We start from the raw sequence: 72,089 nt of genomic DNA, 5'->3' as shown, positions 1-72,089 counted from the left end.
TGATGCTGGTGTGGTCAGAGTAGAGTGCCTCTAGAGAGAGAGTGGCGCCATCTCCGTTCACTGCAATGGTTCAGTTTTTTCACAGCAATGGCGGCGTATGGAGCCCCTCAAAAGTTCCCGGAAGTTAGCAAAAGCTAAGCGACGGTCAATGTATTTCAATGGAGCAGATTGTCGGAGTTACACTTCTTCAAGGTAAGATGTTTTAATAGTCATATTTCCATATCAGTTGTGCATCGAAATCAACTTGACAGGAGTAATTAAATATGTTGACGGATTGTCCCCGTCTAGATTAATATATTTAGAGATTATAAACCGATAAAAGTTTATGCTAGCACACTGATAGCAACAGATGCCACAGGCTGATGAATGTAAATTCTGTTCGTCAATATAAATTGATCCAACACCGTTGATAGCGAGGTTAATGTGTAGGGAGAGCAATTGTAGTTACATTTTTATTTAATTTTAATGTATTTATAAGGCTGTGGAATTGTGGACAAAGATATGAAGATGAATACACAGTATTAGATAGCACAATACTCTTAGTATATATGTTTGCAATCTTTGCAACTATAAAACCTAACCTGTTAAATGTAACAAACATGTTAACCTTAAGAACTTAACAAAATATACATATACAAAATAAGTGGCTGATTGTACTTGAATGCATTTGCTGCACTAGACAGCACTCAGCACTCAGTGTGCAGGATGAGAGCAGAGAAGCAGAGAGATGCTTAAGGGAAGTATATCACTCTGCCCTCATGCAGCATTGTCCTGAAGAACTTTCAGCAGTTCTGGGGTTGCCTGACGTTAACTGGGATACTGTTCTTCTTCACCTTCCTGGTTTGGCCACTTTTAAGTGTTGTTTCCTGGCTTTTTTTTCTACATTCTGCAACCTCAACCATATAAATCTCCCTGTGATGTGTTCTCTGTGTTTAATTTAAAAATATTAAACATCCCAATGATATGGTCTTTGAAAATGTGTAAATGCATTGTTTTAATATGATTACCTCACATATTTTTTTGTTTTCACAGTCCCTGATGGTGGTCAAATGTATCCTGCTGACTTTGGCCATCCATATTTTCCTTCTGTCCCTGTCTTTGGGGAAGCCATACATACGCACGCCTTTCTCTGAGCGATTGGAGCATCCCCATGCAGCACAGCATACCATGGTTAAGACTGTATTCAAGGATAGCAGAGAAAAGAAATGGCTAGATATGCTGATCTAGTCGAGTTTTATGCTATTGTAAAGGAATTCTTTTAGGTATTAAATGCATTTGGAAAACAAAGGGTGTTTGTCTGATTTATTGTGTATATGTAGGGAGTAAGTCTTGGGATAGTTAACAAATAGTGATAGAAAGCCATGTATTTTCCATGAATTGAAATCAAAATTTTATTTATTTGCCATGGATTTTCTGTAAGAACACATTATATTGTGAGTCCAGACTTGTGTAGTTATCAGTCTGCCTCAGTCAAAATAAGTCTTAAGACTTAAAAGCAATTCACACAAGTAGATACTAATAAGTAAGAATAGAGAACCCATTTATTTGAAATGAATTGGGATCTAAATTTTATTTATTGGATATAGATTTCCTGTAAGAACAGCTATCATTATGCTGTGAGCCTAGATTTATTGTGTAGTCACTTGGTAAATCATTGTCGTCACCTGTTGGTATGCCTCAGTCAAGTCTGAAAGATAAAGTTAAAAAAACAGAAAATATTACGATTTACATTGCTGTTGATGTCATACAGGTTTAGTTAACATGATTCATATCAATGAACACAACTATAAAAATATTGCAAAGCAAAGTCTTCATTGATCATTATTTACCGATTATCGTAGTTTCGTTATTATTTGGTATTGGCCGCAAAGCACTTCCTGGAACTTTTGAAGGCTACATGGACCACGTGATCGGCAAGCGTTTTGAGCTTCCGGTGGCGCCACTCTCTCTCTAGAGGCACTCTACTCTGCCCCTACTACATTCAGCCCACGTCTAGAAGCCCCGCCCCTTAATTTGAATATAAGGATCTGAAATAAAACAGAAGTACGAAATAGGCGCAGCACAATGTGGTGCTGCACTATATGTTGCTCCCAAAAATTACTCCAAAATAAAAGTGTCCTCATGATCCCAATTAAATAAATTAATGCATATATATATATATATGTATATATATTTATTTATATATATATATATATATTTATTTATTTATATATATATATATATATATTTATTTATTTATTTATATATATATATTCAATAATTTAGTTATTTTTCTATTTATTTAATTTTGAATAAAACGGCTTTCCATAGGTGAGTAGACCTGAAGTGTCTTATTCTCAACATTTGATAAATAATTAGAATTACTTGAAAAGACATAGATTAGGACTATACTTCATTGCAGCTGTAAGCAGAGTGTTATTTGCCTTAGAATCCACGCATGGACAGGCTTATAGGCTTCTAGGAGTATCTAAACATAGCATTGTGTAAGACACACTTACAGTAGATTGTTTCCTGATAAGGGTCTGTCTTAAAGGATTGTACTCTGCCTATAGAAAAGTTCCCAGCACAGGATATAAACATGAAATTTGGAGAAGCACACGTTTCATAAGACACACTCAGGTTCTTACCGTATAAGATTCTCTGTCCTTGAGACTGGACTCACAGAGGAACATCTGGTATTCATTAATAAGAAATGTATTTGTCTAAAGAGTATAAGACCACACCCACATCTGGTCAGGGGGTTTTTCTACAATTGGCTTCAGAGACCTCACAGAGATGCATATCTGTTTACGATGTCACATTTTGTAATAAACCATCATTATTTTTACATAAAGCTGATGTCCGGAGCTCTTCTTTTACCTGAAAGTATTTTTGTCACATCATAAGCTTAAAGTAATTTACTACAAAATAGTAGGATCTAGAGAAGAAGATCTTCATATGATGAAGTCACCATATCACAGAAACGGCTATGAAGACACCAAGGACACCAAAGGGGAAACAACAGTACAGCACCGAGAAGAGAGGAGAAGTTATCAACCAGACGATGGCTTCACAAAACTATGGAACGTTATCAAGGACAGTAAACTACAAAATGCCATCACAGACTATTTCTCCACCACATCTGCTTCCACAAAATAAATCACACAATGGCATCAAGAGCCAGGAAATACTCCACAACATAATGCGTCACCAAACAAGGCAGATCCAGTGTCCCGCTTCTCTTCAGTTCTCAGCGCGCAGCAGCAGGTCCAGAGAGGGCGAGTATGACTGTGTGGATCCGTCTGGAGAGGCTGTGAGATGGCTGTGCACTTCTGTAAAGATTCCTGTGTGTGTGGGATGTGTGGAGCAGTGTATGTGAAGCAATGTGTAAAATAATACTGAGAGGTAATAGCTCTGCTAAATTCAGCAGTTTATGTGTTGGAGACACATAAACTAGGGGGGAATGAGAGAATTAGAGAAATTTTAGGGAATTTTGTGAAAATAAAGGTAGAAAGAAGAAGAAAACAGAAAAAGAGCTTATAACTTGAAGTAGAGAAAACTTTAAGGTAGAAAAAGAAGGAAGCTTAACTGGTAACAGATAGTGGACTAAGTTAACTAAGCAGATTTTGGTAGAGGACAGACTCTCAAATCGTAAGACATGAGTTGTTAGGGACGTACTAGTGAATATGAGTTTCTCTGTGTAATACGGGTGGAAAACTGGGAAAGAACTTCAATAAATCAGTTCAAAACCAAGAAAGTTGTGGCGTTCACAAGTTCTTTTAAAACCTAGTTCATGCAAATAGAAATAAACTAACTATCATAACATGCATAAATATTTTTGCTGCAGTAATCGTACATTTCATACTTTGGGGAATTATCATGTTTATTGTCTATTTAACCTGGTTGTTATTTTCCACATTTTACATTTTCTTATTATTTAACATTTTAACAATCTTACACAGGTGTGTACAGAGATTCCTTTTTAACTGTTCAGGAATGATTTATTTTAACTTTCTTTGCCATTTATTCTAAGAAACATTTAAAATTTCATCCACTGAATAAATCTAATCACTCATTCAACAGTCAGATCAAATCTAAATATCAGAAAAGCATAAACACATGTAAGAAATAGGTAAAAATGTAATCAATCATACTTCATCACAAATGTTCATTTGTTCATATGTAATTAACATTTCCACAATCCTACCTTCTGAGGCTTTTCTCTTGCTGGTCTGAGAGATTTGAGTCGTCTGCTTCTGAAATCTGAAAGCAGATGTAGGGGCTGCAATAGTTGAGTTGATGATGCAAAAAGCAGGGCGTGGTCTATCTTAAAACCCATCCCTACTTATGCAAATTGTGTACTATTTAGGCCTGAACAATAAAGGTGGTGAGTAGGCCTGAAGTGTCTTATTCTCAACATTTGATAAATAATTAGAATTACTTAAAAAGACATAGATTAGGACAATACTATATTGCAGCTGTAAGCAGACTGTTATTTGCCTTAGAATCCACACATGGACAGACTTATAGGCTTCTAGGAGTATCTAAACATAGCATTGTGTAAGACACACTTACAGTAGATTGTTTCCTGATAAGGGTCTGTCTTAAAGGATTGTACTCTGCCTATAGAAAAGTTCCCAGCACAGGATATAAACATGAAATTCGTTTTATAAGAAACACTCAGGTTCTTACTGTATAAGAAAGTATAAGAAATTCACAAACAACAAAACAACAAAAACATAAAAATAAATAAATAAATCGATAAATAAAAAGCATTATATTGTAGCCACATAAACATAAACAGTATCATGACATTCCATAATTACGTTCTTTACAACAGAAACCCCAAAGTCCACTACAAGGGACAGGCCATAAAATCATGGAAAAACAATGTATCTTACAAACAAATGATGCAGCGTTTCCAACTACAACACTTAACACATTACAAAAGCAAAAGTGTTTTCCATAGGACTTAAGAGGTTAAGGAAAAGAAAAAACAAAGAAATATCAACTCATTCTACTAATCACAAAAATAATTCAAACATAATTTATGTCCTTAAAGTTTCCACTGATTTTCTAAGTCATTCAATTCAGAGAGGAACGTCAACAGTCTTGCTGGAACATGCTGCCCTTTTTCTCCCCTTTTTCACTGCGTTTGTTCCTCTTTCAGGATTGATCCCCAGAAAGATTCTATAAAGAAAAACAATGCATTATCTATTTTAGTAACAGAACAAGGACACTTCATGACAACTGCTAACTCGAATCACATTTTGTTACATCTTGATGGTATTTAAACACATGTAGAGTTGGAGCTCTTGACAGCCAAAAATAATGAGAATTTTGGAGTCAGATTACATTTGGAGACTGTTGTGATTTGACAATGCTGTAGATGTGTCAATATAGCAACTGAAAAATAGGTTAACAGAGTTAACTAAAAGTGTGGTAAAAAGCTGAGTCATTGTCTAAACTACACCTGTTTTGTAACTGTTTTGACAGACTTGTACACCTCCTCCAAAGGAACTTCCACATAAACAATGTGAGTGACGTACGATGGGAAACACTTTCATTTAGTGATGCAGAATGTGCTCGGTTTCAATCACAGGGTTTCAATATTTCTAAAAGCTATTGATATATTTTGCTACTTCCATTGTAGAATATGCTAGAAATATAGCAAGCTCCAGGTAGCAGCAACATAGTAAATCAGATCATTCTGAAATCTGTTCATTGTTATATATACAATAGTTGACATTATTTATTAAAGACAACCCACAAACCTTTTAAAAGGAAAAAGTATATATTAAATCAATCAGTCATTCAGTATTTATATAACACTTTTCATACAATGTGTAGGTCAAAGTGCTTCAAAACATCCTCTCAGAGCATCTTCACCTTCATTTGACCAGGTTTAATAGTCTCTGTGATGATTGGTTGCTGCTGAACAATGGGGTTGTAGGTGGAGGTGAGAAGAACCAGATTTATTGTTATTATTTGGATAAAATATGTCAAGCCACCTATTTTCTCTGGTGAAGCAGCTGACAAACTGTTGGAACGCAGGTAATGTTGCAGAGAGGGAGCCATTGTTGAAGTCTCCAGTTATTGCAATGAATTGGTTAGGATGTTGTGTTTGATAATAGCGCTGATGATGTCACAAGTTGTGTCTGCAGAGGTACCAGGTATGATTGAAACCACTACCAGAATAACACAGGTAAAAAATCTCCCTTGATGCTAATACAATCTGAAGCAGTGTATCGACAAGCACACCAGTATTTGTAAGACTGAAAGGTTGTGTGTCTGAGATGGTGGTCAGCAGCACTGAAGCACCACAAGGGACCTTACTCTCACCATTTCTCTCCACCCTGTACACCTCAGACTTCCAATACAATTCTGAGACCTGTGTAATGGAAAATTTACACAGAACCCTTATATTCTGTAGACTACACTTTGCATTGTTAAAGCTTGGCTTATGTTTTACTTAGGGAGGAGAATGACTGTGTACCCAGATAAGGATTTAGTGAGCTCCCCTTCCCCCTTTTCTTTTCTTCCTTGTACCAGGCCATGAGGGGTTTACTACAATGACCTTCGACCTCGATGTTATCAGCTCAGGCTCTGGCTCTATATTAACCAGAGCACACATGTATCTCTTCAGACTCACTTAGCAGATCTTTCTGACTGTGTGACTCTCATTGCTGATCAGCTCTTAATTAAATACTTTGTTTGATTCTCACTTAGTGTGCGATCTTTGATAAATAAAAATTCCACAACACCTGTCATCTGCAGAAATACTCTGATGACTGCTGAGTGAAGAGATGCTGAGTACAGATAACTGATCAGTCAGTTTGTGAGATGTTGTGAACACTCGCCTCATTTTGAAGACAAACAAAAGAGATAATTGTTAACTTCAGGAGAAACATGAATCAAGAACATACTGTTTACATCCTGGTAGAAGAGATGGTGGAGGATTACAAGTATCTTAGAGTTCAGCTGAACAACAGACTGGACTGGAAATGTAACAGAAGCATCTAGAAGGAAAGACAGGAGACTCTACTTCTGATGGAAGCTGAATCATTTAATGCCTGCACTGACACGTTTTACATCTTCCATCAGTCTTTGGTGGAGAGCTCAATCTGCTTTGCAGCAAATGATGGGGCATCAACATTGGAACCAGAGACTTAAACCTGACCAAAATATTTCACAGCATAAATAAAGCTCTTCTCACATTTGAATGAATTCCAGCATGAGAGACATCTCCTTTAGATATTTAATGTTGAAAACATAAAACAAACAAAAGGCATAGCTCACAATGCCACCACAATGGGGGAGTTGATGTGGTCATTCACAATCTCTCCATCCATGGCAACTTTGAAACGTGGTTCCCCTTCAGACACAGGAATCACCAGTATCAGCACAAGAGAACAAGTCCACTTACAAAACATACAAAATAAAACGGTTAAAAAGCCAGCAAAACAATAAGCACAACCAACACATATTTAACGTTAGCTATGACCTCTTTACCTCTCTGGTGGCAGGTAAGTGACGCTAATGCTGTAGGTGACATAGTTCCGGGGAGACGGCAGATTCAAACTAGGCGCGCCCAAACATTTATACTTTCATTCAATTGTATTTTGTGCCAGCCTAATCAAAATATTCTTTAAAGTAGGAAAATAGTGTCTTTAAAAGGTTAACTCTGGAGCACAGCGAGGAGGATTTGGCCAGCCTGACAGATTTTATAGATCGTTGTTACGACAGAATCGTCATGGGGAAACCAAACAACACCTCCACCCCCTCCACCTCGTCCAAGTCCAAGAGACAGCGAAATGAGGATTCACCTGGAGCTATTTCACCACCGGGGAACGACTCAACGGATGTTCTGATCTCTATAGATAAGAAACTCAGTAGTTTTGATGCGCGTTTGAGCCTGGTAGAAATTCTCCACAAAGAGTTCCAGGCGCTACGTGAATCACTAGAATTCAGCCAGAAGCAGGTGGAAACTCTGGCTGTAGAAAATGCTGGTCTCAGAGAGTCGGTAAAATCCCTCACCGAGGGCTTGACCCGTCTCTCGGAGGAAAATAGGAAGATGAAGGAAACGGTGATCGATCTGCAGGCGCGGAGCATGAGAGAGAACCTGGTATTTGCAGGGATTCCAGAGCAGACGGAGGAGGACCCTGAGACCACGGTGAAAAACTTCATCAAAACCCATCTGAAGCTCCCGGAGGAAACGGTGAAAAACATCTCCTTTCACAGAGTCCATCGGCTCGGCGGGAGGAAACCCGGGTCCAGCAGACCAAGACCTATTGTAGCGAAGTTCGTCAGCTTCAAACAGAAGGAGCAGGTGAAGAACCAGGGCCGCGAACTGAAGGGAACGAACTTTGGAGTAAACGACCAATATCCGAGAGAGATTCTGGAACGACGGAGAGTCCTGTTTCCCATCAGGAGGAAATCCATCACACAAGGTGCTCGCGCTGTCATCGCGGTGGATAAATTATTTATTAATGGACAGCTGTACCGCGACCCGGACATCACTCCGTGGCTCTACTGACTTGGTATGTGCTTTAATTTTCCTGTTTTCTCACTAGATCATGTTATATCCATAAAACTGCCATAAAAGATAATTTAGTTAACAGTAAATCCACTGCCCGTCTCCACTACACTGTTCTCAGCACAGATGCGTTTTTTAAATTACTTTTTTCCTTTGGCACTGTCGCTCTTTTCACTCTTTACACTTCTTCTCTCCGACCCTTTAACGGTTGACGGTAACACTTGTCATTATATTATATACACATCAGCACTTTTCATGATTCACAGGAACACACACAGAACAGCACAAGTGCACATACATCCCTGTCACAACCAGCTGGCAGATACACATGCACGCAGAGAAGCAGTGGGATGCACGCACACACGCTTCAGTAATATGCATATAGCCCTCATTTCTGTGGTTGGTTCATGAACGAACTCACATTTGTCACTTGGAATGTGCGTGGAGCTGGCACAAGGGAAAAGAGGTTAAAAATTTTTAATCGTTTGCAGGAAATGAAAGCAGATATAATATTACTCCAAGAGACTCATTTATCAAACTCAACAATAGATCTTCTCTCAACAACCCAGTTTCCACACGTGTATTCAGCTTGTTGTAATTCTAGGCAGAGAGGAGTAGCAACTCTTATTAATAGAAGGTTAAATTTTAATATAGATAATACAATCATAGATCCAGAAGGCAGATTTATAATAATTACATTATGTATTAAAAATGTTAAGTTATGTATCGCAAATATATATGGTCCAAATGTTGATGATCCGTCCTTCTTTCACTCCCTCTTCGCCTCACTCTATGGTCACTCAGATAACACACTAATTGTAGGAGGTGATTTTAACATTATACTGGAGAAAAAAAGTACCACAGGAGCTCATCGAGTCTGGAAATCCTCAGAAACTGTAAAACAGTACATGAAGGTTTTTTTCTCTGTGATGCTTGGCGCTCTCACCATCCCACACTAAGAGAATACACCTTCTTCTCTTCAGTTCACCATTCCTATTCTAGATTAGATTATTTCTTAACTAGCAGCTCGTTGATGAATGACATGTCAGAAATCAAAATCCATCCTATTAGCATTAGTGATCACACACCAGTATCATTCACTCTGAGAAGTAAGAGCAATAAACCAGCAACTAGAAACTGGAGATTTAATACGTCACTACTTAAAGATCCTGAGTTTATCAGCTACTTCAAAAGAGAATGGTCCTTATATCTAGAAAATAACGACTTGCCAGAAACTTCAGCAAGTGTTCTTTGGGAAGCAGGAAAAGCAGTGATGAGAGGGAAAATTATTTCCTTTTCTTCTCATAAGAAAAAGAAGGAAACTTTGAGAATTTCAGAGTTAGAACTCAGAATTAAATCCTTAGAGGACGCTTACCATGTCTCCCCAGAAGAACACACACTAAATGCTATAAGGAAAGCTAAACTTGAATTTAATGAAATAATAGATAAAAAGACGCAGTTCTTGGTGCAAAGACTTCGCTTGGAGAATTTTGAGCATGGCAACAAATCCGGAAGGTTCCTGGCTAATCAGTTAAAAACAAATAAGGAGAAAACAACCATCTCCTCTGTCAGAGATCCAGAAGGAAACATCAGCCACGACCCTGACAAGATAAATAACACTTTCAAAGAATTCTATAAAACATTATATACATCGCAACTAACTACAACAGATGACAATATTGATAAATTTCTTAGTAACATTAATCTTCCACAATTAAAACATGAAGATAAAATGGTCTTGGATTCCCCCCTTTCAGTCGGCGAACTCCATGAAGCTCTCCAGCATATGCCCAACAATAAAGCTCCGGGTCCAGATGGTTACCCAGCAGAATTCTACAAAGAATTCTGGACAATGCTGGCACCCTCTTTCTACAATATGATATTAGAAATAAAGGAAAAACAAAAAATACCTTCAAATATGAACCTAGCCAATATTACTCTACTATTAAAACCAGGTAAAGACCCGACACTTCCATCCAGTTACCGTCCAATTTCATTAATAAATGTAGATCTCAAAATAATTAGCAAAGCTTTGGCCAGAAGAATAGAAAAAATAACCCCTCTAATAATACATCCTGACCAAACAGGCTTTATTAAAGGTAAACATTCCTCTACTAACATGCGTAGATTAATTAACATCATAGATTATTCTACTCTACATAACCTGGAATCCACAGTAATTTCTTTAGACGCAGAAAAAGCGTTTGACCGAGTAAACTGGAAATTTTTATTTGCAACGTTAAACAAATTTGGGTTTGGGTCATCTTTCATAGATTGGATAAAGATATTATATAACAACCCAAATGCATGTGTGAAGACCAATGATCAAACCTCTCCAAGCTTCTGTTTGCAGAGAGGCACCAGACAGGGCTGCCCATTCTCTCCATCACTCTTTGCTATTTTTATTGAACCCCTAGCTGCTGCCATAAGACAAAATGAAGAGATTAAAGGAATCCATGACAAAAATATAGAACACAAGATAAGTCTTTATGCTGATGACGTATTACTTTTTCTCCAGAACTCACCGACGTCTCTCCCCCAGACAATCACACTTATTAAGACATTCTCCTCAATATCTGAATACTCTATTAATTGGTCTAAGACTATTATTACGCCCATCAACTGTGACCTACAAAACATACCCAAAACTACAATACAGTCTGGAAACATTAGATATCTAGGCATAAACATTTCCCCCAGGTTATCAGAACTAACAAAGCTAAATTATGTCCAACTACTTAAAGCAATAGAGGATGATCTCTCACGGTGGAGGCGCTTACCCATATCACTCATGGGGAGGGTTGCCACAGTTAAAATGATTGTTCTATCTAAAGTAAACTACCTGTTTTCAGTGATACCCACTAAACCATCCTCCAGTTGGTTTAAGTCACTGGACTCACATATATCTAAATTTTTATGGAAAAATAAGCCATCACGTATCAGTCTTAAAACTTTACAACAGACTAAAGATAGAGGTGGATTGGAGCTACCCGACTTTAATCATGTTTTCTTAGCTAACAAGCTGCAGTATATCTCCAAATGGCTTAAACCTAGCAGTCTGGATGAAACATGGTTAGATGTAGAGCAAGCATTGTGTGAGGATGTGTTTATCTCTGACCTGCCATTCATCAGCTCAACCATCAAAACACATAAGTGTTTTAAAAGCATCAATATCAGTTCCTCCTTAGTGGCTTGGTGGGATTTTCTAAAAATAACCAAATCCTCACTTTTTCCATGTAAGTTTACACCCCTCTGGAACAACCCTGACATCCTGCAAAACAAAAAGCTTATCAATTTTACTCAATGGAAAAATAAAGGAATAAAACAGTTAGAACATATAATAGAAAATGGAAACTTCTTATCATTTAATATTCTTACTTCACAATATGGAATCAGTAGCAAAACATTTTTAGAATATCACCAGCTTAAATCTGTTATATGTAAAAAATATACCATTAATCAATTAAACTTACAGCTACCTATTAGGGTGGCAGAATTCATGAATCTCAATGTGTCATGGTTCTGTGTGTCTGAGTTTTGCAGGTAGGGTTGAGCAGGTTGCCATGGGGATGAAGGGCGGAGGCTGGAGCCACAATTGATCCCACCTGCAGCGCATCAGCACCTTCGTTAGCCAGCTTACCTCCCAGCTATTTAAGATCATGCAGGAGCTCCAGTCTTCGCCAGATTGTCACACTTTACTGCGTGGTAACCAGGCCTCATTCTAAGTCTTACCTTGTGCCTTGTTCTCAGTAAACTTATCTTGTCATCTTAATTCCTCAGCCTTAGACCTTGCTACCTTGGATCACCACAGCACCTTGGATAAAGACTGTCCCTCATGCCAAGTCGACTGCCTGCCTGCTCGCCCTGCCTGCAAACAAACTCATTCCACCTCCACCAGCAACCATCACCTGGCTTACTCCTCCACCGTCAGTCTTCCTCTGGAATACAGTAAGCCGCTGCTATAGCAGAAATAACCCAGCACCCTCTCAGACCCACATTAATCCTCTGCCCTCTCATAGGAAGATCTTCCCGGACCTGGACCAAGCCACTAAACATTTATTATAAATAAACATTGTTTGCATCTCACTCCTTGTCTCACTAAGTGTTCTGCATTTGGGTCTGCTTCTTTGTACCGCGGTCTCCGACCGTGTCACAATGCCCCAAAGCTATTATCAAAAACATATAGACTATTATCTAAACTAGAAGACTCAATCTGTCTTCCAACTTCAAAATGGGAGGGTGACTTATCCAGTAACTTTAATAAAGACAAATGGTCACAAATATGTTTAAACACCTTTAAAATGACTAAAAATTCAAATATGCAACTAATACAATTCAAAATTCTGCATAGAACTCATTATACAGGACAAAGGATGTTCAGGATGGGTCTGTCACAATCAAACATCTGCACACACTGCAATGAAAACACACCAGATAACTACCTCCATGCCTTGTGGTCCTGCACACCTGTCCGCAGGTTCTGGCTTCAGGTATGTGTGGACATGTCAACATGGTTTAAATGTAATATTCCTACAATCCCCGCACTATGTCTACTAGGTGACTTGGGTGACATTAATATGGCAATTAACTCTGCACACATGATACGCACAGCATTATGCATCGCAAAGAAAACTATCCTTGTGAACTGGAAAAACAAAAATAATCTGTGTATTCAGCAGTTTAGGAATCTCTTAGTTGACCACATCAGTAATGAGACAATGTCTGCCTCCTTAAAGAACTATTCGGCTGAATGTCATACCTTCTGGTCCCCTGTGCTTAGTTCCATCACTTAGTGTAGGTGGAGGACTGTGACCTCGTTGCTATGGGGGTTTGAGAAATGGCCGGGAGTGACTGGTGGTTGCGGGTTTTTTGTGGTTGCCCGTGATGAGGGACCGGGCTGCTCTGCGGTGGGGGTGGCTCTGAGTCTGGCCCCGTCGGGGGTTGAGGGGGCCAGCGGTTGGAGTCGCCTCGTGGCGGGGGGTGAGGCCACTGGTGGTGCCTGGGTTGGTGGGCGTCGGTCCTGAGCCGGGAGGCCGGGCTATTCTGGGGCGGGGGTTCTGGGCTCTGGTGCCCGGGGGTGGTCCTCCTCCCTCCGGGGTGGTGGGCTCCGTATGTGCCTGGGGTCTGGGCCTGCCCGGATGTGCTGCCGTGGTGTGGGTTGGTGCATGCCCTGGTGTCTGGTTGACACCCTGGGACCCAGGGTATGGCCCGGGGGCAGGGGGGGTGTAGGGGTTTGAAGGAGGGCTGAGTGGGATTCGGGGGATTATAGGGGGAGGTGCTGGGGTGTGAGACAGGGATGCTTGTGTGTTGTGTGTGTGTGTCTATACTTTGGATGTTTGTGTGAATGGGGGGGTATGTTTGTGTGCGTGCGTATGCATGTGTTAGGATGAGTGGGGGTGTGTCTGGGGAGTGAGAGTGGGAGGGTTGGATGCTGTGCGAGTGTTTACATTTTTTAGGTGGGGCTGAGAGGGCATATGTGAGTTATGATGAGTGGGAGTGTGCAAGGAAATAGGTGTGTGCATGTGTTTCTGTGTGTGGTTGGGGCGGGGTTAAGTGCACTGGTGGGCGGGGGGGGGGGGGGGGGGGGGGGGGGGGGGGGGCTGGGCGGGCCTGGGGGTGGTGGGCCGTGGGTCTGCCGCTGTCCCCATCCTCTCATTCCCCTTTAGGGGTGTGGGAGGGTGGGAACTTTCTGGGGTGGGTGGCGGCTCACTGGCTGTGGTCCCTGAATGGCCCGGCCGTGGGGGGCGGCCTCTCCTGGCCTGTCTTGCCCTGGGGGGCCTCCTGGGGAGCAGGGGTGCCTAATGCCACTAAAGGCTCATCATCCAGAGGGAAGTTTGCTTCCCTCTGGACGTACATCCCCGGACCCCTCTTACTTCCCGCTCTCTCTGTCTCACACACACACACACGTAGGGAGTTGGGAGGCGTGGAGCCATGCGGGGTGGAACGGAGGAGACCATTCAGTGGTCTCCTTGGACGCACCCCGTGGCTGCTCGCCTCTCAGTTTTAATTGCACCGAGACACCAAAACACAAGAAACACAACACACAAACAAACACCTGGGGGGCATGGCATGCGGTGCATGGCGGGCGGGGCCACTTAGGTGGCCCGGCTCGCGGCTCATTGCAGTCACTGCCCCTCAATTTTAATTGCACACAACACACACTACATAAACAGTCAGGAGCGGCGAGGGAGAGGATATTGGGGACCTCTTACACCCCTGCTCCTCCTGTGTGTGAGCAACTTTGTTCAGCACGATATAGCAACCAGATTATCATTTTGCTTGCTATGATGCTGGACAGGACAAGTTAAAAAAGAAAAAAAAAAAAAAAAAAAAGCTATGACCTCTTTGACCATATATTCAGACCAAATTATAATTTAGACTTATCAATCTAGACCAATTGTAATGTACAATTAAAAATGATCAAACTCTCAAAGTGTCAAAGCAGTTAATGTAATATATCAGATTTGACCAGGACAAGTGAACACTGATGTTACCCATGATAAGGATGCAGGGGGTGCTTGGAATCCTGATTGAAGGAGTGTCAGGGTCCTATTGCAGCAAAAGGAGATGGTGGATGTTAGAATGTATGTATGTACGTATACACATGCATATATACACAGAGACACATATTATATACATGCAATTATATGTATATATATATATATATATATATATATATATATATATATATATATATATATATATATGCATACACATACCGCGTTATGATGGAACATTTTATCATTCACCAAAGTATTTTGCAATTCCAGAGATCAGCTCCAAAGTGTCAGCACCTTCATTCGTCATCCCCTTTGAATTGAGGAAGTCTCTAATTGTCTTTTCTTTCCTGGAATATTCATCTGCCAGTTTGATTTGTACTGGAAAGCCAAGAAGAGTGCATGTGTGATTAAAGAGGAAGACTGCATTGAAGAGGAAGGGCCATTCCTCCAACAACCTGTTTGCAGAGCTCTCGTTGTTTATAGCTGTGCGCTGGAGGGCCTATGTGTCAGCCATCAACTTTTGTACATCAGACTCCTGAAGTTGACCAGATTTGAAGGCGGTTTTTAGTTCCTCTTGCTTGGTTTCTAGCTCCATTGAGTTGTCAATATCAGGCTCATCACAATCTTGTTATCTGGCAAACGTGGCTAATTGTGGTAGCACATTAAATCTTCAACAACACTGTCAAAGAAAATAGGTCTTAGTGTAAATCAGCACCAGATACTGAAGCTAGTAATATGTCCCAACACTTGTCCCAAACTTAATATTAGAAAACCTTTAAGTCAACAAATAATACGCTCAATGTCTTTAGATTAGATTGATATTGTACCACAGAGGTCTCAAAGACTCGAAATGAAACGGAGCTCATGAATTTGACGTCACACCGCAAAGCATTGGTGGGCTTGAAGGCACTTTCACAGCTGACAAGTGTAGTCACAACTAGTGAAGTTCTTCCGGATTTGTGTTTGGCGTCCACAGTTTCTGTGTTCTTGGACTCAAGATGCGCAGCGAATTTGTACCTCCTCAATGCAGTGTGAATGCGTGGGTTCTCTGATTGGACAAAAGTCCTTCAGGTAAAATGCGGATTGTACAATGCAGCATTTCGGCTCAGCAATTGGACATCATTCATCAGGATGCACCATTGAGCAGTGTCCAGCAAGACACAGTCCTCTCGCTACTGACAACTTTTACTGTAATTCTGCATTCTGCTGCCAGTGTTTCTGGCTGCACGTGTGCACTTGAAGATGCTCTTTGGTACAAACAAACCCTTATGATTTAGGTTCTAATCCAACCACTTAGATACTTTCTCCTGCTGATACTTAACTTATTGCTGTTGATATAATTTAAACTGCTGCAAGTTGAATTAACTTATTGCTCTCAGCTGTGTACTGCAATTGGCAAAGTTAACTTACTGCAGAATCAAAGGGTATTGAGGCTTAATGAAAAATGTCAAATTGTTAGAATTCGAAAAAACTTGAAATATTGGAATTTACATGCATTATTTTTACAATAATTTATTGAACATACCACCATTTTAGCACATTAAAACGCTATATTTCTACTGTTGACCCCCAGCTTAATAATAATCTAAGCAAAGTATTTTAAACCATTTAAACTTCTTTAGAGCACCTTCACACTTTTGAACTCAACTTGTGCCATTGTAACATTACCAAGATGTATAAGCTTCTCAACATCAAAGACTTTGCAGTTTCTACCTAGTAGGATGATGGTTAACTAAGTTGCCACTGGTGTGTGTAAGCATAGGTTCAATGTCAGTCAGGGGTGTTGTTTCATATGCTGTCTGCTGAGTACATATGTTTTCCATCTTACACTATTCTTTATGTAATTATATTTATTCTGTGTAGTTTTCAGCAGTACAAAATTAAACATTTTTGACCATTTTTACCATCTTAAGCATATGTGCATTTCATTTCACTCATCCAACATGATTCAGCACAGCGCATTCACACGAGCTGTTATTGCACAAGAGCATTTTTCTAGTTTTTGTTTGTATGCTTTCTTTTTCCAATGTTTTTGTGGCCTACCTGTTCTGATCAGGGAATCAACAGCAAATACTGGAATCAATTACTCCAAAAAAGCAAAGAGCAACAACAATCTTACTTTGGTAACTGTGGATTTATTTCAGAGAATTTTCTAGAGTGTAATACTCCACCCTGAACATACACATGCTCAAAATATGATCAGTGAATGAGGAACATATGCTTAACTTGGCCTGGTCTGCCAGTGAAATTTTGATGGGTTATGATTCATCTACGTGTTATGGGATGTGTCTAACTGCTGTGTGTGTGGTTCAGCCAGCTCAGTGAGCGTATGAGGGTGAGTGAACATGCACATGGAGGGAAACGTGCTTCGGGAGAGAAGAGAGTGGAAAAGTGGTATAAAAAGTAGTGCTGGGGAAATGCCTCTAAATACGTGGCTAAAATATTTTTTTAAATCTAACTTTCTTGTCATCAGGTTGAAAACCAGGGACTTTTTTTTCTTTTACTTTACATCATTTTCCACAAATATCTACATCCCTTAGAAGAAAGTCTGTCTATCCTCTTTTTATCAAGGTTTTTTTTTTCATTTTAAAATCTAAAAATGGAAATAAAAATGTGGTTCTTCAAAAATAACAAATATCCTATTGTGGCTCTTCATTAAAAATATATATTAAGTTGCCTTTTTGAAAAGGTCTCTTAAAATTTGCAGCTCTAAAGGAGTTTTATTTAGCTGGCTGAGGGAACAGGTTTAGCAGCAGTTTTCTCTTTAAACAGTAACAGATAAAATATTTCTTCATATGTATTTATAAAATCAAATATTTATGAGAAAGAAGAATGAAATGTTCAGAATTTACTAACTAAAAGGTAAATAGTCAGCAGGATGAATTTAAAGCTGTGAAGCTGCTTCCTTCTAAACACAGAAGGAACAATATGTGATGAATATCAGCATCAGGTGAACAGACAGAAAGCAGGATTAGAATCTCACAGCTTCTAGATGGTGATGAGAGAGAAATATTCACAATATGCACAATAACTTCCATCCATGCACCTTCAGTGCTTCATTATCCAGATTTCTGGCCTGTAATTTCTCTAACCTTTCATCATTAGCTTGACTGTTTAGCTTCACCTCCTGCAGCTTCTGCTACCAGGAGTTAAGGGGTTAACATCCCGTTTTCGGGTGTAGCGTCAGATCTGAACTGTAAACATGTGTGGTATCCACAGTAAGTCCAGAATCTCAGCTAACAGCTCAGCAAAATCATTTCTATCACCAGCAAACACAGTTAAGACAACAATAATTAAAAAAACAGGTACACAAAGTCTGAAAAATATGTAAACACAGATGATGTCTCCCCATGAACACGAACAAACGACTCCTCTACTGAAAGCTCACATCTCACAGATTCCACAGCTGGAAGTTTAATTTCGCTAAGACCAAGATTCACCGAACCAGAGGCAGAAGAAGGCCCGATTTATGCCTTACATTTGTAAAAGTCAGAAAGCATGTCTTAACGTCGGTTCTTCTTCTTCTTTCTTAAGTTTTAGACAGAAAAGTCTCTTCATTTTAATAAACCCGCTTTCTCCTGATTACATCAGATGCACCGCTGCAGCAGGGGAGGAAGACATGGACGCCATGTTTCTGTGGTCCAAGCTAGTGGCCAGCAAAAAAAAAAAACAATAAATTAAAACCCTTAATGCGCGATTTTAAAAAATTAACGATGTTAATTAATTGTTACGTTAACGTGCGATTAACGCATTAACGTGCCCAGTCCTAGTAAAAAGTATGAACGAGGTCTTGTAATAAAGCCGTTTCTTAGCACAACCGCTGCCTTCCTTTCTTGTGTTTCACCCCGTTAACAAGTGTAGAGAGGAGCGTAGGGAGTTAACACCGAAACGAATGCTACTTCGGCCCTGGAGAAGACGGATCTCCCCTGTGTCTTCCAACCCCGGTCAGAAGAAGGAAAAGGGAAAGGTTAACATATGAATGAATAAACTACTTGTCTGTGTGCACGCTGCACATCTGGTGGTGGGCGTGGCCAAGGTGCAGCAGCATTGTTGACTGACAGATTGCGCTTATAATAGGCAGAAATATTTTGCATTTTTAATGTCGGACAATCAGCCCTTGAACATTTTCGTCTCGTCAACGAAATCTCACAAACATCTCCTCATGTTTTCGTCATCAGAGAGCCATTTTTAGCTTGTCATCGTCTCGTTATCGTCTTGAAAAAAAAATTCACAACGAAATAAAATCGTCATCATTGACGAAAACATCACTGGTTGCAAAGAATGGTAATTCCTTCATTTCAAACTATTTATGGAAAGAAAACCATACAACAGTGGTTGTTGGTCTGATGATGACACAGTGTAAACAGAAAACCACATCCCTAGGAAAACTAAATAATTATTATTCATATTTAAATATCTAAATGCCAAAACACACAGAAACAGTCCTCTGAGAGCTATAGCCATGAGGAAGTCAGCCATTTTGGTTCAAAGACAACATTTTTAGTATTTGCAAATGTTACATTTTAATGAAGTTCTCTCTGATTAACATGGATAAAATTTAATACACGTGTAACCTATCGAGCCCTACAAAACAACAACAAACAAAAAAAGCCTTTTGTAGGCATAGGCTAAATCAAACAGGAAGTTTGCAATTTTTAAAGATTTTCAGTACAATTTTTGCCATTTCTTGCAAAAATACTCTCAGCCCATCATGTCAGTGCAAAGAATGTTATTTCTGAAATACGGCCTGTTTAGCCGTGAATGATTTACTAAAAGCTAAAAAAAAAATAAAGATAAAAAAGACACCACAGAGCTCTTGTAGGTACAGCAGAGTCCAGTGTCTGCTTCACTGCTGCTGGGTGAAGCTGCTTCCTGACCTCAGTTTGGAGGCAGGAGCAGGAAAGATGAACTATTTCTGTTGGAATTTTCACAGATAGTGGAGGCAACAGCAAAGTTAGTTGTTTAACACCTGTGTTTTTAATCAGGAAGAAATATTTCTTAATATTGATATTGACCAATATAAAAAACAAAATCTGATTATTTATTTTCCTATATCACCCAGCTCCAGGGTTAGGGGTAGTGGGTGGGGGATGAGAAGGGTTAATTGGTGGGCATTGTGGTCTCCAGGGTGTTTAACCAGAAGGCATAGGGGCAGGCTTTTTTTTAAAAAACAAATTAATCATCTTGTTAGAGAACTGTTGTAGAAAAATTACCAAGAGTCTGGAATGAGTATAAGTATATAAGGTTTATTTACAGGAGAAGTATTGAATAAAGAATTACTTGCAAGTAATGAGAGTGGTCGTCCCGACTCGCATGGAGTCGGGAGAGACTCTGATGATTCATCAGAGAGAAACAGTTTTATTCAGCTGGTCCCCAGCTGAAGGTCAAACAGCAAAATAATAAATGAGGAATAGAAGACTGAGTGGTGCCACTTTCTTCCAGTTTTCAGACAAAGCCCACATACCACAACAAGCTGATATCCCAAACAACTATTGCTATCTAGCAGGTGCGAAAACCAGTCTCAACTCTGCCATATCAGAGCTCTGGGACGAAAGTGGTCAGTATGACCTCACACACGCATACACAATGAAAACTGTAACTTCAGTATTCTGTACAATGAGAACACACAATATGAAAATGTAAAAGTGAATGGATTAACAATATTAAATTTATAAAAACATGATCATATATATGAATATACATGTGATTATTATAAGTATATATGAGTGATTACCATATGCAGCAAAATGTCTTTCACAATTCCCCTCTTTTGATTAAAGGAAAACCTCATTTTACTATTAATCACACAAAACGCAAAGAAATTTACCATAACACCTTCACACAACAGAATGCCACTGTTATAATCACATCAAGGGTCAAAATGCACCCAGATTAAAAAAACAAAACTCATAATCAACACAAGTGGGAAATGAAGGAAGGATAAGAGCTGCTGATCCTACATGAGCATAGACACCCTTTAGGTTGTAGTAAAAGCAAAAGTTTAGAAAATATACACTGATACACCATAACATTACACTGAGGTTCAGAAATCATTATCATTACTGTTAAAACCAGTAAACCAATATCATCATAAGTACAAGTCATCACCTGTATGAGGTCCCGTAAATAATGTAAAACAGCTGAAATGTAGTTAGAAGCATCAGGAATCCAAATACAACACTCAGCACCTATTACCTGACAGGCTCCGCCCAGGTCAGCCAGGAGGAATCCAGAGCCATCCCATTCTCCAGGGACGACACATAGAGCCTTAAGCTCAGGGGTCAGGGACTCAAAACCAGATGAAACTGGTACAAAGAGATTCTCAAGTTCAATAGCCAACTGATCTAACTGATTTATTAAGGTCAGTTCTTGGACCTCTTCTGTTCAACTTGTATATGCTCCCTTTGGGTAAAATATTACAGAACTATAGCATTAATTATCAAAGTTATGCAGATGATACCCAACTTTATGTGTCTCTGTCACCAGATGACTGCAGTCCAATAGACTTATTGTGTCAGTGTCTGGAGCAAATAAACACCTGGATGAAGGAGAATTTTCTACAATTAAATGAAGATAAAACTGAGATTATTCTGTTTGGTAGCAAAGAGAAGAGGGTCAGCATTGGTAAACACCTGGAGACTCGGGCTCTTAAAATCACCAACCAAGTTCGTTGAGTGTTGATAGACTCAGATCTGACTTTCAGCAGCCACATCAAAGCTGTCACTAAGACAGCTTTTTACCAGCTCAGAAACATCAACAGAATTAAAAGTCTAGTCTCCCAGAAAGACCAAGAGAAACTCATCCATGCATTCATCTCCAGTAGGCTTGATTACTGTAATGCTCTACTGTAATGGTAGAGTTTTAACCAGGACTAAGAGATCTGAACACATCACACCAGTTTTGAAATCTTTAAACTGGCTTCCCAGTCAGTCACAGAATAGATTTTAAAACCCTTCTGATTGTTTACAAATCCCAAAATGGTTTAGACCCAGAATACATCTGTGATATGTTCAGAGAATATAAACCTAGCAGAGCTCTTAGATCCAAAGACTCTGGTCAACTAGTCCAGACCAGAGTCTAGACTAAACATGGAGAAGCAGCATTTAGCTGTTATGCTGCAAACAAATGGAACAAATTGCCAGTGGAGATTAAACTTTCCCCAAATGTAGACATTTTTAAATCCAGGTTAAAAACATGTCTTTTCTCATGCGCCTACGTATGAAATCTGCACTAGGGCTGCAACGATTCGTCGACGTTGTCGACAATAGTCGGCAATGAAAATAGTCGACAACGAATTTAGCCGCCGACTATTGTCGGCAAAAAAAAAAAAACAACTACAGAGTGAGACATCGTCTTCTAATCCTATCTCCGCTGAGAGTTGCACAATGCACATGCGCCAAGAGGGGGAAAAAAAACTACATCTCTGTTGAGAGTTGCACATGCGCAATAAAGTCCACCAGTGGAAAAATATGGCGGCTGACTAGGGAGCAAAACGGCGGCAGAGGACGTCAAAAGTCTGGGCTAACTTTACGTTAAACTTATAAAATAAATTAAATGCATGCAAGATTTGTCAAGCAGACCTTGCGTACCACGCAAATATGTCTGCAATGCTCGAACATTTAAAGAGGAGGCACGGCGGACTTTCATAACAACTTCATGCAAGATTTCAAAGCTGAAAGTGAAATAAGAGCCATTTATAATAATCATGAGGTACATAATCCGATTGGTCGTTTTAATAGTCGGAGACTAATCGAATATCAGAATAGTCATTAGTTGCAGCCCTAATCTGCACGGTAACTTTTTTAACTTATCTTGCTTTTAATCATTTTAATGTAATTTATTATTTTATTGTGATTATGTGTTGATTATGTGTTGATGCCTTTTACTGTTCTAAATATCTGTAATGTCTTTGTTTTATGGAAAGCACTTTGAAATGTCCTGTAGATGAAATGTGCTATACAAATAAACTGTCTTGCCTTGCCTTGCCTTGCCTTGATCTATGTGAAAAGCATTACGACCAGTACCAAAACAGTGATTATACCACCTAGAAACTTAGACCGTGGAGTCGACCTCTCCCTCTTACACAGGTGTGTACAGAGATTTCTTTTTAACTGTTCAGGAATGATTTATTTTAACTTTCTTTGTCATTTATTCTAAGAGATATTTTAAATTTCATCCACTGAATAAATCTAATCACTCATTCAACAGTCAGATCAAATCTAAATATCAGAAAAGCATAAACACATATAAGAAATAGGTAAAAATGTAATCAATCATACTTTATCACAAATGTTCATTTGTTCATATGTAATTAACATTTCCACAATCCTACCTTCTGAGGCTTTTCTCTTGCTGGTCTGAGAGATTTGAGTCGTCTGCTTCTGAAATCTGAAAGCAGATGTAGGGGCTGCAGTAGTAGAATTGATGATGCAAAAAGCAGGGGGTGGTCTATATTAAAACTCATCCCTACTTATGCAAATTGTGTACTATTTAGGCCTGAACAATAAAGGTGATAAGTAGGCCTGAAGTGTCTTATTCTCAACATTTGATAAATAATTTGAATTTCTTAAAAAGACACAGATTAGGACTATACTTCATTGCAGCTGTAAGCAGACTGTTATTTGCCTTAGAATCCACGGATGGACAGACTTAAAGGCTTCTAGGAGTATCTAAACATAGCATTGTGTAAGACACACTTACAGTAGATTGTTTCCTGATAAGGGTCTGTCTTAAAGGATTGTACTCTGCCTATAGAAAAGTTCCCAGCACAGGAACATCTGGTATTCATGACTAAGGAATGTCTTTGTCTAAAGAGTATAAGACCACACCCACATCTGGTCAGGGGGTTTTTCAACACTCTAAGATAAAAAGATCCGAAGAAAAACAGAGGAGTTGCTGTCAGAAAATTACCAGGAAACTGTACTGTTATTGTACGGACACTGCCGTTATTCAAAAAACGGGGAAATTTGTAGCCACACAGCATATGCTCCCGTTCATATACAGACACTGCCGTTACTCTGGAATTCCTTTAGTTGTGAGAAAAGTCTGGCTTTAAGAACAAATGAGGGACATACAGATGTATCAGTAGAATATATTTTGTAATTATTTATTCTTATTATTCATGTTTTCTCTGGAGTCCAATAACCCCTCAATTCATTTCTGTCTCCTGTGCAGGACATGAGTCTGAAACCTAGAAGTCATGCATTATTTAAATTAATTGCAAAATTCACAAACAACAAAACAAAAACAAAAAACAACAACAAAAACATAAAAATAAATAAATAAATCGATAAATAAAAAGCATTATATTGTAGCGACATAAACATAAACAGTATCATGACATTCCATAATTACGTTCTTTACAACAGAAACCCCAAAGTCCACTACAAGCGACAGGCCATAAAATCATGGAAAAACAATGTATCTTACAAACAAATGATGCAGCGTTTCCAACTACAACACTTAACACATTACAAAAGCAAAAGTGTTTTCCCTAGGACTTAAGAGGTTAAGGAAAGGGAAAAAACAAAGAAATATCAACTCATTCTACTAATCACAAAAATAATTCAAACATAATTTATGTCCTTAAAGTTTCCACTGATTTTCTAAGTCATTCAATTCAGAGAGGAACATCAACAGTCTTGCTGGAACATGCTGCCCTTTTTCTCCCCTTTTTCACTGCGTTTGTTCCTCTTTCAGGATTGATCCCCAGAAGGATTCTATAAAGAAAAACAATGCATTATCTATTTTAGTAACAGAATTTATTTTTTTTTTTTTTTTTATTTAACCTTTATTTAACCAGGTAAAAAAAAAATGTTTGAGAACCAGTTCTCATTTACAAACATGACCTGGCCAAGAGGCCCCAGCAGGAATAAATAACGTACATACATATAAACAGACAACTGTGCATACACAGGACCACAATGCAACAATACAATACAAATTAAAAAAACGCAGAGTGAGTACAAATATATAAAAATGAAAGGGGGAAAGGGAGTAGAACACAGTATATATTTATATATGAAGGACACTTCATGAGAACTGCTAACCCGAATCACATTTTGTTACATCTTGATGGTATTTAAACACATGTAGATTTGGAGCTCTTGACAGCCAAAAATAATGAGAATTTTGGAGTCAGATTACATTTGGAGACTGTTGTGATTTGACAATGCTGTAGATGTGTCAATATAGCAACTGAAAAATAGGTTAACAGAGTTAACTAAAAGTGTGGTAAAAAGCTGAGTCATTGTCTAAACTACACCTGTTTTGTAACTGTTTTGACAGACTTGTACACCTCCTCCAAAGGAACTTCCACATAAACAATGTGAGTGACGTACCATGGGAAACACTTTCATTTAGTGATGCAGAATGTGCTCGGTTTCAATCATAGGGTTTCAATATTTCTAAAAGCTATTGATATATTTTTGCTACTTCCATTCTAGAATATGCTAGAAATATAGCAAGCTCCAGATAGCAGCAACATAGTAAATCAGATCATTCTGAAATCTGTTCATTGTTATATATACAATATTTGACATTATTTGTTAAAGCCAACCCACAATCCTTTTAAAAGGAAAAAGTATATATTAAATCAATCAGTCATTCAGTATTTATATAACACTTTTCATACAATGTGTAGGTCAAAGTGCTTCAGAACATCCTCTCAGAGCATCTTCACCTTCATTTGACCAGGTTTAATAGTCTCTGTGATGATTGGTTGCTGCTGAACAATGGGGTTGTAGGTGGAGGTGAGAAGAACCAGATTTATTGTTATTATTTAGATAAAATATGTCAAGCCACCTATTTTCTCTGGTGAAGCAGCTGACAAACTGTTGGAAAGCAGGTAATGTTGCAGAGAGGGAGCCATTGTTGAAGTCTCCAGTTATTGCAATGAATTGGTTAGGATGTTGTGTTTGATAATAGCGCTGATGATGTCACAAGTTGTGTCTGCAGAGGTACCAGGTATAATTGAAACCACTACCAGAATAACACAGGTAAAAAATCTCCCTTGATGCTAATACAATCTTAAGCAGTGTATCGACAAGCACACCAGTATTTGTAGGACTGAAAGGTTGTGTGTCTGAGATGGTGGTCAGCAGCACTGAAGCACCACAAGGGACCTTACTCTCACCATTTCCCTCCACACTGTACACCTCAGACTTCCAATACAACTCTGAGACCTGTCATCTGCAGAAATACTCTGATGACTGCTGAGTGAAGAGATGCTGAGTACAGATAACTGATCAGTCAGTTTGTGAGATGTTGTGAACACTCGCCTCATTTTGAAGACAAACAAAAGAGATAATTGTTAACTTCAGGAAAAACAGGAATAAAGAACATACTGTTTACATCCTGGTAGAAGAGATGGTGGAGGATTACAAGTATCTTAGAGTTCAGCTGAACAACAGACTGGACTGGAGATGTAACAAAGAAGCATCAAGAAGGAAAGACAGGAGACTCTACTTCTGATGGAAGCTGAATCATTTCATGTCTGCACTGAGATGTTTCACATCTTCCATCAGTCTTTGGTGGAGAGCTCAATCTGCTTTGCAGCAACTGCTGGGGCATCAACACTGGAACCAGAGACTTAAACCTGACCAAAATATTTCACAGCATAAATAAAGCTCTTCTCATCTTTGAATGAATTCCAGCATGAGAGACATCTCCTTTGAATATTTAATGTTGAAAACATAAAACAAACAAAAGGCATAGCTCAGCGCCACAATGGGGGAGTTGATGTGGTCATTCACAATCTCTCCATCCATGGCAACTTTGAAACGTGGTTCCCCTACGGACACAGGAATCACCAGTATCAGCACAAGAGAACAAGTCCACTTACAAAACATACAAAATAAAACGGTTAAAAAGCCAGCAAAACAATAAGCACAACCAACACATATTCAACGTTAGCTATGACCTCTTTGACCATATATTCAGGCCAAATTATAATTTAGACTTATCAGTCTAGACCATTTTAATGTACAATTAAAAATGATCAAACTCTCAAAGTGTCAAAGCAGTTAATGTAATATATCAGATTTGACCAGGACAAGTGAACACTGATGTTACATACCCACGATAAGGATGCAGGGAGTGCTTGGAATGCTGACTGAAGGAGTGTCAGGGTCCTATTGCAGCAAAAGGAGATGGTGGATGTTAGAATGTATGTATGTACGTATACACATGCATATATTCACAGAGACACATATTATATACATGCAATTATATATATATATATATATATATGCATACACATACCGCATTATGGTGGAACATTTTATCATTCACCAAAGTATTTTGCAATTCCAGAGATCAGCTCCAAAGTGTCAGCACCTTCATTCGTCATCCCCTTTGAATTGAGGAAGTCTCTAATTGTCTTTTCTCTCCTGAAATAGTCATCTGCCAGTTTGATTTGTACTGGAAAGCCAAGAAGAGTGCATGTGTGATTAAAAAGGAAGACTGCCTTGAAGAGGAAGGGCCATTCCTCCAACAACCTGTTTGCAGAGCTCTCGTTGTTTATAGCTGCGCGCTGGAGGGCATATGTGTCAGCCATCAACTTTTGTACATCACACTCCTGAAGTTGACCAGATTTGAAGGCGGTTTTTAGTTCCTCTTGTTTGGTTTCTAGCTCCATTGAGTTGTCAATATCAGGCTCATCACAATCTTGTTATCTGGCAAACGTGGCTAACTGGTAGCACATTAAATGTTCAACAACACTGTCAAAGAAAAGAGGTCTTAGCGTAAATCAACACCAGATACTGAAGCTAGTAATATGTCCCAACACTTGTCCCAAACTTAATATTAGAAAACCTTTAAGTCAACAAATAATACGCTCAATGTCTTTAGATTAGATTGATATTTTACCACAGAGGTCTCAAAGACTCGAAATGAAACGGAGCTCATGAATTTGATGTCACACCACAAAGCATTGGTGGGCTTGAAGGCACTTTCACAGCTGACAAGTGTAGTCACAACTAGTGAAATTCTTCCGGGTTTGTGTTTGGCGTCCGCAGTTTCTGTGTTCTTGGTCTCAAGATGCGCAGCGAATTTGTACCTCCTCGATGCAGCGTGAATACGTGGGTTCTCTGATTGGACAAAAGTCCTTTGGGTAAAATGCGGATTGGACAATGCAGCATTTTGGCCCAGTAATTGGACAGTCCTATGCATAATGAGCTGAAAACCTATTCATCAGGATGCACCATTGAGCAGTGTCCAGCAAGACACAGTCCTCTCGCTACTGACAACTTTTACTGTAATTCTGCTGCCAGTGTTTTTGGCTGCACGTGTGCACTTGAAGATGCTCTTTGGTACAAACAAACCCTTATGATTTAGGTTCTAATCCAACCACTTAGATACTTTCTCCTGCTGATACTTAACTTATTGCTGTTGATATAATTTAAACTGCTGCAAGTTGAATTAACTTATTGCTCTCAGCTGTGTACTGCAATTGGCAAAGTTAACTTACTGCAGAATCAAAGGGTATTGAGGCTTAAAAAAAATGTCAAATTGTTAGAATTCGAAAAAACTTGAAATATTGGAATTTACATGCATTATTTTTACAATAATTTATTGAACATTCCACCATTTTAGCACATTAAAACGCTATATTTCTACTGTTGACCCCCAGCTTAATAATAATCTCAGCAAAGTATTTTAAACCATTTAAACTGCTTTAGAGCACCTTCACACTTTTGAACTCAACTTGTACCATTGTAACATTACCAAGATGTATAAGCTTCTCAACATCAAAGACTTTGCAGTTTCTACCTAGCAGGATGATGGTTAACTAAGTTGCCACTGGTGTGTGTAAGCATAGGTTCAATGTCAGTCAGGGGTGTTGTTTCATATGCTGTCTGCTGAGTACATATGTTTTCCATCTTACACTATTCTTTATGTAATTATATTTATTCTGTGTAGTTTTCAGCAGTACAAAATTAAACATTTTTGACCATTTTTACCATCTTAAGCATGTACATTTCATTTCACTCATCCAACATGATTCAGCACAGCGCATTCACACGAGCTGTTATTGCACAAGAGCATTTTTCTAGTTTTTGTTTGTATGCTTTCTTTTTCCAATGTTTTTGTGGCCTACCTGTTCTGATCAGGGAATCAACAGCAAATACTGGAATCAATTACTCCAAAAAAGCAAAGAGCAACAACATTCTTACTTTGGTAACTGTGGATTTATTTCAGAGAATTTTCTAGAGTGTAATACTCCACCCTGAACATACACATGCTCAAAATATGATCAATGAATGAGGAACATATGCTAAACTTGGCCTGGTCTGCCAGTGAAATTTTGATGGGTTATGATTCATCTACGTGTTATGGGATGTGTCTAACTGCTGTGTGTGTGGTTCAGCCAGCTCAGTGAGCGTATGAGGGTGAGTGAACATGCACATGGAGGGAAACGTGCTTCGGGAGAGAAGAGAGTGGAAAAGTGGTATAAAAAGTAGTGCTGGGGAAATGCCTCTAAATACGTGGCTAAAATATTTTTTTTAAATCTAACTTTCTTGTCATCAGGTTGAAAACCAGGGACTTTTTTTTCTTTTACTTTACATCATTTTCCACAAATATCTACATCCCTTAGAAGAAAGTCTGTCTATCCTCTTTTTATCAAGGTTTTTTTTTCTTCATTTTAAAATCTAAAAATGGAAACAAAAATGTGGTTCTTCAAAAATAACAAATATCCTATGGTGGCTCTTCATTAAAAATATATATTAAGTTGCCTTTTTGAAAAGGTCTCGTAACATTTGCAGCTCTAAAGGAGTTTTATTTAGCTGGCTGAGGGAACAGGTTTAGCAGCAGTTTTCTCTTTAAACAGTAACAGATAAAATATTTCTTCATATGTATTTATAAAATCAAATATTTATGAGAAAGAAGGATGAAATGTTCAGAATTTACTAACTAAAAGGTAAATAGTCAGCAGGATGAATTTAAAGCTGTGAAGCTGCTTCCTTCTAAACACAGAAGGAACAATATGTGATGAATATCAGCATCACGTGAACAGACAGAAAGCAGGATTAGAATCTCACAGCTTCTAGATGGTGATGAGAAATGTTCACAATATGCACAATAACTTCCATCCATGCACCTTCAGTGCTTCATTATCCAGATTTCTGGCCTATAATTTCTCTTACCTTTCATCATTAGCTTGACTGTTTAGCTTCACCTCTGCACCTGCAGCTTCTGCTACCAGGAGTTAAGGGGTTAACATCCCGTTTTCGGATGTAGCGTCAGATCTGAACTGTAAACATGTGTGGTATCCACAGTAAGTCCAGAATCTCAGCTAACAGCTCAGCAAAATCATTTCTATCACCAGCAAACACAGTTAAGACAACAATAATTAAAAGACCAAGTACACAAAGTCTGAAAAATATGTAAACACAGATGATGTCTCCCCATGAACACGAACAAACGACTCCTCTACTGAAAGCTTACATCTCACAGATTCCACAGCTGGAAGTTTAATTTCGCTAAGACCAAGATTCACCGAACCAGAGGCAGAAGAAGACCCGATTTATGCTTTATGTTTGTAAAAGTCAGAAAGCATGTCTTAACGTCGGTTCTTCTTCTTCTTTCTTAAGTTCCAGACAGAAAAGTCTCTTCATTTTAATAAACCCGCTCTCTCCTGATTACATCAGACTGCAGCAGGGAAGGACACATGGACGCCATGTTTCTGTGGTCCAAGCTAGTGGCCAGCAAAAAAAAAAAAACAATAAAATAAAACCCTTAATGCGCGATTTAAAAAAATTAACGCAGTTAATTAATCGTTACATTAACGTGCCCAGTCCTAGTAAAAAGTATGAACGAGGTCTTGTAATAAAGCCGTTTCTTAGCACAACCGCTGCCTTCCTTTCTTGTGTTTCACCCCGTTAACAAGTGTAGAGAGGAGCATAGGGAGTTAACCCCGAAACGAATGCTACTTCGGCCCTGGAGAAGACGGATCTTCCCTGTGTCTTCCAACCCCATTTTTAGCTTGTCATCGTCTCGTTATCGTCTTGAAAAAAAAATTCACAACGAAATAAAATCGTCATCATTGACGAAAACATCACTGGTTGCAAAGAATGGTAATTCCTTCATTTCAAACTATTTATGGAAAGAAAACCATACAACAGTGGTTGTTGGTCTGATGATGACACTGTAAACAGAAAACTGCGTCCCAAGGAAAACTAAATAATTATTATTCATATTTAAATATTTAAATGCCAAAACACACAGAAACAGTCCTCTGAGAGCTATAGCCATGAGGAAGTCAGCCATTTTGATTCAAAGACAAAGAGTCCAGTGTCTGCTTCACTGCTGCTGAGTGAAGCTGCCTCCTGACCTCAGTTTGGAGGCAGGCGCAGGAAAGATGAACTATTTCTGTTGGAATTTTCACAGATAGTGGAGGCAACAGCAAAGTTAATTGTTTAACACCTGTGTTTTTAATTAGGAAGGATATCGGCCAATATAAAAAACAAAAATCTGATTATTTATTTTCCTATAACACCCAGCTCTAGGGTTAGAGGTAGTGGGTGGGGGATGAGAAGGGTTAATTGGTGGGCATTGTGGTCTCCAGGGTGTTTAACCAGAAGGCATAGGGACAGGCTTTTTTTAAAAAACAAATTAATCATCTAGTTAGAGAACTGTTGTAGAAAAATTACCAAGAGTCTGGAATGAGTATAAGTATATAAGGTTTATTTACAGGAGAAGTATTGAATAAAGAATTACTTGCAAGTAATGAGAGTGGTCGTCCCGACTCGCATGGAGTCGGGAGAGACTCTGATGATTCATCAGAGAGAAACAGTTTTATTCAGCTGGTCCCCAGCTGAAGGTCAAACAGCAAAATAATAAATGAGGAATAGAAGACTGAGTGGTGCCACTTTCTTCCAGTTTTCAGACAAAGCCCACATACCACAACAAGCTGATATCCCAAACAACTATTGCTATCTAGCAGGTGCGAAAACCAGTCTCAACTCTGCCATATCAGAGCTCTGGGACGAAAGTGGTCAGTATGACCTCACACACGCATACACAATGAAAACTGTAACTTCAGTATTCTGTACAGTGAGAACACACAATATGAAAATGTAAAAGTGAATGGATTAACAATATTAAATTAATAAAGAAAACTGAATATACATGTGATTATTATGAGTATATAGTGTCACGGATCAGCAAACTGGACCACAAATAAAGTTGGAACTGAGGAATAGGTGAAAACAGTGTTTATTGAGGTGATGAGAATTTCTCTGGGGAAATCAGGTCTGGTCTTTGCAGTCAGCTTAGCCTGCAGGTAGGAGAGCTCAGATGAGAATCCAGCCAGAACAAACAGGAATGTGCAAGAGATATTGTTCACGTACCAGCGGAGGGGATGGAAACCAGCAGGATGGTTTTCAGAGACCGTGACGTCGTGATAGTAGCTCCGCCGGGGCTGTGGGAACTGCAGAACCAGAAAGACAATTAGTTTGTTCTGATAGTTACAGAAGTGGACAATCCAGGCTGAATAAGGTCTCCAGGAATCCTCCAGAGTTTTCCGATGGCCAGGGGCAAGATCCGTAATCCGAAATCCAAATCCTGAGGGCAGTCCAAGGGTCAGAGTACCGGCAGAATGAATCACAGGCAGAGTCAACAGACAGGGGGCAGGCAGAATCGGGTTTTCCAGGTCGAAACACAGGTCAAGGATCAGAGACAGAGTGGCAGGGTTTACCAGACAGGGAGCAGGCTGAGTCGGGATATCCAGGTCCAAAAACGGGTCACAGGTAGGGATGTTATGCTCGAGCCGATCTGCTCGATCATGTGTCGAGAATGTGACACGGGAGTGTTGCAAGCATTGTCTTGAGCAGGATTCAGCATGCCAAAAGTCACGTGATAGACCAAACGAGGCCTCGTTACGTCATCAGCGCGTATCAAGCACCAAGCAGGATCTTTGAAGGGACCGGGCTTGTCAATCTCTCAGATTCCAAACGCTGAGGAGATCGCGGGCTTTTGAGAGGAGATTCTGTAGCGAATGTGCGACATTGCATTTTGAAAACAAATTTAGGAAAAGCATCACATCAGCATGAGCTTATATTGAATCACATTTAGCTTTTAGAGATTTGGGGAAACAAACGTCTGCGCAAGACGTCGTTGCCATGGTAACTGCTGAAGAAGCTCGGAGTATGAGAGAAGGATGGAGCAGGCGGTGCCTTCAGCATCACAGGTAAGCTTAATTCCCCTTTCTTTATATAGATGTTTTTTAAATAGACATGAAAAGAGCAGACTTTAAAGTTAATCATAAACTTCAACCAGAAGCATCAGAGGAAACATCTCAGTCTGCAGCTGCAGAGGAAAAACCACCACCTGCAGGACCTTAGACACCAAGCTGGTTTCTGATCACCATCAGCAGAGAATTTAATGATTTTAAACTTGGTTAATTACAATTTTGTTCTTGTGTTTCTTTCAGATGCAACCTCTCCAAAGCTGGAGAGGTAATGTGCCAGAAGAGGAGCAGACTGAAGCCTGACAGAAAATACGTTTTTAAATAAAAATCTATGACACATCACAATGTTGCCAAAGTTTTTTTTCTCATAATACATTTCAAGATTCAAAGTGTTTATTGTCATTTGCACAGTAAGGAAACAAGTTTCCCTGAACAATGAAAATCTTACTTTGCCGTCCAACCTGAATGCCATAAAACAAAAAAAAAAAAAAAAAAAAAAAAATAGATAGAAGATAAACAAAAAAACTGAGTAAATAATCTATGTACATAAATGTGCAGTGTGCCACATTTAACAACGATCAGCTATGCAAAAAAAAAAACCAACTCATGAGGTAGACGATAACACGCATTTGCAATATCTATTATAAATAATAAGACACATAAAACAGTTAACACTTTTATTACAACTGTATAAAATAACTAACACAGTCTCTACCCTCGTAGCACAAACACTCCTTCCCACTGAGTAACTACTATCATTACAGATTGGTTTACTTAAGTTACACCACAATTCGGTTACCTAAACAAATGTTACCTAATACCCCTCCTTGTTATTTATATGAACAACAGAAAATAAATATTCACTCGGATGGTAGATTACGTATCGTTTATTGAACACGTATTCCAAGTTGAGACAGGGATGACAGATGTGAGGTGTCAACGCCATCCTTCTGATACATCAGACTCACACAGCCATTTTCAAGCATTTGGGTCAAAGTTGGCTCGGTGATTCATGAGGCCTCGGTTTCACCATCCCTAGTCACAGGTCAGAGATCAGGTTGGCAAGCAGGAGACAAAGGCTGGAAGCGTACAAGGAAAAACCAAGACGATCTGGCCGAGAAGAGTTGTCACAGACTGGTATATAAGGAGCCCAGACCAGGTGGAGCGCATCAGCAATCAGCAGAGTTAGAGGGAGAATGCATTCAGGGACGGCTGGGAAAACTCAGTGCCGACCACGCACTGTGACATATATGAGTGATTACCATATGCAGCAAAATTTCTTTCACAACATTACGTAGTAGAATAAATACTTAAACATTATAAAGTAGTACATGTGCTTTCAGAAGTTTAAACAAGATTGAATTAACTCACCTGTGAAGGTTCTGTTGTATTTTAGGTTAATTCTGACATCATACAAAAGCAGAATATGCCCAACTTTTTGTGAGTAGTTTATATATACAAAACAAAACAAAGCAATATAGTCCTGATGTATTTTTTAATCTATATATAATATTAATTTTGTATAAATTATGTGTTCCATATTTTTGTAAAGTGTCAGTTAAAAGCTAGCATAACTTACTGAGGGTGTACTCCACTTTCCTCTTCATTATCCTTTCTTTGACCTTTCTGTAGATGGCACTGCTGGTTGGAGGTGACCAGAGATCTTTTAGAATACAGGACAGCCATGTAGTCTAAAAAATAAACACAGACATTGCAGATGTTGAAAAAACATCCTGAACTGACCACAGTGTGACAGATTGGTTGATATCAGGTAGAAAATATTTAATCAGTGTTCAGATCACAGGAAAGCTCTAAAAAAATAGTCCACTTTCAGTTGTATTTAATTTTACATAAGGTTTTTGATGTTTTTTAAAAGAATAGTGTAGAGGGTCAAATAGATAAGGGGATAAAAATAGACACCCCTATTCTAATTTCATTAAGTTTTCTTTTATTTGTTATACATTACATTACTGTAATCTCAGTTACTGCAGCGCTATTCTACATCCAACCGCTAGGCGGCGCCTATCGCGCTGGTGGTAAAGAGTAGAGCAGGTCACAGAGGAAGAATAAAACTTCCGGTATGAGAGTAACGCCAGCTCAACGTGTGTATCTCCTCTATTCTTCGCCACAGGTTGGTAAATGTTTATTGGAACAAGTGCTTATGACAGACTTTACTTGTTAAAATTGTCGTTTTTGAGTAGTTGTACCGTTGCAGCCGAAGCGGTTTGATGAGACATGTAGAAGGAAACCACAATTAGGATTGTCTGCCAGCTAATGCTAATGCTAGCGGACTTGGACAATGTGGAGTAGTGTGTGTGGTTAGCTATCCCAAAATGACTGAGAAATTAGTGGATTCACTTTCAAACGTAATTCACTTAGCACCTTATGGAAATGTGTTCATGCAGTAAAATGTTTGCTGATGTCAAAGTTAAGTGTCTTCTTGGTCATTGCCAAATCAGAAATATTATATTGTAGGTGTTTGAGTGAGTATAAGGTTGTATGAGAAACGGTGAAAGAAACCATTAAAGTGAAAATGTATTTTCTTGTTAGCTGTTAGTTAATTACATGTAAAATTTGTTATATATTATAGTGTACACTCGAAGCAGACAGTAAAATGGGTTTCAGTGCTTGTGTTTAAAACTTTGAAGAAGAGTAATTATATTAAGCTAGAAAAATGTGTTGATTGTTAAATAGACAGTTAAAAGCAATAATTAAGAACAAGTTAAAATAAGTGGCAAAATTCATTGTAAATGATATTGTGTTCAAGTGAAATTTAAAATAAGTGGCAAAATTCATTGTAAATGATATTGTGTTCAAGTGAAATTGCTGGAAATATGTTCAGTTGATGGAATGCTGGAAAAGTAAGATTGTCTTAAATGGCCAGGTTATAAATGGGACTGAACATGATGGCCATCTGTCAATTTGTTGATACCTGATGTCTGTAAAAGAATAAAACTTCCGGTATGAGAGTAACGCCAGCTCAACGTGTGTATCTCCTCTATTCTTCGCCACAGCTTGACACGTTGAGACGACTAAACCTTCGTTGCCTTCTGACGGTAATGCCAGAGGGGCAACAATAGCATTAATTTTTCAGTGTTGTGTGTTTATACACTGATATATACAATTTTCCACATGACAATGATCTGTTTATTTCTATTTCTATCTAGGGCCCAAGTTGGGGACCTCTGATCTAGAGAATGCTGTGGATGCAGGCGTGGCTCAGGACACAGAGGTGAGGTAAGTCTAACAGTGTTTGGAATATGAAATATATAGGCTTCAGCAGGGGTTTCTGTAGGGACAATACACACATTAGGTAACACAAACATGGCAAAATTCCCAAAATATACTAAACCAGATATACCACGTGTTGTAAGTTGAACAATCTGGCATCGAATGAAGGAAGGATTGCGGTAGATATACTGCTGGTGTGATGAGTTGATGAATAACAGCTGTGCTTTAGGAACCTGTTGGGACAGCCACGCCCACACGCACACACGCACACCCACACACACGCACACACACACACACACACACAAAACACAGCACATGGAGGGAAAAAAGGGAAAAAACAGAAGGGCAGAAACTCATGACAACGCATGCTTAGTGTTGGCATGGTACTTTAAACTTGAGCAGCTTCGGTGAAAGTGAAACTCTTTGCCAATCATGCTAATCACTTTTTATTTATTAGTTGTTCCATCAATATTCTTTTTATACATAGATCCATACATCTATCATCTTTTAGATAAGCCAGGTTTAAGATAAGCCCAACTTTACTCATTATCAGTGTAGCATTTAGTGTCATTAAACATTAAAGATGTTTAATAAAATTATTAATTTTAATAATTTCATAAAATGATGTTATTAATTTCCTCGTAGGCACCACCACACAGGTAGCTTTATCCGAATCTAATGGCTGTATGGACACCATTAGAGTACTAAATTAATTAATTTAATAAATTAATTAATTCAAGCTAGTCAGATCAATCAGTTATCAATCAGTCAGTCTCAGGATGCCACTAACGTGAATTCTTACGTCGAAGGGACCCATAACATGGTTCAAAGGAGGAGTTCATAATAACCAGACCAGTTTAGGATAAATATGAAATATTTATTACTAAACTAATCATGCGTAAATGAAAGGGAAATATTTACAAAGGACTTCGCATGGGAAAATGAATTAAACATTGTAAAATGCAGAATATGGAGTTCAAACTGGAATCTTATTTCAAAGTGTCAGAATGAATGAAATGTATGCAAGAAATCAACAAAGTTAATTAACCTGCGGTGTTAATTAAACTAAGGTTCAGGACTGAAAAAAGATGTAGAACTGCTAGGTCACTGTCAGACAACCAACCATTCTGGGAGCAGATAGGCAGAGAATTGATCCGAGCAGGACTCGTCCGGTTCTGTTTGGCTCGAGCCAACTTAAGACCGTGGTAGTGACTCTCCTGGGCAAGTGAGGAAGTTGGCGCAGGTGGTATGGATCCCGGGGCGACTTCCAGAAGGCCAGAAGATTCTTCACGTGGTGGTCCGAAGGTTTGGATCAGGCAGCTGTGCGGATGCGGACTCTCCCGCGGCTTGGCTGGTGGTATCGATGATGGACAGTGAATGACTTGCGGTGATATGGCAAAAGATGAAAAATGTCCAGCTTTAAGTCAGTCCAAAAAGAAACTCTGTAGCACTGGTTCTGAAGCTTTGGTCAGCCTGCGCTAACCTGTTATCTAAAGTAAAGATCAAAATTTAGGATCGACAATTAAAAGTCCAAAAGATTAAAACACAACTACAGAAAGGCAAAGTATTAGCTGGAAAAAGGAATGAACTAAACGGAGTTAATCAATCCAAAAAGGAACAAAATTGTCAATCATGCATCTTGAATGCAAGCACAAACTTTATTATCTGTAGTGATGTTCTTCACATCACTGCAAACTTAATTCTCCGGCAGCATCTCTCTCTCTTTCTCTCTTGCGTTCAGACGAAGTGTCCTAACTCTGGAAAACAGCCATGTCTGGAGGGGAGTTGAAGAGAACTTGGAGAGAGCCTCCAAGAGCAGACAACTTGAAGTCAACTTGAAGCAGCGAGGACCAAAAGAGGAAGAGCTCAACCTAATATCTTTGTTCTGAGTTCAAAAAGTGTTAGTTTGAAGACCCCTCCCCATGAAAGGATGTGGGACCATCTTGACCAATAACAGTCTTGTGGGAATTAAACATTTTGTGAATATATCTATATATCCAAGTTATTAAAGCCTTAAATGAGACATCATTAAAACCCTCAGTGAATCATTGCAAAGACGATAATAATAAGAAAAAGGTTATATCTCACACAAACACAGTAATAAAGTTTCAGGTCACCAATTAATCAAGCTTGTTAATTAAACCTTGTACAAAATGATAATTATTATATGCATGGGCATGGTATCAAGAATAAACACATATGTATATATGTATCTATTTAAATGAACATTTTAGACTAGTAAAGTATAATCTTTTACTCTTCATGCAGACAAAGTCTTTGCCTTCTCTGTGCTGGGATACAGAGAAACATTAAGACACTTTATTACCCTCTGGAATGTTAAGATAAACGTTCCTCGGTGCATCCAGGTGTTTTGTTTCCAGTTAAGACTGCCTGGAAAAGGAGGTTTTCATTTATCAGTGAAAGAAAAACACCAGTTAATAAAGAGACAGTTTCAAAAGTGGACATTTTGGATGAAGAGTTGCATCTGGGGTTCTTTGGTTGTTATGTTGCAGAAGATTAAAGTTCAGAAATTTCCCAGATCTCGTAAATAACAAACAACCATTCACATAAACACTCACTCCTACGGAGAATTTAGAATAACCAGTTAACCTAACATGCATGTCTTTGGACGGTGGGAGGAAGCCTTAGAACCCGGAAGGAACCCACGCATACGTGGAGAGAACATGCAAACTCCACACAGAAAAGCCACCACCACCAGGTTTAAACCTCCCCCAGCCGAGGCTTGAACCGGCAACATTTGGGGTGCATGGAATAGCATCATGTTAAATGGTAAATGGTCTGTATTTATAGCGTTTTTATGTATCTTGAATGATAACCAAAGCGCTTTACATTATACATCACATTCAGCCATTCACATACACATTCACACACTGATGTGATGAAGCTGCCATGCAAAGCACTAACCACAACCCATTATCCATCCATCCATCCATTATCTTGACCTCTTATTCCATTATGGGTCGCGGGTGAGCTGGAGCCTATCCCAGCATTTTAACAGGTGAGAGGCAGGGTACACCCTGGACAGGTCACCAGTCTGTCGCAGGGCCAATAGAGATAGACAAACAACCATTCACACACACACTCTCTCCTAGGGAGAATTTAGAATAACCAATTAACCTATCATGCATGTCTTTGGACGGTGGGAGGAAGCCGGAGAACTCGGGGAGAACCCACGCATACACGGGGAGAACATGCAAACTCCACACAGAAAGGTTCAACCCCCCCCCCCCGCCAAGATTTGAACCGGTGACCTTCTTGCTGTGAGGCTGCAGTGCTAACTACCACCACCGGGCAGCCCCTAACCACGACCCATCAGGAGCAATTTGGGGTTCAGTGTCCTGTTCAGGGACACCTCGACATGAGCTCAACAGGCCAATGATCAAACTGGCAACCCTCAGGCTACAAGAGGCTACATTTGGAGGAAAACTGGTGGCCTCTGCTTTTCAGGTGATGAAAGTGAGACACTCTAAAGCTTCAAAGAAATTTGGGAGTTGGATGCAGAAAAAAATTCTCCTAATTATTCAGGCAAAAAAGAAACACATCAGGCAGAGTAAAACTATAGTATTCTAACATTTAATCAGTGGTTTTCCACTGTCAACTCACTGATTGAGAGATGAGTTAAAATTAAATGGAAATATGACGATTGGTGTTTGACACAATTATGCTTGGTGATTAGACTCTTGGTGCATGATTTTCATGAATCTGTGACATGTCTGAAGGAAGGGAGTGGGATATCCTTACTTTGTCCTATACTAAACATAACCACTATTGTCTGAACTGGACGGTTACAGGCAGTCATAGTTAGCATTTTCGTTTGAAGTCACTGGAAAATCACACAGTTTGTGTGTTCAAACATTAACACACCAGTGGGTCTTCATTCTCTCACATTTTCACACATTCTGCAGCTAACCTTTAAACATGTTTTCTTAATAGCATATAATGAAGTTCTTTTTTAAAAAATCTAAAAATGTTCTACTTTCTGTTCTGTTCTTTTTCTTCTTCTTCTTTATCTAGGGCACAGTTGCACGAACAACAGACTTTTGCTGCTTTCTTATACTGCCCACAGTGATAAAGCTGATGCTTATATAGTCAAACTAGCATGTTTAAATAAATCAGTCTTCTTCAACTTGATTGAAAAGTTTACTTAGCCAAGTGGACTGATCTGCAGATTCTACAAAAAAGTGAGGCAAGGTGTGTAAATAAACATTTGTCACATGGAAGCATTTATTAAATTCTTCTCAGTAGTAATGATAGTAATAGATGCACAAGCAGAAAGATGAGAGCCTGTTAATCACCAACGAGGAAATCAAGCCAAAATCAAGGCAACTTGGAGAGAAATTAGACAACTGTCAGAACTCCAGAAGGGTACAACAACAAAAGGGGTACCAAAGAGGTACAGCCATGCCTGAGGCTCTGGAAACTGCCAAACAAAAGACTCCAAGCACTGTCTGCACGACTGAGATACACAAGAGAAACAGAGGCCAGGAAAAAAAAAACGGCTGTTCTCCCAGCTAAACTTTACTCCCATTGGTAGGGTAATACCATACATGCTAACCCAACAAGGCTGGAGACTGAACAATACTGGAAAAAAACATATGGGTGAAGGAGGCCTCACATAACAGTGAAGCACAGTGGTTAAGAGAACTAAGAGTGGACCACAGCTCCCACTCTGAACAAAGTCCAGTAACCATCACGGTGGCAGACATCCAACAAAGACTCTCTGGTGTAAAGAACTGGAAAGCACCTGACCCAAACATGAGTCACACCTAGTGTTTAAAGACATTAACTTCACTCCATGAGCTGCTCAGGGATTGGACCCACCCTGAATGGCTGACCAAGAGATGGACAATCCTAATAGTGAAGGATCCCCAGAAGAGAACAGTCTCATCCAACAATAGGCTGTCTGTCCTGTCTCTCACAACATTGAAGCTCCTGTCAGACATCATCAGCTAAGATAAGTGGGCACATGGATCGATACATGACAGAGACACAGAAAGGCATGGGTAAAGGTACCAGAGGGGCAAAACACCAGCTGCTGGTTGAGAGAACTGTCGCTCGGGACTGCAAAACCAGACAAACCTGCCTGGACTGATTACCAGAAAGCTTATGACTCAATGCCACATACAGTATATGGATGCTGGAATGCCTGATGCTGTACATGATGCTCTGTCCCCGCTGCTGTTCCACATAGGCATCATCAATCTCTGGGGGGAGTTGATGTTAACTCCCCTCTCTGACCTTTTGTCCTGGCTCCCCCTTACCTGGTAACAAATGAATAAAGATATTCATGACCATTGACAAAGATGTAAAGTAACTGCAGTTTTCGCAAAATGTTTATACTCTAAGATGTCTCTCATTGACATTTTTGTATTGCAATCAGCAATGTTGGTGACATAAACTTTGGTATGAGAAATCAAATCAACAGAACAGAAAAAACTGACCTCTTAAACTGCCTTCTATTGAATTAAAAATGTGACCAACATTGTGTATATGAGCAGCTGTCTTGGTTCTACAAAATATAATCTGTGTATGATTAAAAAATCAGTAAGATCCAGATGTTAAAGAATTAATTTGTCTTGGATTATTTATTATGTATTTTTCTTTTCCAAGGTTTTGTCAAATTTCTTTTTCTGGTTATTATGATTTTTCTTTTCACTATACAATTTTTGAGAAGGTTTTGTGTGGACTTATTAAGGTTTTGTGTGAAATTTATTGAGGATGACTCAATAAATGCCCTCATTACATGGATACTGTATATTTTTCTGTTTTTTTGCACTGTCACTGGGTGAAAAAATCCTTTTTGTTTCTTTTGTGTTTTTCTTATGCGCCACTAACTTTAAGCTATATAAAACATAAAGGGCTATTTTCATATAACCACAAAGACCATTGTGCTCTTCAGAAATTAGTAGAATTGACAGCACTGATTTCAAGTTTTTTATTATTAAAATGCTATTTTAATTGTGCTTTGTTGTATGAACTGTTGAAATGTTTAGGGTAGATTGATTTAGCATAATTAAGTGGAGCTTCCCATTTTGTTATAAGCCTGCTTGTCTTAAAATTGGGCTCGTTATGTTTTCCAGTACATCGTTATATAACATAACACAACACAATATAAAATGGTATTGATTGTAAATGGTATTATTTTTGTGTTCAAATAGTCCATCTATTTATATCTATCTATCTAGATATAGATATGTGTGTGTGTGTGTGTGTGTGTGTGTCAAAAATAGCGCGTTAATGGCGGTAACTAATTTATGTAACTAAATGTGTTAATATTTTGAATTCAATTAACACATACATAGCCCCATACATCCATCATTCCTCTGTTATGGCTGTTATTTTTAGGTCTAGATTTTATGAAATATCAAACTGATTATTACAACTAAAGTGATCATCTAATGTAAAAAAGTTAAGAAAGCTTGTAAAACAAACAGCCAATGATGTATTTTATCAGCAGGTGTTTACTTTGGGTGATGCTGACTTTTATCACTGCTGCACAAACACACACTTCAATGATAAAAGGAAAAATGTCTTTTTAGACAGGTCATCAGTTTTATCAGTTTCTTCAGCAATGTTGGCTGTTTAACTTCAGTCGTCACATTTGGTGGTGGTTTTCTGACAGGGCATCTGATGTTTATCCAAGGGAGGGTCAGTTAACAGTAAATATTTGTCGCATTGGCTCTTTCTGTTGATGTTCTATTGATCAGACACCCTCAACCAGACACACACTGAATAGAAAGCCAGATTTGTGCATGTATCAGAGTGGCTGCAGAATATATTAAAAGCAGGAACGAAAACTTCCCAAATCCTCTGTCACGAGATATATGACAGCATGCTCCTTTTTTGTCACTCTGCAGCCTGGACTCTAAGAAGAGAAGATGCGTGCTTTTGAATGGCCTTTGTTTTTCACCTGCATTTGCTTCAAAGGTATGGTGCAGTCAGTGTAAATTAAATTGTAATCTTTACAAGATATGACGGTAGACATTTTCCTTTTTCTGAGGTTTATTATCTGTTCATTTTTTGTCTTTTCGCAAGCAGGTCTCTTCCGGTGTCCTTGTCTTAATGTTTCTCAATTTCATTACAGTTATTGAAACTAAAGCCTCATCTTGGACAGCTCAGATGGCATCTTCAGTCAAAGGTCTTCCAGGGTCATGCGTGGTGATCCCCTGCTCATATAATTACCCAGATACAAAAAATACAATCAGTGAATATATAGGAATTTGGAAGGATCAGGAAGGAAACATCATTTTTCACTCAACAGAGGCTCAGATCCATCAGCGCTATCAGAGCCGGGTGAAACTGGTGGGAGATCCCCGTCAGAAGAACTGTTCTTTGAAGATTGAGCCTCTTAAAGCTGATGACACTGGGCCTTTTTATTTCAGGATTGAAATTAAAGGCTATGACAGCTATTCTTTCAAGGATAAAGTGTCCATTTCAATGATCCGTGAGTAGAACATCTCCCACTAACAAGAATTAAAAGAACACATAAAAGCACTGTAAGTCACTGGTAAGAACCTTAGTAGCTCTGATGTTCATCTGTGTTTATTTCTGTTTTTTCGTAAAGATCTCTTGTGAAAATTTAGGTTATGAGTATAAAATATCACAAGTGAAATTTTTAACTGGTTATGGTTACTTTCTACTGTAGTAATACTTTGTTCCTCATTTATGCTTTTTTGTTAACTGAGTTGACTGAATATTGTCTTTGCATATTTAAATGATGTTAACAGGAAATGCCTCTCAGTTTGAATATTCTTAAAAATGGCTATGTAGATTCTCTATCATTCATGTAATGGTAAACCTAAATAAACACCTAAATAAAAGGCAACTGGATGCCTTCTGTGGTTCTTGAAGATGTTTCAAACCTCAAAAAGGCTGATTCAGTTCTGTCTGACTGGTGGGGAGTTTCAGGCACATAAGCTGTTGCTGGGACATTTACACTTTGAGAGTAGTTAAAGTATCACTGACCCAATCACCCAGTTGTGGGCCACTTAGGTCATTGTCGCCGGTCATCTATCCAATAAACATATTTTTATTACAACACTCAACATGTCAATGACGACTGATTCAAGGGTTGGTCATCAGTGTGTTCTGTTCCTTCAACAACTGTGATGACTTAAATGTCCCAGTTTTTTTTTTTAGTCTGAAACTTATAAACCTGAAAGGTGAAACATCTTGAAAAACTAAGTAAAGACATCCAGCTACCATCAAGCACACAGGATTAATAGAAGCTGAATGACTAAAATTTTACAAAAACAAAATTAGGAATCTTTAAACTACGGTACTAGCTTTGCATTTAGTTTAGTTAGTGATCTAAAACAATGGCACAAATGAGCATGAGATATCAAATGTGTTCTTATCAGTAACTAATAGTTCTTTAAATGTATTTCTCATATTCTTTTTTTTACAAATGTGAATCCATGGTTGCATACAATATTATCATCTTCTGGTGCAAAGTGCTCTCCCTCATATGTGTTGCAAGTAGACTCTTTCTCATTCTGACTGCTTATTGTGATCTCTCTTGTGGACACAGATAAGCCAAACCCCATCAGTTTTTCTGTGAAAGAGGAGCTAAAGGTGGGTCAAAGTGTGTCTGCTTCCTGCTCTGTCCTTCACTCCTGCCCTGCCTCTCCTCCTCTTTTCAACTGGAGTCACACCGGAGAGCTGCATTTCCAGTCACAGCAGGTTGGTGATGGCCAGTGGAACAACACATCGACTCTGACATTTCGCCCGACCCACACTGACAACAACAAGCCTTTACAATGTAACGTGACATACAACGGAGGATATAAGGAGCATGAGTCCAAGACCCTTAAAGTAAAGTGTAAGTGTTTGTCAATGATGTTAAAAATTTGTGCTTCACAGAGTCTCAGTATTGAGATTAATCAATTGTCATAAATTCATCTATCAAAATCAGAGCTACAATACAACACGTTAAACCAAGGAAGCATAAACAAGGACAAAGAAAGCAAAATGTAAGCCTGAACCACATTGAGGCAAAAAACAAACAAACAAACACAAAAAAAAAAAAACGAGGCAACATATAGAGTATATGCTGATTTTAGTTCTTTTAATTTACCCACAAACCAATATTTAAATACAGCAAAACCATGGCAGCTTCTTGAGCTAGGCTCATTCACAGTCACAGGATTAAATGTCATCATGTTTCCATCTGCATCACTCTGGGAAACAGCTTTATGTTATTTGTATGTTGTCTGTCAACTCAGTCTGGGATGAAGGCAGCCACTCCCTGACAATTACTTAAATATACAGAAACAACTGACAAAGCCCGTTCCCTGAACTAATGTGAAGAGAAGCCACCCTCTCTTTAAGCAGGGAAAACAAAAGTTTGTTGTTGAGCCTACCCTGCCTGCTACCTGTTACCCAGGGCAACTATGGAGCAGAATAAAGTCCATTCCCCTTTCAAGAGATTAGTTCCAGACCCTTTGCAATGTGTGGAGGTGAGCACAACTATATCTAACTGGAATCTCTCCCCCTACTGCACAAGTCTTGAATCTTTCTTCTCCAAGTAATTGTCCCCCTGCCCTAGGGGACAGACATTTGTGTGTGTGTGTTTGTGTGTGTGTGTGTGTGTGTGTGTGTGGTTGTTGACAGTATAGACTACTTGCACATGAATTAGTACATTAGACTCTAAAGAGTTGTTCCATACACTGCTACTAGCTGGCCAGCCAATGTAAGCGCAAGACAATGTGGCTACCAGACAGACAACCATGCTGAGTACTTTGAGAATATCTTACATCAATTAACGTCTAAGGATTCATATCATTGTTTAAAAGAAGTTAAAAGAAAAAAAAGTACAGCATTGATTTTATATTGGAAGGAAATTGTAATGAATTATCTGTCCACTGAAACAGGCATCATACATTGCTGGCTATAGATCAACTAAAATTCACACTGTTAGTCAGATTTTTATTATTCGTTGTATTTGTTGCTTTTGTTCTTGAAAATGCATCAACAGCAGTAGTTATTTCAGCATTAACTGATTAAGATTATCAGACTTTAATTTTTTTGTTATAAAAATATTTTGTGTAGATTAAATCTATCTATCCTTGTGTACATCAAACTTTCCACTACAAAAAGTGTCAATTCATGGAAGTAGGGATACATATTAAGTATGATATTTTATTTTAATTAAAGACTGAAAAATACCCTGCAATCTTGTTTAAGTAAACCATATTGATCTTTTTTTCTCTTTGAAAGAGGATCAAATGTTAGCATGTCAAAATATGTTTAAAAAAACTGATAGTCTCCTTGTCAATCAATCAGTCTTTATTTATAGAGCACTTTTCATACATAAATGCAGCCCAAAGTACTTTCCATGGTTGTGTACCTCCTACAGAAACCATAACATTAATAATAAATGTTTTTTTTTTGTGCAGATGCCCCTGTCAATTTGAAGGTTGAGTATAAGTCAGATATAAAGGAAGGAGAAACTGTAAATCTGACCTGCACTGGTGATGCTAACCCTCCTGTCAACAGCTATGAGTGGCATAATGAAAACAATGGGAAGCACTGTCAGGGAAATCTCTGCATACTGCCAAATGTCTCCCGACACACAGGACCCATGTATTGTATTGCCATCAATGAAGAGGGACAAACCAAATCAAGCCCTGTGCAGCTTAATGTGTTATGTAAGTAAACAGACATAATGGAAAAAATAGCTTGTGAACATCTGTAGTGAAACTACATCACTTTCAACGACTAGATGAATGATTACTTGCAGTTTCTATTTACTATTTCTTGAAGTTTAACTCCCCTATTGCAGCCCCCTCAGTGGGAATCATTAATTTTGACAAAAAAAAAAAAAGTCTGAAGGTCAAGCTGAAGTTTTGCACACAGCCACTGTGAGTGCACACTTCATTTTCAGTTCAACTCCATCCAAGCTTTTTAAAACCTTTAAACAATTAAGCAGTTTGGTTACAGAATTACCTTTTCATTAAAGGTGTGTTGCAGTTTGTAAAGCACTTAGGGCAGCATGACCTGTTGGAAATGAGCTATATAAATAAACCTGACCTGACCTAAAGGGGCATAAATCTGTATGTCATCTGCAAACATTATCAAGAAACATTTAGACCCCGGAAGCATAATGTAGAGGGTTAACAGTGGCGGACCTAAATGTATCCTTGAAGGACCCAAGACTTTGGAGCCATGCCAGTATCTACAGCTCCACTTCACACTCTTGATTTACTCCACTGCAATCATGTTTTATTTCAATTGCTACAAGATGATATTGATCCCTAACAGGTCTTGCTAAATGCAAAAGATACATGTCTGAAAACCTTCCTCTCTTGGGTATTTTGGATTTTTGACCATTTTGCTAAGAAGGAGTTCTTTAAATTCCTTGACACTAGGTATAGAAAAACTGTTGTTCTTCTTTGGAAAATAATCTGAAAGGTATTTTATACTTACTTATTTGTTTATTTATTTATTTTAAAGAAAATTGCACTAAATATATGCAGTGTTTTAGTTAATAGGCAGGTATTGGTGCAACAAAAATTAAGCATTTTTAATTTTGAAAATGATGAAATTCATTATGGATAAAGATTTTTTAGAAATGTTTTTAATGATTACTGTATCCTTAGGGAACAAATTCTTTGTGTATTTTGAGTAAATTTGAGCCAGTATCAGATATCAGAAATTATCAATTGATAAGGCTTTTAATAAATATTAGTAATTCTTAAATTAACTTTAAAATTCTAAACTGAGTGGTAGCATTTTGTTATGAGAATGAAAGTAAAGGTAATATCAAAGTTTAATTAAACAGTGAAATTTTAGGGTGAGAAAAACATTTCACATGAACTGACCTTTAACTTTAAGTCCATTCCCCTTTCAAGAGATTAGTTCCAGACCCTTTGCAATGTGTGGAGGTGAGCACAACTATATCTAACTGGAATCTCTCCCCCTACTGCACAAGTCTTGAATCTTTCTTCTCTAAGTAATTGTCCCCCTGCCCTAGGGGACAGCTACTTAAAAGTATTTCTTTCTATTTTCTTTTTATTAATATTATTATTATTATTATTATTATTATTATTATTTGTGGTTGTTGACAGTATAGACTACTTGCACATGAATTAGTACATTAGACTCTAAAGAGTTGTTCCATACACTGCTACTAGCTGGCCAGCCAGTGTAAGCGCAAGACAGTATGGCTACCAGACAGACAACCATGCTGAGTACTTTGAGAATATCTTACATCAATTAATATCTAAGGATTCATATCATTGTTTAAAGAAAAAGTTAAAAGAAAAAAAAGTGCAGCATTGATTTTACATTGGAAGGAAATTGTGATGAATTATCTGTCCACTGAAACAGGCATCATACATTGCTGGCTATAGATCAACTAAAATTCACACTGTTAGTCAGATTTTTATTATTCGTTGTATTTGTTGCTTTTGTTCTTGAAAATGCATCAACAGCAGTAGTTATTTCAGCATTAACTGATTAAGGTTATCAGACTGTCATTTTTTTGTTGAAAAAATATTTTGTGTAGATTAAATCTATCTATCCTTGTGTACATCAAACTTTCCACCACAAAAAGTGACAATTCATGGAAGTAGGGAGTCATAATAAGAATGATATTTTATTTTGATTAAAGACTGAAAAATACCCTGCAATCTTGTTTAAGTAAACCATATTCATCTTTTTTCTTTCTTTTAAAGATGATCAAATGTTAGCATGTCAAAATATGTTAAAAAAAAACTGATAGTCTCCTTGCGAAAAAACCATAACATTAATAAATGTTTTTTTTTTTGTGCAGATGCCCCTGTCAATGTGAAGATTGAGTACAAGTCAGATATAAAGGAAGGAGAAACTGTAAATCTGACCTGCACTGGTGATGCTAACCCTCCTGTCAACAGCTATGAGTGGCATAATGAAAACAATGGGAAGCACTGTCAGGGAAATCTCTGCATACTGCCAAATGTCTCCCGACACACAGGACCCATGTATTGTATTGCCATCAATGAAGAGGGACAAGCCAAATCAAGCCCTGTGCAGCTTAATGTGTTATGTAAGTAAACAGACATAATGACAAAGACATTGGCATTAATAATAATTATAAATAAATAAATGGCTAGCTCAATGCAGCCTTCTGGAATAACTGTCCTTGTCCTTGCAGATGTCCCTGAGATTAAAACTGAGTCTTTGTGCTCCTTAGAGCACAAAGACTCTACACTCATAAAATGTGAGTGTATTGTGGACTCCAAGCCTTCAAGTGAGGTCCGTTTTTTACTTGCTGACAAAGTTCTGCTGGGTGCCAAAGAAGAGAAAAATGGTTATTTTACCATCAGTGTCCCGGTGGCAGAATTGCAGTCCTCTACGTTTGTGCAGTGTGTGGCCAACAACACTCAAGGCAGAGCCAATCTCACCCTACGTTTACCTACTGACGGTATGAACAAAAATTAAAGAACGCAAAACAGAGGCACCTCTAAAATCTACATAGAGACACAATGAAAGCATCGTGTGATTTCTGTTTGAACAGGAATGATGCTGATTATTTTCATCTCCACTGGAGCAGGCATGATTGTAGTGATACTTTTGGTAGCAGTGGGGATTGTTATAAAATGGTAAGTGAAAAATACATCTGTCAACTGGGGGTAAGGAAAAAGTAATTGTCTCTTTTTAGTGACATTAAAGAACAGTCAAACCTTAATACAAAAGAATGATTTATAAAAAAAACAAATTGCTTGTAAATGCAAAATATCATAATAAGCATATATGTGCATTTAAGTCATGAATACAGAGAAGAACAGTATGGGGGTGTCGAGATGGGGACTCGAGTCTAGGACTTGAACTCGAGTTGTATTTATCACATTTCCAGTGACTTGAAACTCAACTTGGACTCGCACTCAAAAGACTTTAGTGTTAACTGGGATTCTTGATTTAAGACTCATGAACAATCTTATATTATTAATTTTCTTCCCTCATGATTTCCTCCCTGTATGATCTTCTGTCTGCTGTCACTTCCCCAGACTTAACACTGACGTAACGTTACACAGATGCATAATCAATCAATCAATCAATCAATCAATCAATCAATCAATCAATCAATATTTGTATTGCACGTTCATGCAGGACTGCAGCAAAATGTTCTTCACATAATAAAAAAACTACTTTTCTTTGCATCTTAAAAACACCAGTGGTCACAACCGAAGTTTATCACAGAAACAAATCAAATCACAAACAAACCTAAACTTTTTCTCTTGCACACACACACACACACACACACACAGATTAAATGGACAGACTGGTTCCACAACAACGACCTTAAAACACACTTGGAGAGGTTAGTGTATGTAAAGTGCAAGCTTCATTTTAGTGTGAAGTGACACCTGCAATGGCAAGATATCACAGTTAGCATCTTTTTTAGCAACAAGCTTAGTGCCACAGCTGTGTAAATGTTATCTTGTTACTGCCTTTGTACTACAATAATCTTCAGAATAATGTGTTCAGAAGAAGAATGAGACATTTACTGAACGCATTTTTGAATTCATGAAGTCACATGAACTGACCTTTAACTTTGATATATTGTAGGTATATCATATATTTTGTACAACTGTACAAATGTTGTTGTATGACATAAAGCTGAAGGTATTCTTTTATGAATTTCTAAACTTTAAAGATAATGTTAGATCATCTACAGGGCCCACATCATACTAAGAGAATAGTGGAGCTCAATGCTAGCTTCTATGCTTAACCATGATGAACAGTTTGCATTACCAGGGTTTTTGTGAAAAGTTCAGTCTTGATCGGTATTCACATTTATCCTGCCAGCAGGAGGAAGTCAGCAGATACGCAAGAACTAAATAGCACCAAGATGACAGAAAGAGCTCTGGAGCTTCCTCGCTATGAAACAACAACTAGGTTTGAGAGAATCACCTCACTTTGGAATAAACAAAACTTTCTTCATGGCTGAAAATGATTGGAGATAAATTATGTTTTCTGTCTGCCTTTTGTTCTCAGGAAAGAGATGTCTGATGATGATCCTTGTTCTGGAATTTACGCCAATGTTGATCCCTATGACAACGTAAGGATAATTTTTTTTCCTCTGGCTTTGGATGCAAACATTAAAGAAGACAGTGAGTTCATCTTGTTTTCTCTGCAGGGTGATTGGGATGATGCTATATACGGCAATGTGTAGGACGTGGAAGACCATCTGCAGTCCCTCTGTGGGTTTTCTGTGTTTGTAAGGGCAGTTTTAATGAATCCTTGTATTTTCAAATATATCAGTAAAACATTTTTTCTTATCCTGTAAATGACATTTGCTTCATCTTATAAAATGTTGTTCATGCCCAATTCTATCTTTATTGTACACATTTGTTTGTAGCTGTTATTCTTTTGAACAGTATTCAATGGAAAAATGACCATTATACTATTACAATCTTTAATCTGGATATATGTTTGTCATTGTTTGTTATATAGTATCGCCAAGTTACAACAAATAATACAAAACTTGCACTGCCTTTTGAATTTTCTTTTTTTTAAGATTGTGTTATCATCAAGACAATTTTTTTAATACTTCAAAACTTTTAGAGTAAAACTTTAAAACTATATCTAAATATTAATATATATGTATTTATGAATAAAGTCTTAGATTTCCTGTAGGAGCCATATGTTGGGTTATTTATTTCCCACTTGAAGTATGTGTGCACTTAAGCAGTGACACCACCGGTGGTTGTGAGTGGCACTGTGGGTGTGTTGAGGTTATTAATGAGTGTGCTCACCTGTGTTAGTTTGGTGCCTGGAGCATGGAGACAGGGTGAGCTTGAGCTGAAACTTTCTATTAACCATCATTGTATAATATTAACATCACTTAAATGCATTATTTTCATACAACCTTATGCATCCTGAAGCTCATTAAACAAAGTAGTGTATGCTTCTTGAGATTGAGATATGGATGTAAAACAATAAAGCATTATGACATGTGCACTTTTAGCCTGACGCGTTTTTGATAAAACCTCAAGTATCAGCCTGTCGCAGCGTTTTAAGGTTAAGATTAAAGTTGGTGACCCGCAATATTTCCCATCGGTGGTCTTATTTTCTTAGCAGTTAGTGATAGAAGTGTAACTGAAACTGTGTGGGTGTTTAAGTCAGAAGTGAAAAACCCCACGGACATGTGTGCTTTAAAGTGTGTTCACCGAAAACTGACAGGAAGACAAAGAGAAGCAGAAAACCACATTTGGCTAAATTTAGCTAAACTTTGGGTAAATATCAGACCTCAACGATTCAGCATGTCACCGAACTATAAAGCCCCCTACTTGTATAAGTTTCATGTTTATTGTGCACTCCCTATTTATATAAATTATTTTAAAATCTACAAACTCCCATAACCATTCCACACAGAGTATCACAAACTGTATCCTCAAACAGAACTAAAGGATAGGAAATGTTTAGAAAAAGAATAGACAATGCCAACACTTTAGCAGCAATTTGTGTAAAGCTCTGTGACAACATCTTTCCACTTTCCTGTTAAGCAAATGTGAGGATACTGAACTTTGTGTGAACCATTTGTTTATAGTTAGACGTGGAAAAAGTACTGCATGCATCAGAAGTTACCAGAAGTCACTAGAATTGTGAAAAATGTTCAAAACAGGATGTTAAAGGTGGATCAATGTCCAACACAGGGTGCTTAGGGGAGTTTTGTGTAATTAAAAAATAGGGCGGGGCGGGCGGACGGACGGACGGACGGGCGGGCGGGCGGACGGATAGATCCACCCTAATTTTTGGCAGAAAAAAAGAAAAAATAAAACAGTGTTTATGTTGTGACATGCAATTTGTAAGAAGAGAAGGGACTATGGTAGTAATTCGCCAGGTTAAATTTGCCTTGATATTCTATTTTTTAATAAAACAAGCTGTAAATAGCAAGGAGACAGTAGTCCTATACCCATGCACCCAGAAATAGAAGGGGGTGCACAGTCTGTCAGACAATAAATCAGACCCTGTTGGTCCCAGCATTATTTACTTTTAGGAGTACAGTCAGACCATGTAATACCATCTAAATATTACTGTTAGACAATTTTATTTTCATTTTTTAAAAATTTATATCAACAAGCTTGTAGATGCTGCTGATCAGTTTTCATGGTAAGAAACGGTGTGAATCTACAGTGAACCTACGCCATCTACAGGTGACTGGCTGTCACTACGCTCCTTGAGGGGAGGTGCGTTTCTTGGCAGGGGTGCACACCGAAAAAAGCAAGCCCCCCTCTACTAGGTTTTTGTTATACTTTTAGTTAGCGGTGCTGTTTCCGGTTGCTTTTTGTTTGTTTTGCAGTCAGTACAGTCAGCTAGGTTTTCATTTGTGTTGGTTTGAATGTTAATTAGACTAGCTGTTGTCCATTCTGTTTTATTAGTTTTTTTGTTAGTAGCGCGCTGGCGGCCATCTTGCCTCAGTCAGCTCACTCATAACATTGTTTTAATGGTGCATGTACTTTATAAATAATCATAACTTGCTTTTAAAGTGATTTTTTGGGGGTTAAGTTTGTTATAAACACCAGAGATGTAGCTCTGATTTGCATACTTATTTATGAATAATGACGATGAATAATTATAGCCACAGATTCTAGAGCTTTAACCATGGACTTTCATTAAAAGAAAACAGATAGGTTTAATGAAAATACACACGCACAAGGTACTTATGTTAAATCAATATTTAGACAACTAAAACTCAACATACAGAATGACTTGGTAATGTGTGTGTGTGTCATCTCTCGACCCAGAAATTCCCTTCTTTCTCCTCATCTTCCTGTGTAATTATACTGTCAAACACACACACCCATAAACAACACACGTCCCACTGATCAGCAGTATGCAGATGACAGCTACTCAGCACCTCCTCCGTTCCCCTCTCCTACTCAGACTCTCAGGTATTTTTTAACTCACTTTTATTGGAATTATCTTGGTTTGTTCCTGCAGCAGCAAAAGAAAGACAAACAATAAACATGATCTGCAAAGGTTTATGAAATTTGTCACAGTAGACACAAACAACAGTAGATTTAAGTGTACCACACCCAGCTACTTCTTTATATATTCTGTAACTTTTCCCAAAAATGGGTTTTCTAGTTTTCATTCCTAAAGTAAATGCAGAAATATTACTGTTTAGCCTTTGTTCTCCATCTTTCACGCAGCTTATAAGGCCACTTCATAATGATCTGCCGCATGTGAGATGAAACATTCAGCACCTCCAAGTACTGCAGCTCAGTCACTGCATTACAGCATCCACGTAAGAACAAGGCTAAGTCCTGCAGTGCTTGTCATCCTCTGATTTTATAACTGGCCAGGCAAAAACCTTGTCCATGTATGCAGTGGCAATGTTATGTTCATTTCCAAAATGCTCAAATAAAAGTCCTTTAGCTCTCTGGTAACCCTGCTGTGGTGGCATGTGCATACAGCTCCTCACCAGTTCCCTTGGCTGCCCTCTGGTGTATTGTTCCAAAAAATATAAACAATCCAGATAGCTGTTAGTTTTTTCCTCCACACAGTGCTGAAATGCTGTCGTTAAAGAAATGCACTGCAACGGATCCCCAGCAAACACTGGGATATCACGCTGAGGCAAAGTGGATGCTAACTGCTTGTAACGGGAAGAGCGTGTTGTGGTACGGGAATTAGCTCAGTTAGCCGGATAAAGCTGCCACAAAGTTGACAAACTCACAGCGACACTGGTACTGAAGCTTCCACAGTGCGTGCTCTTTAATAAAAGGACATTCGTCAACCATATAAAGCCCGGTTGGACGGCTACTGTCTCATTATACATAAATGAAACAGCGCCACACAACACGTCCGTCACAACAAATGGGAAAAAGAAAGGAAAAGAGCCGAGCTCCCTAAAATGTCCGTCTGCAGTCCAAGCGTTCGCAAGACGATCTCCTGTCTTCTCGAAGTATCTTGATGACGTCATCATTAGAAGACGACCAAGAGAAGTCTTAAAGGGCCATTCCACAATTACAACTGTTACATGCTGCTGCACAAGCATTGATGTCACTTCGTTCTGCTTTTGCATGATGGTGCAGAATATGGGGCGCCAAGTGTAAAAATTCAGTATAAAAGTTGTAGCTGACACATTTTCACTATTTATCTCACTTTTCTCACATTTAGCACATTTTTCTTACATTTTCCTACATTTAACATAACTTTTAACCACATGTATAATGGTCAAATAGAACATCTAAATCTAAATTTTAAATCTAAATCTAAATGCTATATGTTAAATCTAAATGTTATATGTTATATCTAAATGTTAAATCTAAATCTAAATGTTTAAATCTAAATCTAAATGTTATATGTTAAATCTAAATGTTTAAATCTAAATCTAAATGTTATATGTTATATCTAAATGTTAAATCTAAATCTAAATGTTTAAATCTAAATCTAAATGTTATATGTTAAATCTAAATGTTTAAATCTAAATCTAAATGTTATATGTTATATCTAAATGTTAAATCTTATATCTAAATGTTAAATCTTATATCTAAATGTTAAATGTTAAATCTAAATCTAAATGTTTAATCTAAATGTTTCGAATATATCCTAATTAACCCCGCCCCTTTTAACCTCAACCAATACGCTAGTAGGGAAACTCTCGCTTGCACGCACACACACACAAACACAGGTCTTTACTGTGAATGTCTTTCTGCATTTACGAGCTGCACTTTAAAATACACTTCCAACCAACCTCTCACACCATTAATGGTAAGATGCATATATTTATTTTTAACTTTCTAAACAACATTTTGCGGACTTTTACTGTTAGCTAGCTACTTAGCTGTAGCTAACGTCCAGGGCAAATTTATCGCTATCACTGCCGTCACGTCACAAAGAAAAGTGAAGTGAACCAAGAATGCATTTCCTAATCCTTAACTGAGTAAATGTTGTAATGTCCAAAGTTTGTGTGTGTATTATTTAAAAGTACTCAGTCCATTAAGAGAAATCTTTGTTTTCTCTTTTTCAGTAGGCTCCTCTGCCATCTATCCCTTGACGAAATGGGGCTTCATCAGGCTACTTGAGCCAAAGTCAAAGTCAAAACATATAAAAACAAGATGCTTGCCTTTTTCTCCAGAAGCATCAGTCTTTGTCATACCCAGACCAGAGGGGTATTGCACGAAACCAAGATAAGGGATTACGCCGGGATATGTTGGTTATCCTGGCTGAATTTAGCCCTAAGTCGGTTGCATGAAAGCAGCTCAAACTAATCCCGGCCAAGTTACTGTGGTGATTTATCCGCTGCAGCTAGCCTGCTCCAGACCAGGCTAACTGCTCAGGCTAAGATTAACCCTAGCGAGTCACCTGCATGTCCAACGTCAATTCTATGAGGAATTAATGTGTTTTACAGCATGTCCATGGTCTTCCTAAGTATGGCGCGTCATTTTAATTATCCAGTATTAAAATATTACATATACAGTCACTGTATATTTAATCGAAATCTGTTCGTAATCGCAACAGCCTTTTTATATGGATTCGAGTTGTAGTATTATTATTCTATTCTATTCTACAGTCCTTTAGCAGACGCTTTTATCCAAAGCGACTTACATTTGAGAGTAAGAACAACACAAGCATGGATTCAAACAAGATGGGACGTCATAATTAAGTGTTAGTCAGACCGCTTTTGAGTCCAGTTAGACCCAGGTGCTGTCGTGTAGTGCTAGTGCAGTGCATATAATTTTTTTTTTTTTTTAGTCATTTTATTTAAATACAGGATCACGATTTCATCACACAATATCAACTTGGTCATAAGTGCATGATTTCATCAGGCCAAGTGTTATATTGCTATGCTAATGAAGACTGCTCGTCAAATTGCTGTCAGAGGTTTTATAAATATGTGTTTTATTGCATTAATTGAGATTACAAAACACAGCGGATGAGGTTACAAAGGTGTATTCAAAGAAATCCGTGACGAGGGCAACGTAGAATATTCAGGTCCAACTCCTCTTCACCTGTTCCCTCTTCATAATGGCTTGCCCTTTTTCGGAGGATGTGCTGGACGAGGAAGCCCGCATCCTCAGAAGAGCATTCAGACGTGAACGAGTCTTCAGGGACAGCTCACATCCCCTGGCCTTTGGAGATGACTATGTCATTGAGAGATACAGATTTTCGGTTACTGGATTTCCAGGTCCAGTTTTCTGAGTGTCCGGCGTTTAATCTCAAGATCCAGCTCCATTCCTTGGCGCTTGCTCTTTTTGAGTCAGCTTTTAACATCTGCCAGCTCCATCTCTCTCTCCAGGTGCCCTGAATAAAGCGTTCTGACAGTTTGTGAAGTCTGTAAAGGAAATGTCAGTTAGCACAGCAGGATTTGTGCATAACGTAGATGTACTTTAGCCAATACTCACAATGTTATCAGGCCGCTTAGGAGACTGTGCAGCATCCGGGTCCTGCTACACATTTTCTATTAGCACCACATCACTGACTTCATATCCTTCATGGAATAAATGAGCAGGCCAATCCCATAAAACTGACATGCCTCAAGCCTTCTGGACTCCACTGACACAGTCTCCTCATCTGCAGACGTGCATTCTGCAGCTGCAGATGTGCCTTCCCCCTGCCGTATACATGCAGCGAGAGGACTCGGATTAAGATTTCACAGAACATACCAAGCCTGTGATTTCGAGACACTGTACTAACCGGATCATCTTCTGGTGGCTCCAAAAGTGTAATTGTGTTCCCAGACACTGCAAGGTTATCCAAAGTCAGACACTATATTATATTTGATTGTGTTCCATGTGCAGTAGAATTGCAGTACGTGATGTACCTTGTATGAAGCGGACAGTTTCTGTGGCTGGGACAGAGTCAGTTATTGTCCCTCCCTGGATCCCCTCCATCACTGGCCTCCCTTTATTTAAATGGAGTGCCAGTTCCTCTGCTGGAGTCACATCCTGGCTTGGTGGGCCGCCCCCTGTGCCAGTTCTATAGGCCTTTTTTTTAACTGCTACAATCATACAGACATTGAACATGTCAGCAGACACCTCATCTATTCACCTCATTTGTTCACGGTTATCTACTTTGGAGTCACTTACCAGCCTGCAAAATGTTCTTATATTTAATTTTTTCTTGCTGCCAGGTCCTTTTATGGCCAGACAGCTTTGTCCTTTATGAAGGACAGAAAGATAAAATAGATAAAAACGTTACATGAGGAAAATAGATTAAATGACACATTGTGGATAATTGTGTGCACCTAATCATACTCTACATTTCCTGAGTAACATGCACCTGCTTGTCACTCTTAAAGTATACAACAGTTAGTGGATTTGAAAAGTAACTCCTTTAATTGTAGCCTAATTATGACAGTTCCAGTGGAGCACTGTTTATTAATTGTACAGTTTTTGACTACTTACGCATTGAGCCGGTCGGCTATTGTCTGCCAGGCTCTCTCGCGTTCTTTACTTATGGCATTGGTATTGCCTTTTTTCCTTATAATATCCTTAACTTCGTCAGAGAACTCCGTCAGGAGCTGTTGTTCAGCGGCCGTGACGTAGGACGCGCGACTTTTATCCATTTCCCCATCTGTGATTCTGTGAGCGATCGCGAGGTCTGCTTCAGTATGCCGTCCACACGCACTTATCCCAACTATCTTCACCTGGCTTAACATAGCCGCACCTTCTCATCCTGGCTCAGCAAACGTGCAACCAATTAAGCCAGGATAGGCCGGGCAAGCTAGGTCAAGCTGGGCTTGCTTAATTATCCTGGATTTCTTTATTCTGGTTTCGTGCAATACCCCTCTGGACCCAACAATAAAGAGAAATAATGGCTCCTACAGTCTTCATCATTATCGCCACCATCACCACGATCACTGTCAATGTTATGCAATAGCCTAATATTAAAAAAGATAAAGAGAAAACTTCCTATCATAATTAAAAGCTATGGCAAATAATATAAAAAAATTGGACTTAATTCCAAACAAATGAAAGTTTGGAGCAGACTTCAGGTTTTCTAGAAGTATTTTGAGATATTGGGAGCATAAAACCTAAACGCAGATTCAACTTGTTTATTTTGTATCTTTCATTTAGGAAAGACCTCTATTTCTCATATAAATACCTCCCTATCCTACTTTATGATCAGAAAATCTCCCAGCTAGTTATTAAAGAACAATCTATGTCACAAAGATTCCATTAAGTTTAATTAATAACAACAACAATGACAAAAACCCATTTACTGCTGACCATTAAACCTTGCTACATTAGAAAAAAGAAACCAAGTTTAAAGTCTAGTAATATAAAAAATTATCTAAAAAATTCTATGCTGTGGACGAAATTGTGAATTTCCAAGTTTTTCAGTGAGTGTCCTCTAAAGTGTTAACTCTAGACGCAGATGATCTTAAACATATTGATTACTCAGATGGCGTCAGCAGATCTGATATATATTTTGGACAAAAGACATTTTGTGCCTTGTAAACAAGAACGCCTTTCAGTTGTTTCCAGTTTGTATCTTTACCACTAGATGTCCTTTATCCAACATGCTGCTCCATCAAAACTTTAAAATATTAGTTTTCCTGGTTGAAGTGGAGTTTAGATAAAGTTCTAAGAGATCATTTGAAAGAAATGTATTATAAAATGCATTGTCACATTGGAATATGCACACACCACCAGGGAAAAAGGCAACTCAAGATAATTTGCATTTATAGTGACGTTGACATATTAATCACTTTTACTGTTTACAGATGTATCACATGACTTAGTCAAGTCATAAATATAAGTCGCTTTGGATAAAAGCATCTGCTAAATGACTATAGAATAGAATAGAATAAATTCACTTGACTCTTAGAAGGTAGTTTATTAGTCATACAACGCTGCAAATTTGCAAGACAACTGGAGCAGAGTTCCTAAACTGGTACATCATTGTTCTTGATGGTGCAGAAGGTTTTGTAAACAGTGAGAAACTCCCCAATTCAATATGTAAAATACTTGCATGACAAACAGGGCAGATGAACTGAACACTCAAAATTAGTGTGGATGTGCTGCTTGTTGCTTCTCACACCAGAAGATGGCAGTAGAGGTGAGGCTCTGGGCTCTGTCTCCTCCAGCAACGATGACAGTGATGGTGGACGTTCTCTGCCAGATCCCTTGTGACAGCAAAGTGTCTGCTGCCTCTGTCCTTAAAATGATCTATCACACACAGTGTTGTGTTTTGTCTGTGGACTGAATGTGTGTGTGTGTGTGTGTGTGTGTGTGTGTGTGTGTGTGTGTGTGTGTGTGTGTGTGTGTGTGTGTGTGTGTGAGAGAGAGAGAAACAGAGAGAGAGAAGCTTTAATAAGATGTCAGTAGTCAAATCTCAAATTCATTTATCATGAAAGAAAACTAAGTTTTAAGATCAATGAAAAATACAACTACTTTCATCTTAAGGTGGCTCTACCTCAACTGATTTCGCATACTCTGAAAAAAAGACATCAATGATGTCATTAATAAATCTCTTCACTTTTTTTCTCTTTTAGATATTTTGTGTTGTGAGTAACCAACCAACACCACATGGGAAGCTGGTCTATGCAGACAAGCACACATACTGACTAGATTTAAATCATGTTAAAAATGTAAGTTTCTCCCTCTAATGCAGTGTTTCTCCAGAATAAGGCCAGGAAGGAAGATTTCTGTCCAAGAAATCTGATGAACATGCACATGGTGGTGGATAAACTAATGGCCCATTCTCACCTCAAATACAAAGGTACAAAACCTACAAAAGTCTTCAAATTTCCGTGTTGTTAAGGGTAAATTATGTGTAATGTAAAACTGAGTTTAAGTAATGAGAGTTTTATGATTCAGAATCAGTTGTGCATAGATTTTATCTTAAAATGTGATCATATTTTAAAAAACACTGAAATTCTACTTAAATGCAATTTATTTTGATAAATAATAGAAAAATGACTCCTGTCTTCTGGTTGCGTTTGCAGCACAAGTCAGCAAACCCAGTCTCTTAATTGGGATTGAGTGGATAAAAGTGATCTTTGGCCTTTAACAAGTAACTTGCAAGTAACAAGTTTAATTTTTTTCCATTCACATAAAAATATGACGCTTGCTTCACCAAAAGAGAGAGCAGAGAAGTTCTGAAATGATTTATTTGCTGGAATTGAGTGTTGCAAGACCAAAGAGTTTGGTTGAGCAACTCTATTAACAATGTACTTAACCCAACACAATGACGAAGGCTACGGCAGTCAGGTCATGTGGTATAATCCCATAATGTATTGTTGACATGGCCATGAGGATGGCCTGAACAAAGCAGGTTGTTGAGAAACTGCTGATGAAACACAACCCTTTCTCTATTGTATAAGGTTGAAATTAATATTTTTGCAATGTTTAGGGTCAGGAACATACCCACTCTTCTCTCTGCTTCCGGGGTACAGGGGACACCCCTCCTTCTCCACTATGGTCTCAAAACTGCGCAGCCAGATACTTGCCATGCCCCACTGTCAGCTGTCACACACCATCCTCACTGAGAAAAACTGGTAAACTTCTCATTCTCATTTGATTTGTGCATTTTCCACTTAGGAGAAAAAAAAAAAAAAAACAAATAAAAATTCTGCTGCAAGCTTAGTTTTCACAGAGTTTGTAAGTAATGATTGATCCATGTCTGTATGAATGATCATTGAATGATCATTTATTTAATATACAGTAGTGTTAGCCATTATAAATATGATATATATGTTCATTTAAAAAAAAAAAAAGCCAGACTAATGGATTAACAGTTAATAAATAAAGGTTGTTCAGGGAAAATGTTTATTTTTAATATATAGCTTAACTTTAACTTTAAAAGTTACATTAAGTTCTTAATGTATTTAGTTTATATTTTCATGGAAAAATTCATTGTTGCTCCACACAAACAGATCTGCTTTAGTTACCAATGCTACTGTCGCGTTGTAGATGATACAGTATCTCTTTAACTAAGTTAAGTGTAATAACTAAGTTGTGTGCATATGGTATTTTGCTATATATTTTCCTCCTGTATGTTAAATAGGAATGCATGTTATTACAGCTTTATGGAGCCTAATTAACAGCAGTTTATATGCAATAATGTTGTACAATAATCAATGTGTTCATTGGTAATAAAGCATTTCAAGCTTTAATTATAACTAATTGCTTTTTTGATCACTCCTTTACTAAAAACACTGGCACAAAATAAAAAAAACACCACTGCTGTGGGTTCCCTGCCCCACGGGAGTCAGGCCGTGGTGGTCGTGGCCCTCAGGCGCTGTGGTTGGCGTCGCTTATTTTCACTTCTGAAAGTTATCAACCCTAGCCAGCAGAAACCTAGACTTATCCCAAACACACATGTGAACGTTACACTTCTTTACTGCAATAATTTATCAATCATTGTTACATACCAGTACAATATATCATGACTTAGGGTATCACATCTACGCAAAAACTTTGTTCATGGCATGAAGGGGTAAGACCCCCAAAACTTTTTTTGCTTAGGGCCCACTGAAGTCTAGAGCTGGCTCTGGAAAGAGGAGAGGAGGAGGAGGTGCTGCTAGGGAGGAGACAGACGTTACACCGAGTCCTTTGGTGCTGCAGGCAGGTACTATCAGGTACTATCAGGTACTATCAGAGGGATAAAATGTAGAGTTGGTGGATCCTCTGTGTAGCAGTATCACTGGTTTTTGGGGCAGTGATTCTGCCTGTTGCTACATTTAAGTTTGTGTTGATGTTTAAACTGTTTAAATATTATTTAAAACTGCCTTGTCCCCTTTTGCTTTCCATGTTCCATGCACCAGTAACTGACTAATAATCACCTAAATTTGATACCTAATTAACTTATATTTCGCTGATTCCCTGTGCATCTCTATTCACTATCACAGTTTTAGCTTCTCTCTTTACTCTTGCATTACTTTTTCACACATACTTGTTCACTTATTTGGTAACACTCATTGATATTTATTCATGTTACAGATGCTCTACATTTATGTTCTGTAGCTAATTTAGCCATTACTGTAATTTTTTTTATTATTGTTATTTGTTTAGGAGCAGCAGGCAGGAACACGGACATCCGTCAGTTTGTCATTTTTCCTTCCCCAAGGTTAGTTTCATTATGCACACTGAAACTGATTTATTTACTTTATTGCCTTGCCCTATTGTTTTATGTCATCAAAAAGTTTGTTTTTTTAAAGGTTTCACTTGTTTTCTTGTGCTGTCAGTGCCAGTCTCACCAATAGGTCAAGAGAGTTTTTAGTTAAACCAAGATGTTACTCAGTGAGACATTTCATTATACATTCAAAGCAAAGCAAGTTTATTATGAATCTATTGAAATAGTCACTGAGTTTAAATATCTTGGTGTCACTTCTGATTCAAATCTTAACCGCACTGAACATTTCTTATTGGTCAAATACTCCCCTCATTTAATTTCAGCTTTTCTGTCAAAGTCTTCTTAGGATCATTCTTCTTCATGGGTTATTGTGCAGAACTTCATAGGTTGTTGGATTCATTTAATTTGAATCAGATGTGTTGGAGTAGGGACACATTGAAAACCTGCAGGACAGTGGGACTCGAGGACTGAATTTGGACACCCACTGGGGGAGCTTTCAGTGAGCTGTTTAGATCTGCTGAGGAACAGAACAGACAAACTCCCAGTTAAGCCACTAAAATGTTAAAGAGGAATTTATATTTAGTTATAATTAGCCTTTTACTCAAGCACCTGACACACACATACACACATGCAAAAGTCTTATTACTTTCAAATAAGTATTTAATTTTATGCAAATAACAGCAGACAGAATTTTTATATATATAAAAAAAATCAGAACACAAAATATGAATTTTGGGATTTAATAATGGCTTAACATAGGAGGTTACTTCTGTGAAAAGATATAACAAGGGATTGTCACATATTAATCATTTTAAGTATAACTGTAGGCTAACCCTTGGTAGTATAGCACAGGTATTATTTTTTGCCTTGTTATTATCTTTGAATGAAGGCAGCTGATCACAAGTGATTGCGAGCATGATAAGAGTAGGCTTGTTGTTTGTGTTGATCATAAACTTTCTCTGAAACTTTCTGATATGTTTTATAGACATTTAAATCTGCAGTATTCATAAAGTCGTCACCGTCATCAAGGTCCTGCAAGAAATAAAGATAATTATCAAAATGGTTATTGGACCGGTATGAGATTCCATAGAATAAATCACTGACAAATTATTATACCCCTCTGTAATTGCAGGACTTCAGCTGTCTAAGGTCCATTAACACCAACAGCAAAAAAGAAAAGAAACAGTGACATGAGTTACTATGTACCATTTGAAGATGGAATACAGTTTGGAAACAGCTGTGATCTCTTTAAATTGTTGAAATTTAATAAACTTACCTGTTACCAAATTCCACTATGTCCCCTTTTGGTCTCCTGTAACAACAAAAAAATAAATTAAAAAAAAAAAAAATATATATATATATATATATACATATATATATATATATATATATATATATATATATATATATATATATATATATATATATATATATATATATATACATATATATATATATATATATATATATATATATATATATATATTTGATACAAATCAATGGATCCAACAGCTTTTCAAGTTCTTCTCGGTGACTCGTTCATTTGAATCAGACGTACTGAAGCAGGGAAACATCTAAATCTTTTAGGACTGTGGCCCTTGACGACGAGGGTTCCTCACCACTGATATAAACAAGGGATCCTACTTGCACACATAAATGCAAAATAAATTCAGCTCAATTAAATTCAATAAAAAAAAACTTGATTTGTCCCCGGTTTGCAATTCAAAAACAGCCGTAGCAGTAGTAATAATAATAATAATAATAAATTTTATTTCAAGGCGCCTTTCAAGACCCAAGGTCACCTCACAAAAGACAATTAAAATCAGTTAAAACATAAGACAAAACATCAAAACAAACATCATGCAGCAGACAGTTAAAAACATTAAGGTGAGAAGGCCAGTTTAAACAGATGAGTTTTAAGTTGTGATTTGAATGATGGAAGTGAGTCGATGTTACGGAGTTCAGGTGGGAGTGTGTTCCAGAGCTGGGGAGCAGAGCGACTGAAGGCTCTGCTCCCCATGGTGGTGAGACGGGCACGGGGCACAGAAAGGTGAATGGAGGAAGATGATCTGAGAGTGCGGGAGGGAGTAGCTATATGGAGTAGGTCAGACAGATATGGAGGGGCCAGATTATGGAGACATTTGAAGGTGAAAAGCAGGATCTTGTAGTTGATTCTGAATTTTATTGGGAGCCAGTGAAGTTGTTTGAGAACTGGTGTGATGTAGTACACAACTACCGCTACAGAAACGGCAAGTGCCATTGCAGAAATGGTAACTGCCGTTGTAGCGAGAGTGGCTGGCCTGGATCTAAGCGTCTCTCCATTTCTCTCTCTCTTTCTCTCCCCGCCGCCACCCCTCTGCTTGTAGCCATTGAGAACAACTGCACAAAACTGACGTTACTCTATCTGCGATCGACTAGTTTCGCCTCACATCAGGTCCCGGTTGTGTGGCACAAAAGTTTGAATTTCAGATCTGAATTTGAATTTCAGATCTGAATTTGAATTTCAGATCTGAATTTGAATTTCAGATCTGAAATTGAATGGAGAGAACTGAAACTGAACTATGAAAATGAATTAGGGAAAGAATTTTTTCAAATACAAAAGTTTCAACTTTACCAATATACACATTCAAAAAACAAAGATTCAGTATCAAATATGGTCATTTGGATTCAGTTTTTTTTAAGCAATTATTCGAACAGGCATATTCAGATTCATATTGAATGATTCATATTCAAATATAAAGAATTCAGATTCGCTCCCCAGTGGCACAAAGTTTATCCTATACACACATATACACGTACATATACACACACATATATAAAAACATATATAGAAATTACATATGTTTAAAGCTGTCGGAGGAGTAGTGACAAAATGTGTTTATAAAAATTATCCTTAAAATGTCTCTTGCCTTTGATCAGACTGGGCCATTAGGACGAAAGCTGAACATTTATAGATTAATTTATGAATTAGATCAATGTTACTATGACAAGTTTTTTTTGTTCAGCCATCTAAGATTAATAATATAAAATACATTTTTCTTCACTGCGGGACAATCTGGACATCCGATTCCACATGCTGAATTTCACAGAACATTTGATTATGTTTCATTTTTTCAAAAAATAGACTCATATGATATTATACAAGATGAATTTAGTATGTTTCACACATTTTTTTTACCTGCCATCTCGACTCTGCAGCTCTGCAATGCGCCTCCTTTAGCAGGAAAAAATATATATATATACTGTTATAAATTGTATAACTGTTATAACTGTATTATTGCAGTCAGGATGTGAACAAAAACATATTTTCTTTTAATAGTTGTTAATTATTTGATTTACTCAGTCAGTTACTATTTACTCACTTGTATTTTTTCACCATAAAAATGCAGAGAAGTCCAAAGATCGTAGCAGTACCAACTGCCACTGTTACAGGAATGATTATGTGATTATAGTTTTCTGTGCCTGCAAACAGAGCCAGTTGTCATTTACACAGCATTACACAATGAATCAAACTGGACTACAAAGAGAAAAACAGAGAAAAAAGTCTCACGTTTTACATAGAGAGTGATGGTTGTGGAGGATTTCAATCCTCCATTAAATGCAGCTGTGCAGGTGAGATTAGTGTGGTCATCCTTCTCCTCAGGAATGAACGTCAGGATGGACTCTGACTTCCAGTTACCAAAATCCATGTTTGTTTGAATCTTACTGATCTCATCTGCTTTTCCCCGACTCCATGAGAGTTCAGGTTTGTGTGAGGGGCAGGTATGATGGACTGAACAGGTGATAGTAAAAGGTTTTCCTTGAACAGGTGTCTTCAGTTGATGCAGTTCAGGTTTTACGTCATCATCTTTAAATGAAAAAGATAAGTTAGGAGGCAAATTATGAAAACATGCTGTGATTTTTATGGTGAGTTGGCCACATACGGTGCATTTTTAAATCAACACAATCTTCAACAAAGGAGACCTTCTCTTTAGTGGGTGGGTCATCAGGTGTCAGCACTAGTTCAATCCGGAAACAAAAAGGGCCGTTGTCATGATCTTTAATTTCAATTATTTCTAGGGTGCAGTTGCCCTGACCCAGCTTTCCTAAGAGCTGGGTTCTGCCCTTAAAACTGTCCAAGATCTTTGTAGGATCCTCATGGTATATATTTTGCGTCTTTACGTCCAAACGATGCCAAATGGCTCTGAGTTTGGAAGCAGGCAGCTCTCCTCCAGGATGGGTGAACGAACAGGGAACCACAACACAGGAAGAAACCAGGGCCTTAAGCTGTTTTACAACAGTGGCCTTCCACTCTGCACTAAACACAGGGCAGCATGTAGCTGAAAAGGACAGAAGTGAGAATAGGTAAGTCATGAGTATGTGCAAGAAGACTGGAAGTAAAATGAAAAAACTTATTTACCTGCCATAAGCAGACAGAATATCATTATATTTCTTTTTTTGTCCATTCCTCTGAAGTGGTGTTGGTGTAATACTCTGTGAAATGTTCATATAAAATTTTATAAAGAAATTAAATCAGTTACATTGAAGTAACAGAACTGACAAAAGTGATTTTTTTTCCACTCACAACAAGAATAAGTAATACACAGTAATGTTTGGTATTCATTCATCCATACTTGCTTTTTCCAATCACAGGGTGGGGTTGGAGCTAATCCCAGTTGTTGCTAGGCAAGGGGTAGGGTACAACCTGGACAGGTGACCAGTAGTTTGGTGTACACATAAAGAATAAATAAATAAAAAGAGAAACAGTGGTTATTATAACTTTTAATCAAAAGTAAATTGCACTGCTTTCAACTATAAAATGTGAAATTATTCAAAACAGTGTAAGTATTTAATCTGTGACCATTCTTTATTGAAAAATATATGTATGTTCCATTATCCAATTAATTTTATTTATTTATTCATGAATTAAACTTAATGTGAAAAATATTTTACTTTGGTTGCTTAAGTGTGTGTTTTGAATCATTATCAACTGAAAAATCTTCACCTTCCCACTACTTTTGTAAACTGTGTATCAAACCTAAAATGAATCTATTGAAATTGTCACTGAGTTTAAATATCTTGGTGTCACTTCTGATTCAAATCTTAACCGCACCGAACATTTCTTATTGGTCAAATACTCCCCTCATTTAATTTCAGCGTTTCTGTCTAAGTATTCTTAGGATCACTCTTCTTCATGGGTTGTGAAATCAGTAACTTTAATTAAAACCACTACTCTTTGGATACTTCCTGACTTGGCTGTTTATGCCACATTCAATTTGGGAAGGGAGAGGCAGCATGTAGTGCAAGCTGTGGTGGTTGGACAAGCTTGAGAGAGTCAGGAGAGAACGGCAAACGTGAGAACAAATCTGCAAATCTTTAACAGTAGTTACATCCTAAAGCACATCCATTCTCAGCACAACAGTGAGATTATACAGCAGTGAAGGGCACTTCCTTCTATCACAACTGTTCAGGAATGATTTATTTTAACTTTCTTTACCATTTATTCTAAGAGACATTTTAAATTTCATCCAATGAATAAATCTAATCACTCATTCAACAGTCAGATCAACACATGTAAGAAATAGGTAAAAATGTAATCAATCATATTTTATCACAAATGTTAATTTGTTCATATGTAATTAACATTTCCACAATCCTACCTTCTGAGGCTTTTGTCTTGCTGGTCTGAGAGATTTGAGTCGTCTGCTTCTGAAATATGAAAGCAGATGTAGGGGCTGCAGTAGTTGAGTTGATGATGCAAAAAGCAGGGCGTGGTCTATCTTAAAACCCATCCCTACTTATGCAAATTGTGTACTATTTAGGCCTGAACAATAAAGGTGGTGAGTAGGCCTGAAGTGTCTTATTCTCAACATTTGATAAATAATTAGAATTACTTAAAAAGACATAGATTAGGACTATACTTCATTGCAGCTGTAAGCAGACTGTTATTTGCCTTAGAATCCACACATGGACAGACTTATAGGCTTCTAGGAGTATCCAAACATAGCATTGTGTAAGACACACTTACAGTAGATTGTGTCCTGATAAGGGTCTGTCTTAAAGGATTGTACTCTGCACTTAGAAAAGTTCCCAGCACAGGATATAAACATGAAATTCGGAGAAGCACACGTTCTATAGGACACACTCAGGTTCTTACCGTATAAGATTCTCTGTCCTAGAGAAGAGAGGAACGTCAACAGTCTTGCTGGAACATGCTGCCCTTTTTCTCCCCTTTTTCACTGCGTTTGTTCCTCTTTCAGGATTGATCCCCAGAAAGATTCTATAAAGAAAAACAATGCATTATGTATATTAGTAACAGAACAAGGACACTTCATGACAACTGCTAATCCGAATCACATTTTGTTACATCTTGATGGTATTTAAACACATGTAGAGTTGGAGCTATCGACAGCCAAAAGTAATGAGAATTTTGGAGTCAGATTACATTTGGAGACTGTTGTGATTTGACAATGCTGTAGATGTGTCAATATAGCAACTGAAAAATAGGTTAACAGAGTTAACTAAAAGTGTGGTAAAAAGCTGAGTCATTGTCTAAACTACACCTGTTTTGTAACTGTTTTGACAGACTTGTACACCTCCTCCAAAGGAACTTCCACATGAACAATGTGAGTGATGTACCATGGGAAACACTTTCATTTAGTGATGCAGAATGTGCTCGGTTTCAATCACAGGGTTTCAATATTTCTAAAAACTACTGATATATTTTTACTACTTCCATTGTAGAATATGATAGTAATATAGCAAGCTCCAGATAGCAGCAACGTAGTAAGTCAGATCATTCTGAAATCTGTTCATTGTTATATATACAATAGTTGACATTATTTGTTAAAGACAACCCACAAACCTTTTAAAAGGAAAAAGTATATATTAAATCAATCAGTCATTCAGTATTTATATAACACTTTTCATACAATGTGTAGGTCAAAGTGCTTCAAAACATCCTCTCAGAGCATCTTCACCTTCATTTGACCAGGTTTAATAGTCTCTGTGATGATTGGTTGCTGCTGAACAATGGGGTTGTAGGTGGAGGTGAGAAGAACCAGATTTATTGTTATTATTTAGATAAAATATGTCAAGCCACCTATTTTCTCTGGTGAAGCAGCTGACAAACTGTTGGAACGCAGGTTATGATGCAGAGAGGGAGCCATTGTTGAAGTTTCCATTTATTGCAATGAATTGGTTAGGATGTTGTGTTTGTAGCATATTGATAATAGTGCTGATGATGTCTAAAGTTGTGTCTGCAGAGGTACCAGGTATAATTGAAACCATTACCAGAATAACACAGGTAAAAAATCTCCCTTGATGCTAATACAATCTTAAGCAGTGTATCGACAAGCACACCAGTATTTGTAAGACTGAAAGGTTGTGTGTCTGAGATGGTGGTCAGCAGCACTGAAGCACCACAAGGGACCTTACTCTCACCATTTCTCTCCACCCTGTACACCTCAGACTTCCAATACAACTCTGAGACCTGTCATCTGCAGAAATACTCTGATGACTGCTGAGTGAAGAGATGCTGAGTACAGATAACTGATCAGTCAGTTTGTGAGATGTTGTGAACACTCACCTCATTTTGAAGACAAATAAAAGAGATAATTGTTAACTTCAGGAGAAACATGAATCAAGAACATACTGTTTACATCCTGGTAGAAGAGATGGTGGAGGATTACAAGTATCTAAGAGTTCATCTGAACAACAGACTGGACTGGAAATGTAACAAAGAAGCATCTAGAAGGAAAGACAGGAGACTCTACTTCTGATGGAAGCTGAATCATTTCATGTCTGCACTGAGATGTTTCACATCTTCCATCAGTCTTTGGTGGAGAGCTCAATCTGCTTTGCAGCAACTGCTGGGGCATCAACACTGGAACCAGAGACTTAAACCTGACCAAAATATTTCACAGCATAAATAAAGCTCTTCTCACCTTTGAATGAATTCCAGCATGAGAGACATCTCCTTTGAATATTTAATGCTGAAAACATAAAACAAACAAAAGGCATAGCTCAGCGCCACAATGGGGGAGTTGATGTGGTCATTCACAATCTCTCCATCCATGGCAACGTTGAAACGTGGTTCCCCTACGGACACAGGAATCACCAGTATCAGCACAAGAGAACAAGTCCACTTACAAAACATACAAAATAAAGCGGTTAAAAAGCCAAATTATAATTTAGACTTATCAGTCTAGACCATTTTAATGTACAATTAAAAATGATCAAACTCTAAAAGTGTCAAAGCAGTTAATGTAATATATCAGACTTGACCAGGACAAGTGAACACTGATGTTACATACCCATGATAAGGATGCAGGGGGTGCTTGGTATGCTGACTGCAAGAGTGTCAGGGTCCTATTGCAGCAAAAGGAGATGGTGGATGTTAGAATGTATGTATGTATGTATACACATGCATATATACACAGAGACACATATTATATACCTGCAATTATATATATATATAAATATATATATATATATATATATGCATACACATACCGCGTTATGGTGGAACATTTTATCATTCACCAAAGTATTTTGCAATTCCAGAGATCAGCTCCAAAGGGTCAGCACCTTCATTCTTCATCCCCTTTGAATTGAGGAAGTCTCTAATTGTCTTTTCTCT

General features: G+C 38.1%; 3 protein-coding genes and 1 long non-coding RNA gene across 14 annotated transcripts in view; 1 reads left to right on the top strand and 3 right to left on the bottom strand.

Moving 5' to 3' along the window:
• The window catches only part of LOC121641453 (myeloid cell surface antigen CD33-like), an 11,301-nt gene extending 6,646 nt beyond the window's left edge, over window positions 1-4,655 (bottom strand). Inside the window, exon 1 of one of the 2 annotated variants that reach the window (XM_041987590.1) lies at window positions 4,187-4,655. The gene's annotated coding sequence lies outside the window, so the exon portion shown is untranslated. The remainder of the gene's footprint in view (window positions 1-4,186) is intronic. The other variant, XM_041987588.1, reaches the window with a different exon arrangement.
• Window positions 4,656-26,391: 21,736 nt separating this feature from the next.
• On the bottom strand, window positions 26,392-27,884 carry LOC121641463. Its single transcript, XR_006010702.1, has 3 exons — window positions 27,277-27,884; window positions 27,092-27,146; window positions 26,392-26,806 (listed from the first exon to the last, which is right to left on the bottom strand). It is a non-coding gene; the product is annotated as an uncharacterized LOC121641463 (long non-coding RNA).
• A 7,218-nt stretch (window positions 27,885-35,102) lies between these two features.
• On the top strand, window positions 35,103-51,929 carry LOC121641448 (B-cell receptor CD22-like). Of its 8 annotated transcripts, none has more exons than XM_041987570.1 (12): window positions 35,103-35,336; window positions 36,373-36,442; window positions 43,315-43,384; window positions 43,542-43,901; window positions 44,988-45,278; window positions 46,855-47,106; window positions 49,233-49,484; window positions 49,593-49,862; window positions 49,956-50,040; window positions 51,248-51,337; window positions 51,437-51,500; window positions 51,579-51,929. In XM_041987570.1, the coding sequence occupies exons 3-12, from the start codon at window positions 43,336-43,338 to the stop codon at window positions 51,612-51,614; spliced, it is 1,749 nt and encodes a 582-aa protein (XP_041843504.1). In that variant the 5' UTR covers window positions 35,103-35,336; window positions 36,373-36,442; window positions 43,315-43,335; the 3' UTR covers window positions 51,615-51,929. The 8 variants fall into 8 exon arrangements, with proteins under 8 accessions (XP_041843504.1, XP_041843505.1, XP_041843503.1 ...); XM_041987571.1 differs by lacking the exon at window positions 35,103-35,336 and adding an exon at window positions 36,103-36,261 and having other exon boundaries at window positions 36,373-36,437; XM_041987569.1 differs by lacking the exon at window positions 35,103-35,336 and adding an exon at window positions 36,103-36,261.
• A 12,183-nt stretch (window positions 51,930-64,112) lies between these two features.
• On the bottom strand, window positions 64,113-69,303 carry LOC121641452 (myelin-associated glycoprotein-like). 3 transcript variants are annotated; one of them, XM_041987586.1, is made up of 10 exons: window positions 69,109-69,270; window positions 68,087-68,153; window positions 67,869-67,942; window positions 67,393-67,788; window positions 67,020-67,316; window positions 66,832-66,931; window positions 66,648-66,683; window positions 64,746-64,781; window positions 64,586-64,613; window positions 64,113-64,501 (listed from the first exon to the last, which is right to left on the bottom strand). In XM_041987586.1, exons 3-10 carry the CDS (start codon window positions 67,912-67,914, stop codon window positions 64,367-64,369), a joined length of 1,074 nt encoding a protein of 357 aa, XP_041843520.1. In that variant the 5' UTR covers window positions 67,915-67,942; window positions 68,087-68,153; window positions 69,109-69,270; the 3' UTR covers window positions 64,113-64,366. The 3 variants fall into 3 exon arrangements, with proteins under 3 accessions (XP_041843520.1, XP_041843519.1, XP_041843521.1); XM_041987585.1 differs by having other exon boundaries at window positions 68,083-68,153; window positions 69,109-69,267; XM_041987587.1 differs by lacking the exons at window positions 64,113-64,501; window positions 64,586-64,613; window positions 64,746-64,781 and adding an exon at window positions 66,204-66,545 and having other exon boundaries at window positions 68,083-68,153; window positions 69,109-69,303.
• Between the last annotated feature and the right edge of the window lie 2,786 nt (window positions 69,304-72,089).

The sequence above is a fragment of the Melanotaenia boesemani genome, chromosome 6 (assembly GCF_017639745.1).
Source record: "Melanotaenia boesemani isolate fMelBoe1 chromosome 6, fMelBoe1.pri, whole genome shotgun sequence".
Classification (NCBI taxonomy): Eukaryota; Metazoa; Chordata; class Actinopteri; order Atheriniformes; family Melanotaeniidae; genus Melanotaenia; species Melanotaenia boesemani.
The sequence above is the reverse complement of the archived record's forward strand: the minus strand, read 5'-3'. Positions and strand labels throughout refer to the sequence as shown.

What these genes read in the sequence shown, in the direction of transcription:
- LOC121641452 (XM_041987586.1), bottom strand. Translation starts at nt 67,914, where the DNA reads ATGGACAAAAAAAGAAATATAATGATATTCTGTCTGCTTATGGCAG. An exon ending in CTGCAGAGTCGAGATGGCAG is followed by an intron (nt 64,782 to 66,647) that starts GTAAAAAAAATG and finishes TTGTTGTTACAG; the next exon opens with GAGACCAAAAGGGGACATAG. An exon ending in AGTCCTGCAATTACAGAGGG is followed by an intron (nt 64,502 to 64,585) that starts GTATAATAATTT and finishes TATTTCTTGCAG; the next exon opens with GACCTTGATGACGGTGACGA.
- LOC121641448 (XM_041987570.1), top strand. Translation starts at nt 43,336, where the DNA reads ATGCGTGCTTTTGAATGGCCTTTGTTTTTCACCTGCATTTGCTTCAAA. An exon ending in CACCTGCATTTGCTTCAAAG is followed by an intron (nt 43,385 to 43,541) that starts GTATGGTGCAGT and finishes ATTTCATTACAG; the next exon opens with TTATTGAAACTAAAGCCTCA. An exon ending in CAAGACCCTTAAAGTAAAGT is followed by an intron (nt 45,279 to 46,854) that starts GTAAGTGTTTGT and finishes TTTTTTGTGCAG; the next exon opens with ATGCCCCTGTCAATTTGAAG.